This window comes from Camellia sinensis, chromosome 10 (assembly GCF_055761805.1).
Source record: "Camellia sinensis isolate YWXY chromosome 10, ASM5576180v1, whole genome shotgun sequence".
Classification (NCBI taxonomy): domain Eukaryota; kingdom Viridiplantae; phylum Streptophyta; class Magnoliopsida; order Ericales; family Theaceae; genus Camellia; species Camellia sinensis.
The window spans coordinates 12,887,592-12,959,680 of NC_138970.1; the positions used below are offsets into that span (position 1 = coordinate 12,887,592).

General features: G+C 33.7%; 3 protein-coding genes and 1 long non-coding RNA gene across 5 annotated transcripts; 2 read left to right on the forward strand and 2 right to left on the reverse strand.

Annotated features, from left to right (window-relative positions):
- Positions 1 to 2,072: 2,072 nt before the first annotated feature.
- On the reverse strand, positions 2,073 to 17,314 carry LOC114264980 (uncharacterized). Of its 2 annotated transcripts, none has more exons than XR_014343085.1 (11): positions 12,882 to 17,314; positions 12,439 to 12,678; positions 11,040 to 11,169; positions 9,427 to 9,579; positions 9,025 to 9,266; positions 8,856 to 8,925; positions 6,160 to 6,359; positions 5,389 to 5,627; positions 4,336 to 4,414; positions 4,119 to 4,259; positions 2,073 to 2,780 (listed from the first exon to the last, which is right to left on the reverse strand). XR_014343085.1 is itself a non-coding variant. In XM_082893204.1 (11 exons), the coding sequence occupies exons 1-11, from the start codon at positions 15,965 to 15,967 to the stop codon at positions 2,607 to 2,609; spliced, it is 4,761 nt and encodes a 1,586-aa protein (XP_082749330.1). In that variant the 5' UTR covers positions 15,968 to 17,314; the 3' UTR covers positions 2,073 to 2,606. The 2 variants fall into 2 exon arrangements, 1 of the variants encoding a protein (XP_082749330.1); XM_082893204.1 differs by having other exon boundaries at positions 6,160 to 6,366.
- A 90-nt stretch (positions 17,315 to 17,404) lies between these two features.
- On the reverse strand, positions 17,405 to 32,637 carry LOC114264978 (protein FATTY ACID EXPORT 1, chloroplastic). Its single transcript, XM_028205710.2, has 6 exons — positions 32,361 to 32,637; positions 31,364 to 31,604; positions 29,355 to 29,522; positions 18,279 to 18,325; positions 18,149 to 18,189; positions 17,405 to 18,047 (listed from the first exon to the last, which is right to left on the reverse strand). The coding sequence occupies exons 1-6, from the start codon at positions 32,451 to 32,453 to the stop codon at positions 17,954 to 17,956; spliced, it is 684 nt and encodes a 227-aa protein (XP_028061511.1). The 5' UTR covers positions 32,454 to 32,637; the 3' UTR covers positions 17,405 to 17,953.
- Positions 19,174 to 24,237, forward strand: LOC114304255 (uncharacterized). The gene is made up of 3 exons (XR_014343086.1): positions 19,174 to 19,332; positions 21,411 to 21,657; positions 23,803 to 24,237. It is a non-coding gene; the product is annotated as an uncharacterized LOC114304255 (long non-coding RNA).
- Positions 32,638 to 59,678: 27,041 nt separating the features above from the next.
- Positions 59,679 to 67,947, forward strand: LOC145801501 (uncharacterized). The gene is made up of 4 exons (XM_082893206.1): positions 59,679 to 66,479; positions 66,589 to 66,894; positions 66,999 to 67,078; positions 67,177 to 67,947. The coding sequence occupies exons 1-4, from the start codon at positions 66,232 to 66,234 to the stop codon at positions 67,179 to 67,181; spliced, it is 639 nt and encodes a 212-aa protein (XP_082749332.1). The 5' UTR covers positions 59,679 to 66,231; the 3' UTR covers positions 67,182 to 67,947.
- The last annotated feature ends 4,142 nt before the right edge of the window (positions 67,948 to 72,089 follow it).

The window sequence follows — 72,089 nt, forward strand, 5'->3', positions numbered from 1 at the left end:
TCTTAATTAAAGGCGTGATTTGTAACCACGCTTTTACGATTTTACAAATTTTTCACGGGAGGGCCATAAAAACGGTGAAAGCGTGGTTCACAATTATGTTTTAGCCTAGTTTGAAAAATCCACTCAAATTAGGCTTAGTTTGGGAAATAAATTGCTATTTTACCTTAATTTCAGAAAATGCCCCATTCACATTCACTTCACGCTAGATTTGCTGGAGGTCGCACTGCCAATCCTTATTCGACAACTCCCAAATCTCTTGACATAAATTGAAATCTGGGTAATTATAATTGCCCTTTGCAACAGCTTCAATTGCTTCCGTAGTAGTAGATTTAATGATAACTCAGCGGTGTCCTTGGACCAAACCGAGTCCGGATTCTCGGCCGCCCTTCCCTGCAGCCCCCAAAACGACATCGTTTTGGGGGCAAATTTTCAAAACAAAAAAAAACGCAGACGAAGAGGGAGGAAGGAGCAGACGAAGAGGGAGGAAGAAGGAGGGAGGAGGAGGAGGAAGGGAAGGGCCGGACTGGAGGAGGCCATAATCACAGGGGGAGAAGGAGGCGGAGGCGGGGCCAGACGGCGGTCGGAGCTGCTGCGACGAGCGACGGCGGGCGACGATCGGGAGGCTGCGACAGCGGGCGGCGAGGCGACGAGCTGCGATAGCGAGCTCGCAGCCTCCTTCCTCCTCCCTCCTTCTTCCTCCCTCTTCCTCTCCTTCCTCCCTCTTCCTCTGCGTTTTTTTTTTTTTGAAAATTTGCCCCCAAAACGACGTCGTTTTGGGGGCTGCCCGAAAGGGCCGCCGAGAAGGGCAGCCGAGGATCCGAATTCGGACCAAGCCAGCTATTGCAGAATTAGTTCATTAAATAGTAAGAAAGCTAATAAATGAAAATTTTCAAATTGTTTTTTTTGGGTATGAATTTTCAGAATTCTATTCATAGAAATCTACACTTTCAATTTTCCAATATTTAAAATCATAGCAGTAATCTTCGAAACATATGGTATACATAGTCCTATTTTGGCATAAAATATCTTAATTTAAAAGAGCGTATAGACTTAGTAATCTATTTTATGATTAATTTTGGTGATCCGAACCGTTTACTTTTTAGGACTCGTTTAATAGAATATTAATGTAAAAAATTAAGATAATTGGATATCGATAGTTATATATTTGAATCAAATTTATATTATAAAAAATAGATGGCTATTCTTTAAATTATATTTGTCTTTCATTTAAAAAAAAATTATATATATATATATATATATATGATTAAAACATATGATCTTGATTGTTTGTATAAATATTTTATTCAACGAGTCAAAATAAATGGTTTGAATAACCGAAATCAGTCTCAAAATAGATCTACCAAAGCCCAAATACTCTCTCAAATTGGGATGATAACTTGAGATAAGTTATATCCTTTCCAAAAATCCCGTCTCTTAATAATCTCCTAACTTAAAATTCACGAGGTTACTACTTTATGTGGGAAATGAGTTTCGGATTACTTTTGACAGTATCAGACTCAAATCTAGACTTAGGACTCTGTCCGGTCTTTCTTTAGGATGTAGTTTCGAGTTACTTTTGACAGTATCAGACTTAAATCAAGACTCGGGACTCTAATCTAGACAGTGGTAGCAAAAAAAAAAAAAAATTTCCCATTTAATTTTTAATTTTTAAAAATAAATTTAAAAATTTTTAATTTGTGTTTTTAAATTATTAATAATTTTTAAAGATATCCTAATTATTTAATTTTTAATTTTTAAATCCACTTTTGTTTAAAAAAAAATTATACAAAAATCTTTAAAAATTTCATTGAATACAAGAAAATACGAAAATGTAATAAATTTTCATATTTTTTTATTTAATGAATTTTTTTTAATAAAAAATTTCACAAATATTATCCTTTTTAAACGTATTTAAATTAAGTATATCTAAAAAATTAAAAAAATATATATAAAACATTAAAAAAAATCACTAAAAATTAAAAAAAAAATACGAAAAACACAAAAAAAAAAAAAAAAACTCTGAAAAGTGGATTCAATTTCCGAAAGCTCATTATCAATTGATAGAAAATCTCTACAGAAAGAATTCATCACTTTCATTACTCACAAGAATTCATCACTTTCGTTACTCACAAAATGTACTTCCACTCAAAAATATCAGCATCTTACCCTCGCATCCAAACTATTGCAAGACTACAACAATCAAACATCCCTCACTTAATAACCAATTTAAAAAAATCTATTTAAAAAAAAAGTATAATAATACAATTTTGTATAAACATCCTTCTGCCAACCCACTTTCACAATTTTTATGGGGTTGCAGATGCAGAATTTCCCCCTAGTTAGAACCAAAATCATAATTACATCTTCACTCGCTCTTAAACTTTCATCATGAAGTTATCCTCAGAAAAACAAGAGCAAGGCCACCATCCCTTCACTCCTCATCAGAATAATATTAGGCCATCCGTACATTACCAAACCAGTAGCCAGCCACCTCCCACCAATATTCATGGAACTTTGGAATGTAGGTCAGTTAATTTGATATTTCTTGATTTCAACTAATTACCTTCCAGATATAAGAGTTACTTCAATTCGTTTTCTACAGCTTCTCAGAATTGAGAACGTGAGTTCCCATATGTCTTCCAAGTCTGCTTCCAATATCGCCTGCTTGCACTGCCATCAAATGGAGAACTGTAATAATCAGAAGGTCCTCTAGAAGCTCTGCTTCCATTGCTCTCCTTTTGAGCATTCCTCAATTCCTCCTGAAGATCATAATGTGAACGCTGCAAATTGAAAATGATAATTAATATTCAGCAACTCATAAAGAATAGAAACAAATCAACAGATAGTGTCATAACTACATTTTTAGACTCAGCACAATGATCGTGATAATCTTTTGTTACTAGAAACAAATTGCAAATAAACCTCAAAACTCAAGAATGTATTTTGAACCAAGCTAAAGAAAACAAGGCCTTTTAGTCATAGCAGAAAGAGTTTTTGTACTGCAGCTAGTCGTTTTTAGATAATGCCTTAGTTGGTCTTTTAATGAGGCAATGCCCCCTACAAGACAAGTATCAGAAAAGAGATCCAAATGCAAAAATTATACCATATTTTTATCCTTCTGATTTGAAAATTTTCTTAGGTATTCCATAGAATTTTCCTGTTAAGAAATCAACATTAGACCGTCCAATCTACACAATCATTGTATTATAACCTAAGAAGCACAGACACTTCTAAAAAGGTGGCATGTTGGTGTCGTGTCCATGTCGGACACCGACACTCATCGGACACTTTCCCGCCATGTGTCCAATACTCATCCAAACGTGTCCTATTTTTTTAAATAGAATTTAGACTTGGACACGCTTTAGACACTTTGAGGACACACGTGTCCATTGCTTAAACACATGTGTCTATTAATTAGACACAAACAAAACTAATTATAAGTTTGAACAAAATAACTTAGAAAATAATGATAAAAGAAAAATAATGTCAATTTATAAAAATTAGAGTTATATTGCACTTATTTATTGGCTTAGAATGATATATTCATATATATAACATATAATAAATATATAAAATTTTATCTTATGTGCATGTCACCCATGTGTCGTGTCTTGTATTTTTTGAAAATTACCGTGTCGGCGTGTCTGTTGTATTCGTGTTGTGTCAAGTGTCCGTGCTTCTTAGGTTAATAACCATTCTTTCTACCACAAGAATGCTTACCAGGAAACATTTATCCCCAGATCCCATCTATTATTCATGAGTCAAGTGTTTAGCATGGAGGTATTAAAGCATTGAGTAGTCAGATTACCGTTTATTCTTCATGTATGCTATATCTGATTGTGTCTGAGATTCACAAGATTGAAAGGACATGAATGGAGAGGATAATGATCCAATTATTTCAGTCTGAAACGATCTGGTGGACTTGTAGTTTATATAAATTTATGTATTCAAGACAATTTGACAGAATGAAAGACCAAAACATGCAGATACACATGATTATGAAAGAACACAATAAGCAGATCAGTTTAAAAACACAGTATGCTAAATAAACTCTAAGGTTCCGGTCCACATCTCACAGAAAACCTCATCAAGTTAAACATATCTTGCTAATAGCATACCTTGGTCGGATCTGAAAGCACAGCATATGCCTCTCCGATCATTTTAAAAAGTCTGTCAGCATCCTTGTGCACTTCATCAGCTATTTCCTTCCAGAGTTGTCCATCATCTCCACTCTCACTTCTTGCCAGGAATTGACCAGCCTATATTAACATAACTCATTAAAGAGAATGACAAGGATGACAGAACGATAACAAACAACTGAAGAAATCCAAAGACCTTGTCTGGATGATGTCTCAGTGCTGCTTTCCGATATGCCTTTTTTATTTCGGATGCTGCATCAGACGGTTTAATTCCCCTGTAAACAGGAATGACTTTAGAAGCTTACAATACGGAGTTATTAGGTCACAATCACAATGGTAGCCTCAACGACTTCAATCTCACAAAAGTAACGTGACAACTCCACTTGGATACAACAGGAAGAATCATCAGAGTAAGGGTTGAAAGAGATGGCAACATTCTAGATAAAATATACAGTAGAAAGTTAATTCCAGATTTCTCTAGTATGCTCTAATTGTATGTGCTCATGTTTCTAGAAGAAAAAAGAACTACTTGTCAAATTCACATGCATTACATATAGTTTGCATATTTTAGCACCATTTTTTGGGGGGGATTAAGTTATATAAGTAAAAGATCGTTAACTAATAGTGCCAAAAGGGGGACAACCACTAATGCATAGTACATGATATATATTGTACAAAAAGAAACTGTCATCATACGCTGATAACTGACTATAGGAATTAGAAAAAAATTAGATTTAGGAACATCCCATGCTGCTGGCCCAGCTAGAATTAAATTTGTACACCTGACACTCAAGCCGAAAAACATGAGTTAATTACTAGATTTCTTTTTTATTTCAATAAAAAACTTACAAAGAAATGGTTGATTATGCAAAATGTGCTTATATATTTTGTTTGTAACATCTTTTCAACACCAGACATCATTTGCAATTAACACGCATAAAAATATTATCTGAAAATGAATGAAAAGATAAACTTAAATAATGGGGCAGAATAAGGAACTTTTCAAGCCTGATTCCAAAATGCTAAAATTCATCAAAAAGTGTGTGAAAATCAAATATGAAAAATGTAGATACATCAGTCACAACTTAATGTAAACTACAAAAAAAAAATATATATATATATATATATGAAATTATATAATGTATCAATCTGCAATCAAAATCTATGTAATAAATCAAGTTCCATAACAGAAATCCAAGTCCATGGAAATAAAATATATCATAAGGAAACACAAATGCAGAGGACTTACAGAATGAGGTAATGATCCAAGGAGATTCCCTTTTTAGCCTTTTCTTCCACTGAGGAAAGGCGGCGATGAGCTTGTCTTAATTCTTTAACATTGCCGCCAGCTGATCCGTCTGGTGAGCCACACTGTTGAACCTTTTCTTGTGATTGCTTTTCAAGAAGAGAGATCAGTCTATGAAGGTCACTGGCTGCTTGTTCATAGTCTCTAATTGTTTCATGTAAGGTGGCTCTTCTAGAAACAGCCTGCACGAGAACCGGGCCAATCAGGCACAGAATTACCAATAAAGAGAAGCTTACAAAAGGAAGGGGTTTGGAAAAAAATCCATGTAGAAAAGAGAAATTGATAATGCTCATAACTATATCATGCGGAGAATATAGCAACCTACTCAAATCTCTTGTGACAAAACACCACACATGAATGAGAATAAACAAAAAAAGCCTACACTTGAGGAGTTATTAGCAGCAGGCAAAGGTTCAAAATGCTGAAATGGCTATAAAAGTTTATTAAGTAAAAATCATGCCATTGCCCAGTGCTGAATCCTATAACACAGGCAGCTAGTAGAGGTGGACTTGAATAGGCATAAGAAGAAGAAACGGAAAAGAGAGAAATAAAACAATGACAGAAACAGAAAAGAGAATGAAAACGACGATAGAAACAGAAACAAGAACAGTAAGAACAATAAAAACGAAAATTAAAGAGAATCATTTGATAACCTCTTCCAACAAAACAAAAAATAAGATAACACCCCGCATAGTACACACTTTAAAGGCCAACCTTTGAGTAACTTCCATCAAGAGCTATGGCTAGACTACAGTCGGCAATAGCATCAGCAATTTGGCCCAGAGATTGGTGTGCAGCAGCACGGTTGCAAAAACAAATGGCCGCAAAAGGACGTGATTCGATACTGCTTGATACCACGGCAGTGTAATGCTCCACTGCTTCTGTATGCCTCCCAGACTGAAATGCTTCATTCCCTGCATTCTGCAGTCAAGACATTTGGTAAAAAAATTTATATTCCATGCAGAGAAGGCTTGTATAGAGCCCTCATAGGAGTTTATATTCCCTGCATTCTTCTATAGACAATTGGTAATAAAATTTATGTGAGGCTCTATAGACAATTGGTAATAAATTTATATTCCATGCAGAGAATCGGTAATAAAATTTACGGCTCGTATCTCACTCATAGTTGCACAAAGCGGGGATGAGGGCAGCAGAGCGAGGGCTCTATAGAAGAGTAAGGTTGGAAGAGAGCGGGGAGTGAGGCCCCCCTAGGAGTTTCTTGCTCCTAAGATCTCACTTTTCCACAACCAATTTTATTCTTTCGATATTCTTTTAATGCGTTCCGCCACTGAAACAGCACTACTCTTTGTCGGCTCCTAGCCATGGTTATCAGAATCCCGATCCGGATCTTACGATCCTACGATCTTACGATCCATTTGAGTACAATCGATCCGGATCATGTAAAAAACTCCTTATAGGTCCTAGTAGTGGGATCTTATACGATCGTGGAATCCCGATCCAAATCCGATCCTATCCGATCCAATTTATAAGCCTTGTTTTGTATTATATGACATATTTTGTTATAAATTTTATGTTTGTTGTCTAAATACCAATTTATGTCGTCAAAATAAATAATAAAAATTAAGTAGTATTGAATCAAATAGACTAAGAAAAACAAACTAGGAAACAAACATTCAAATATTGTGATAATTTAAGAAAATTAAATAGTCAGAAAAACAAACTTAGCTTTAGCAGAGTTTAAGAATGGTAAGATGATTGCAACTTTATCCCAATTTCTGAAGAAATTATTTTTGTGACTCGAATCCGCTCCACCAGGGATGTTAACGACAAACCTTATCATTCGACTAAGCTAATCTTTTGAGTTCTTAATCTATTTTCATTTCCAATTTTGTTAAATATTTTTTCTTCACTTTTTATGCATTATTGTACATTGTAAAGTATTTTGTTATAGAATTCTTCTTCTTCTTCTTCTTCACCTTCTTTTTTGATAAAATACAGAACTTTTACCATCGGGTTTTCTATTGCATAATATTATATGTACATTTCACATAGAGTATTATATTTTTCACAATATCTTCACTTCTTTTTAATAGAATGTAGGTTCATTTTGTGTATACTTTATAAGAAATATTTATTTAAATTAAATTATTATGTAATTTGTCTTTTTCGGTAGGATCTGACGATTCTCGATCCGATTCTACGATCTGATCCTATAAACACCTCCAACGATCCAACGTAGGATCCTGATTTTAACAACCTTGCTCCTAGCACTCGTCCCTTGTCTGCTCGCCGAGTGAGTCCCTCACATTTTAGATTCCATCATCTAGTTTGTGGGTTTTTAATATCTTTTCTGGTTTGATTTTGTCCTTTTAAGCAAGGTTGTTAAAATTGGGATCCTACATTGGATCGTTAAAGGTGTTTATAGAATCGGATTGAGAATCGTAAGATCCTATTGAAAAAGGCAAATTACGTAATAATTTAATTTAAATAAACATTTCTTAAAAGGTATACACAAAATAAGCCTATATTCTACTAAAAAGAAATGAAGATACTGTGAAACATATAATACTCCATGTAAAATGTAAATATAATATTACATAATAGAAAACTCGATAGTAAAAGTTTTGCATTTCATTAAAAAAGAAGGTGAAGAAGAAGAATTTTATAACATAATACTTACAATATGCATAAAAAGTGAAGAAACAATATGTAACAGAGTCGGATATGAAAATAAATTGAGAAGTTAAAAGAGCGGCTTAACTGAATGATAAGGTTTGTCATTAGAATCCCTTGTGGAGCGGGTTCAAGTCACAAAAATTGTCTCTCCAAAAATAAGGGTAAAGTTGCAATCAATTTACCCTTCTTAGACCCCACTAAAGCTAAGTTTGTTTTCTAGACTACTAAGTTTTCTTAAATTGGTATTATATTTTTTTGGGTGAATAAAATTGGTATTATATTAAATGTTTGTTTCCTAGTTTGTTTATTAAATTCAAACTATTTTTTTTTTAATATTAATTTGGAGTACATAAATTGATATGTAGATAACAAATATAAAATTTACAATAAAATAGATTATACAATCCAAAACAAGGCTTACAAATTGGATCGGATAGGATCGGGTTCGGATCGAGATTCCACGATCCTATAAGATCCCATTACCAGGATCGAAAGATCCTACCTATAAGGGATTTTTTACACGATCCGGATTGATTGTGCCCAAATGGATCGTAAGATCGTAGGATCGTAAGATCCGGATCGGGATTCTGATAACCATGCTTTTAAGGTATATATCTAGTAGTAGTAAATGCTATATGCACAAAGTATTATGAATGACATCTAAGATTCTAAATCACATGTTTAGAGGGTGTCATTATCCCACTAAGCAATATAGGATCATGGTTCAAACTCACAGTGACAAAATGAACTTAAAAGAATGGCCACCAGAATACCTTGCGGTGTAAAAGTTCACGAACAGTGACAGCAAATGGAATTGATGACTCCCGAGTGCTGCTTCCATGCCTAAATAATAAATAAACAACATATTCAAACTGAAGACGAGTATGTCCTATTTGAACAGAAGACCAGTAATAGTTGCATATGATGAAAATTATGTATTACCTGTCTTCAGTAGATCTCAATAGCTCTTGCTTTTCTAGCAAATCAAGAGCCTCATCAAGTCTTCCAAGATAAAAGTAGGACTTGGATATCAGAAGCCACCTCCACAGCTTTATAGATGAGTTCTTGTATTCAAGACCATCCACATTCACTAAGTTGTTATCACCAGTTACCATTGCAAAATTCTTTTCAGCAAAAACGAGAGTCTGCTCACAGAGTTGAATCACCTCTTCATACCTTTGAAGCTGTTAAATGCCACACAAAATAAAGCCAATGCTGAGACCAAGATTCAGACATACAAATTAAAGTTTCAACAAATAGGAGTTTATTGATTTCATGGCTTAATGAAATCAACTAATGAAAAAAATGAAAAATGAATCATGTAAGTTGTTATACAGTACAGACCATGAGAAGAGCCTCTCCTTTCATTTCAAGTAATTTCTCTGAGTAAGAACTTATTGACAAGACTTGGGAAATTATTTCCAAAGCACTATTTGCTGCATTGGAAGTTCTCTCTCGTAAAAGTTCGGCACACTGATTCATACATTTGGCCACTTTCTGCCAGTAAGGAAGATCACACAGTTAGGCACAGCATTATCTAAGTACTAAATCCACAGAGAGAAGAAAACATTTGTCCATGTATATATAACTTTCATAAATCACAAGGGAAAAAAAAAATGATTAACCATGGTAAAAAAAATTCAGGATTAACTCAAAATGAATTCTAAACTTCAAAATACAGATTGGAATTTTCCAGATCTCATATCCAAACTCTTTAAAAACTAGTAAGGCAGAAGAACAAAAGGAAAGTTTAGTGTCAAAAGTCTCGATGTAGTATAAAACCAAATCAACATAAGGATTACCTAAAAGTACATAGATATATCATATATTTCTTACTTCTATTCCATGTACAGTGCTAGTGACTGATCCTATATTTCATGATGAGACAAAGCACTTTATATCCAAGAGTATACCAAATTTAATTCTCTTTCAAATAGGGGTCCAGCTACGTGCAATATTTTTGCAATTCTATGCAAGCATAACAACTATATCCCTATTTAATATCTAAAAAATAACTAATTCCTAGAAGAAAGGAAAAAAAAAAAAAAAAAGGTAGCAATTTCAGTATGAGTACATAGTTTATCTTGGAACCTGAATAGATGAGGCTTTAAAGTATACCAAGTATGTTCCAAATTTCAGGAAAATCTCAATTCACTGAAATGAGAAATAACTTGGGCATCAATGCATCAACCATGTCTGCCCAACTTGGCTTAAATGAGAGTGTTATGTACACAAGGAGCACAGAACCATGGACCGACACCAAAAAAACAGTTTCTAACAGATACTTATGGTGCTGTTTGGAATAGGTCAGAACAGATTTTTTGTGGGTATTACTTGGGTTCAATAAGATGATCCCCAGTTTGGCACACCAAAACCTTGATATGTTATGGTTCTTCGTGCCCCTCGTCCCCTCCCCCTCCTTTCTCCAACATGTGCCATAGAAACTTATTTTTGTATCTATTTCTTGTTCTATTTTGTGTTTCACAAGGCCCAAAAAAAAAAAAACCTTTAAGCTATGGAATGGTCACTTAAAGGAACAGCACTGAGGGGTTTTTTATCCCCCCCTTCTATATCAAATTAAATTAATCTATTCTCTTTGATATCAATCTTCTAATCCAACAGATGTTCAATGGATTTTTCTTTCACGGTATCATTTGTATTGACAAAGAAATTAATTGAAAAGATGGTTTCCAAAGATAACATTTTTTTGGTAAACAAAAGAAATTTTCAGGGAGTGAAATTTGTTTTGAAAAAAAACTAAAAATAAAACGCCTTTTTTGTTCCAAATTTTTTAATCTATTTCACTTTTATCAAAACAAAAACAACATACCAAACAAGTTTTTGTTACCATTTTCCAATAGAAATAAAAGCAAAAACAAAAAAAAACAGAAAACGAAAACATTACAAATAACCCCTAATAGAGCAACGCCAACAATGTTAAAGATCAAATGCGGTACCTGAGCGTTTTGTAGGCCATTGGCTGCTTCTATTATAATTCTACGGTCCAAACAAACATGACTCCCTGATTCTACGCACTTGCTGAAATATTGGAGTGCATCTTCAACTTCCCCCAGCGCAAGATGACAACTAGAAAACATAATAAAATCAACAACTTATCAAAAACCAATAATAATAACGATAACAAAATACCTAATTTGTATGTCAAGTCTCTCACAATGGCAACAACACTAAAAGAAATCCATGCAACAACTGAATAGAATATCTAAAATGGAGCAACAGTATAGAATATCTAACGTGGACAACTATTGACTTCAATTCAACATGCAAAAATAAATATAAATAAACAATCAATCAAACATAAATTAGTTAAATAACGGATAAGATGCTTGATATAAAGTATTCATAATCTCCAAATTAAATATGGTCATTTTAGGATATTCTTTAAAAAAAAAAAATACAGATAACTCCTTGTCAAACTACAAAAAAATGAAAAAAGTGTAAACCCACAAAAATTTGATTTGTCAGGAAGGAACAATTCTTTTACATATTAAAAATTAAATAAAAAAACTAATGCTTTTAAGAACTCTAGACAGAATTTCAGATTTTCAAGAAACAAGAAAGAAAAGTCGCATCACCAGTTCCCATTTCTCTCGCTGTGACAATGATAGAAATGCAACAAAAGTTCCAGATTTTCATCTCTCATTTCCCTGTATCTAGACAGACAAGATTCCCCTCTTTCCCAAACTATAACCTCTGATGTACCCAAAAAGAAATCTTTTGGGGCACAGAACTTTCCAATCCACCACATTACCAGGGGCTTGAAGCAAAACTGTTTGCATCACCGGTATATTTGTCCCAGGTGGTACTCAAAAACCAACGAAGAGGCATTGAGACGAGTTCCATCACTGAAAACAAGTCTTTTGGACCAGATTACTAAAATATTTCTGCATGGTAGATCTCATCTTCCAACTGCTAAATATGATTCATGTAACGCTTAACACACAGCCACCTCAGCCATAAGTTGACTAGGCTCCATCTACTCTTCCAAGCTTGGGATTTCTCCCAATCCAGGTTTACATTTACCCCAGATGGCAAATCCAAAAACAATCCCCCTTTTAGATGTTTCAGATAGCACTGTACATAGCTTTTATTAATTTCCAGTCAGTTACCATGATATTTTTCAGGATTAAAATGAAGTCTGGGACAATATTTCTGTGTTCAAGAGACCCCGATATTTCTAAACAGTATCTTCCTCGTTACCTCCTTCCGCTAGTACTTAGTAGATATGATCATCAAGTGATTTGTCATTACATGCCCCCAAAACAATTAGGCATAAAATTCAGACCTAGTCGATTTTGCACACAAAATATGAGAGAGCATAAAATAAAGTCTTACTTTGCAGCTCTAATTTGGACTTTGTGAAAGGTGGGATCCAATGAAGCAGCCATCATACAGTCCCCTAGGGCTTCCCTCATCCTTCCACGAGACATCCGTGCAGCAGCACGGTTGCTATAACACAGCACAAGTGGCTCAACACAGCATCCTGACTTCTCACTATGAAGGACGCAGTTTATACCCTTTGTGTAAAATTCCTCAGCTTCAGGCCTGTACCCTTTCTCATAAGCTTGATTTCCCCTGATAAAAATCGTAACTTTCAAACATGAGTAACAACTTGATGCGTTCAAAGTAAAGATACAATCATAGCAGCAGAACCAATTGTGTAACGGCAATTACAGATATAATATTTGAAAACTAATGCAAAAATCTAGAAAACAAACAAAGAAAAAGAAAAAGAAGTAGTTTCAAAAGCTCATGAACTACTATGATGAAAGAAGCACCTAATTCGCCACTTCTCACAGGCTTCCAGAGTTGCAGCAGTGGACCCCTTGTCATGTTCTTCACCTCCTTTAGATTTGTTCTCCCCCTTCCTTTGAGAACTAATTATATCCCCTTCTTTATCCTGTGCCCATATCCGATGTAAATAACCACTATCAAGAGGTGAAGATTGGACAGAGGAAGATACAGTGTCAACTTTTTGACTTGGAGTGGTACAATTTGGACCATGACCAACTTTCATCCTATATTTCTTTAGGTTTTGGCGCTTCGTCACTGAAAAGTTATCTTGTGCAGAGGACACAGAGAAGGTAAAATTTCTCACACTGATATCTTCTACACTTGAGGCAAAACAAAATTGCTTTACACACTCACTTTCTTCCCTCTTCCTGTCTGAATTGACACTATCTTCCGCAACACCACCACCCCTGTTAATGGTTTTCTGTTCAGATTTGAAATTACTGCATTCAGTTTCAGCTTCTTCTAAAGAAGAATGAGCAACAAATCTTTCATAATGATTCTTGGAAACTTCTTCATGTTTCCCTCTACATTTTTTGTCATCTTCACTGGTATTAGGTCCTTCTCTTGCAGCTGCCAAATCTTCATCACTTGCACATGTAGAACTTGTTGCATTCACAGCGGAGGGTGCACAACTGTTATCATGATAGGGAGAAAAATCCATGGGTGAATAGCATGCAGGAGAGTCTGGGTTTTGTTGGGAGCCTTCTTTTGACACACAATTTTGCCTAGATTGCTGCTGAACTGGAATAGCCTGCCTCAACTTTCTCCTCGTCTTCTTCCCTGTCTTGTCCTTGATTGAAATACTCTTTTCACAAAATTCTAACTTTTTATTTAACCCGTTATACAGATTTGCTGTAAATGAAAAAGATGCATCCCTATTCAATGTTCTAAAGTCTGTAGTGGATGCCCCTAATCCAACTGGCGTGCTTGTGAAGCTGAATTTATCCTTATTCTCAAATCTGCCCATAGAAGGTACTTCAAAGCCAAGCCCACTGGATGAAAATAAAGACTGGTTAGAGGTTTTATTCAGGTTGGTATCATCGTTGAGTTGATCTTGAGGTCCATCAGAGATTTTACCTAGACCTGCCTGAAAAGTAAATGGTTTTGGAGTAGAGGTACTGACAGAAGGGCCATTGGAGCTCTTCTCATCGACATTTGCTGGCTGTTTCTCCTCCCAAGAACTTCCAAAAGGACACCCCAGTTTTATTCCATCGAAAACTCCTAGCCCACTTGTGTTTTTATCCTTTTCGGTTGGCATAACATGTCGCTCACCTCCACCAAAAGAGCCAGCAGCATAAATACTACTTGAAAATACAAAGACATTCTCGTCAATGGTTCTAAAGTTGACTCCTTCCGTCTTCTCAACAGCACTGGCATTCCCAGGACCTTTCAAATTTGCATCCTTGACCTGCTCATATGAAGTAGTTCTTGCTTTTCCTGTACAAAAACCAGGGGGGCTTTTGTCACTTCCAAACACAAAGACATGATTAGAACTGCCGTAAGAGTTAATATTAGGATCTTCAGCGTTGTCTGAACATTCAATCTTTCCACAATCATCAACAGTCAATTTCTTCATCTCATCTGAGAGTTTGTGTGATGTGCTTGTCCCAGAAGCACTGGTGCTACTAACACTACTTCCAAATACAAAATTGTCTTTATTATTTACAACAGAACCTACTTCAATATCTACTTTCATCTTTCCAACATCCTCAAAGTCTGATTTCCCAGAACTTTCACCGGATTCTCTCTTTTGGAAATCTGAAATTGATGATGAACTCTTCAAACAAGCACTAAAATTAAAACGAACATTATCAGACAGCCCCAATTGTGCTCCAAGTTTCATCTTCTGGCTGCCAATTGGTACTGATTTTCCTCCATTTTCATTAGATTCACTTTTCACCGAATCGAAGTTTGATGTCAGTTCACTCCAATTACCACCAAGCACAAAACTTGTATTATCTAATTTCCCAAAATCTAATTTCATCTTCCCGCTTACATCAGAAGCCGATTTCTCAACATTTTCATGAGATTCGTTCTTTTTCAAATTTGAATTTGACATTAAATCTCCACTAAAAACAAAACACTGATCATCTAGCGTCCTGAACTCTGCCTTATTCTCTTCTTTCATCGTCCCCCCTCCCTCGCCAAAAATTTCCACATTTACACTGGGTTCTCTTGCTTCAAAATTTGAACTGGATACTGAAGTGGTAGGTTTGGAGCCAAATTGCACACTGTCAAATTTCCTAAACTCATCGGCATGCATTTGCCCCTCACTTCCATTAGATGCTCTCTGTTCTGAATTTTTATTTGAAACTGAATTACTCTTTTTGGCACCAAACACAAAACCCCCATAATTGAGTTCCCCAAACTCATCAGCACCCAACTGTTGCACATTTCCACTGGATGGTCTCCTTTCCAAGTCTGAATTCGTTAAAGAACTACTCTTATTAGCACCAAACACAAATCCCACATTGGCACCCAATTCTCCCACACCTCCACTAGATTCTTTATGCTCTGAATGTAAATTCGAATCCCAATTACTCTTATTGACACCAAACACAAAACCCACATTATTGAAGCTCCCAAACCCTTCTGCACTTCCAGTACATTGTTCCTTTTCCGAATTCAAATTCGGCATCAAACTGTTCTTATGTGAACCAAACACAAAACCCACACCCCCAACCAAAGAATTGAACCCATTTGATGAACTACTAGTAGCATTGTTAACTTGATTAGAATTCTCCAAAACAGACTGAAAAGGTTTCAAACCCGAATTATTTGAAGACTTCCCTTGCTGAGAACCCTTCTGTCTCCTAATCTTCACAAGCCTCGGCTTCGAACGCCCCGAAACTGCAGAAGAATTCGACTTCTCTGAACTCATTCGCGGCACAAAAGGCAAAGAGAAGCCAAGGTTCGAACTTTGATGCTGCTCGGGGAGATTCGAGCCCGAATCGAAAGGGAAGAGTGGGTTAGGGTTAGGGTTTTGCGGAGTGAACGATTGTTGTTGTTTTGGTTGCATTTGGGGTGGGGAAGTGAGGGGAGATTGGACATCCATGACCGCCGGAGACATCACCGGCCAGAGGTCATGAAATTGTCCGGAAAAGTGAGTCGGTGCCCGAGAATTTGGGGTATCAGATTAGGGATTTTTGGTTTGGTGTATAGCTTTTATTTGCTTAGTTTTGAAGTGAGAGAGAGAGAGAGAGAGAGAGAGAGAGACAGTGAGATTTATATGAGGAAGCTAGTAGGACCTCCTTCGACACTAGGGTTTTAGTTTTGGGAATTTTTTTTTTTAAAAATACTATCAATTAGTTTTCTCCTAATTTTATTTGAATCCTATAATTAATTTTTTTTTAAAAAAATTCCAATATTTATAATCATAATTTTATTCTAATTTTATCGGTTTTAAATTATTTTCTTTAATTGTAAAAATTTAGAGAAATCTCTAAATAAAAAGCATAATGAGATTAAAAGAGTTATGGCATTCAATTCATCAGTTTATATAATTTTATATTTTTTAAAATATATTTGGTAATAAGTCACATGAAAAATACTTGAAGAGATAAATATTAAGCTTTTTTAGGATTCAAAAAACTAGTATGTAAAGTTATTTAAGATTTAGGATTTAAAATTATAAAATTTAAAAAAAAAAAATTGATGTAATGATAAACTTGTTTCCCTTTATATAAAACTTATTTCCGTTATTTACCAAATATATTTAACAAGCTTTTTTGAATTGTTTACCAAATGTAAGATAATAAAAAAACAATAAATCGTCTGCCATAATGTTTATTCAAATTGGTTATACTTTTGTTTAATATAATTTGTAAACTTATATAATATAAAAATAATATTTTAAATAAATTAAAATTGATTATAAAAATATAATTCATACTTTAATGAAAATTTGTAAAAGTAGAATTAAACACACCATTATGAAAATTCAAACCTTTTTTTTTTTTAAACAAGTTATCAAAAATAAAATGTAGTTGTCTACATTAAAATATGATAGTGCTCAAGGGAGGAATAAGTAGAGCATTAATTTCCCTTAAACTTTTATGACTATTTGGTTTTTTTTAAAAGCAAAATATCAGTTAAGTGTGATATCCACAATTATTTTTACATTAGAAGATGATTTGAAATCATTTCATCTTGGGAAAAAATGTGAAATTTCTTATTTTGAAAGTGAGACACCTAAGAGAGAAATTTGATCAATCCCAAATCTAGACCTATAGTTTTAGAACTGAGTAATTTCTTAGTGGTTTAGGAAAATAAGAAGGAAACAGATACATATTAGTAAAGGAAAAAAAAAACCATTTTTTGTTTAATTACCCATTAAAAGAAAATTGCAAAACTTTGTAGCCTGTCTTCTTCTTCCTTAACTGACTGCATGAAACTATTTTGCAAGTTAGTTAAATTTCAATAACACTATTATTTCACCCATTCAAAAGTTTCTTTCAACAATTTGCATGCAAGTTATATCAATCCATATGTAGATTACATGAGAACATATCAAACTGTTCTTCCTTTTATTTTTTAGAACATAGGTGACACGGCAAACAGTTTTCTTCTAATTTTCACTTACGCTGTGTTTGGTTGGGGAATTTGGGAAGGGAAATAGAAAGGGAAATGGAAATGAAAGGAAAAGGAGAAAGAATTAATAGAATTCCAAATCCCAATTATGTTTGGTTGTGTTGGTTATAAAATAAAATTGATGTCCTAAAAGGTCTCCTATTTCTTTATTTATTTCTCGCCCCCTTTCTTTTCCCATATATTTTTTATTATAACCAAACATAAATAGGATTACATTTCTCATTCCTTTTCAAAATTCCACCCCCAAAAACCCCAACCAAACACAGCATTAAGCAACCTACAAATTAGAACCTGGTTCTATGATTACACTTCCCCTCTTCTCATGACTGACCAAGTCTTCATGTCAAACAAACAAAACAACCTTCACATTCACTTGAAAGCCACAAGCCCAAAAAAAAAAAAAAAAAAAAAAAAAAAAAAAAAAAACTGTAAACCTCAAATCTGATATGAGCTTCGTTGGTTCTGATTATGATGGGGCAACGGCAGATGATTTCAACTTTTTTGGTGGTGGGTTTCCTCCCGACAAAACCACATAGGAATAGAAGCATAGCATTGCAGCACTGACACAAATAAAGATCAGAAGACCGTTTTAGCAAGATATAGCTCATGACGGAAAGTAACTAAACTTCGTCAATAGAAGCACTGAGAGGTATTTAAGTACCTAATGGCAGCATAAAAGCCTGTTGGGAACAGTTTCTTTGTCTGCAATCACAATATCATTCTTATAGTTAAATATAAAGAATAAGCTAGCCAATGAGGGAAAATAATGTAGTGGTGATGAGATAAACTACCATAGAGTAGGCCTGAAAGTTCTTCCAAAGAAGTGCCACAGCAATTACTGCAAGATCAGAAATAGAACATCCAAATGAAGAGAAATGACGATCAACATAAATTTATAAAACACTTATCCTGATTGTTTTTACAATGCACATGGAAGTCAAGCACACCGGTTACTAGAACATGTAAATGATGGAAAATCATTGGCCTTGTGAACTTGTTCAAACACTTGGCAAACTCTGTATTTTCACTACTAGAAAAAGGGGCATTTGACACGGAACAATTTGCGACGGTTAAAGTGCCGTCGCAAAAGCTTGCTTTTTGCGACGGTTTAAGTGCCGTCACGACATTTATAGTTTTTGCGACGGAAAAAATTAGCCCGTGGCAAAAAGTAAGGTTATATGCGACGGTAAGTTAAACGTGGCAAAATTTTTCTGGTTTTAAATTTTTTTTTCCTTTTTTGCGACGCTCTTTTGGCAATCCGTCGCAAAATTTTATTTTTCTCTTTCATTCGCGACAGGCCTTAATATCGTCGCAAATAGTAATTCCTAAATTCGCGCCAAAACCCCCTCCCACTCTCCCTCTTTCCCGATACTCCCAAATTCTCTGTTATCTCTTGAGATCAAAAAAAAAAAAAAAAAAGCCATAATCTCACTGCTCTCTCCCTCCCTCTCACCCAGTCGTCACTCTATCTCTCTAGCGGGGGCTGCGACGACGAGAGGAGGCGGTTGTGAAATCTGGATGCCTGCGACGAGGTTTGATAAATTAGCCTCTAACCTTCTCTTTCCCCCTCTCTCCCTCCCTCCCTCCCTCCCTCCTATATCCTTTGGATCCCACGTTTCTGAACCTGCACTCCTCTTCGCGAACACCTTCTGCTTCATTCTCTGGATTTCTGAGGTACTTTCACATCTGGATTTCTCTTAATTTTGTTTGGTTTACTTTCAGTCTTTTAAATTGAAAGTAAAGAGAGGGTTTGAAGGGGAAGGGTTTCAAACGGCGATCTCTCTTCAACGGCGAGACTAGTTCGATGGTACAACAAGACTGGTTCGGTGGTGGCAACGATCGACGGTACACACTCATCTCATCTATTCTCTTTTCTTCGATCTGAAATCAAAAGTTTTCATGGGTGCCTTTCTATGTTGCTCGAAGTTGTTCTGGGTGCCTTTTGAATGGAATAGGGGTGTTAGTAGTGTTGATTTTAGGAAATATGGGAATAAGGGTTTGGATGCTTTGACTAGTGAGAGAGTATATCGAGCTACAGAAGACTCAAGTGAGGCTGATTTTTTATTTTTGCTTTCAAGAAACCCCATTACTCTTCGACTTGGACAATGATTCTATCTTTAACGAAAGCAACTGATGGAACTAATTTTCAAATCTGGTTTTGCAGATTTCAAATCTAATTCTTCCTCATTGATTTGTTTTGTTTTGTTTTGTTTTTTTTTTTTTTTTGATGATGATGATGATGATGTCTGGGTTTTTAATTTGTTAATTCGTTGGTACTACTTTCAATTTTGGAATGGTGGAACTGTGATTTTGAGTTTTCTGGGTTATGGTTATTTATTTGTGTGAATTGCTAGTTGTTCAAGTAAAGTTCTTTGTCAAATGCAAAGTTTTGTTTTTTGGGATTAATGGGAGAAATACACTTTTTTTTCCTTCTTTTTTTGGTTGTTGGTAGAATTGTGATGATTTTGAGTTTTCTGGGTTATTTATTTGTGTGAATTGCTGGTTGTTCAAGTTCTTTGTCAAATGCACAGTTTTGTTTTTTTTGGGGTTAATGGGTGAAGCACACTGTACTTATGACAACCATTAATGTGAGTGGAGTGTGTAGCTGAAATGTCGTTGAGGTTCTATTCTGTCAAATTGATAGGTTATAATTTATCAATGTAAAAGGGGAAATGAAATATTTGAAGTTAATATGATGGAGTTTTTGCAGTTTCATATTTACTAGTTCAAGTAGCTGCAAATATTTTTTAATATCTCATATTTTTATTTTGTTTCCCTTTCTCATTTTTTAGTTTAAAGTTAGTTGTCCTTTCTGTTTTGTGGCTAGTACATTGTTTCTCTTCATCTCCATTGACTTCATGGTGTCTGATAAATCTGTGTGTATACATGGCTAGGACCATGTTTTGAACTATTTTATTTTCTTAAATTCTAGAGCTCTGTTTTTGTCAAGAAGGAATTCAATGACAGCCATGACTACTTAATCATTGTTTCTCAAACTAACTTAACAAAAAGGGTCTTACAAATGCTTTTTTCCATAGTCCTGATTTAGGTAGGTAGTTTTTATTTTTATTGGGGTTAGGAAATTAGCTCAAAGGTTGAACTTTTAGCTTTGGATTTGTTAGGAAATCACATTATCATGCTGTTTTTCAAGCAAGACAGTTTTTCCTGTCTGTTAATGGGAACAAGGCCCCTGGACCCAATGGCTACCCGGCTACTTTCTTTAAGAGTTCCTGGGAGGTTGTGGGTAAGGATATTGTTGAGGCTATTAAATTTTTTTTAACTTCTGGTGAACTTCTTAAGGAGTTTAATAGCACCTTGATTGGTTCTAGTATACCTAAAGCTGGGCAGTGGTTGGTTCTAGTATACCTACTGCTGCTACTGTTTTATTGGACTCTATGCACCTTCAGCTGAGCCTATTATTAAGGTATGTTGGAACTCCATACCTCTAGAGTCATTTCTTTCTTCTTCTTTTTTTTTTTGTTTTCCTATAGTAAGCTTGATTTGCTCCATGATAGTCCTGCATTTTGTAATTTTTATGTGTTTTTTTTATGTTGGATAGGACAAGAACTTCAATAATATGCCAAAGTGTGAGCATTCTGTGAAAGCTGCACGAACCAAAACAACTAAGCAGTTACATTGTTACCATAACAAAAAAATCTACCTGTTACATTGTTGTTCTCTTTACTATTGGCTACTCTACAGCGTGATGCCATGATGGTGTTATTTTAGAAAATGGAAGTGTACATTTTGCCAGCTTGAAATATGCATGTTGCTCCTTTAGGTTTCCTCTGGATTTATTTTAATTATGGGATTGCTCCGTGTTTATAAATGGCTTACGGTATTTCTGATTTATATCCTCGTGATATATTATTCTTCTTACCAAAGAAATATATTCCTTTTCTTATGTAAGTTCCCTTCTATAGAGACTGGCAGCAGGTGAATGGTTTACAGCCCGAGTCTCTACTTGTGGACTATTTCATATTGCTTACCCTAGTGCCTCAGAGATGTTAAAGACAGAATTACGGTCAATATACAGCCAGTTGTGTCAGGATGACATGCCTATGGTGAGGAGGTCTGCTGCAACAAACTTGGGGAAGTTTGCTGCAACTGTTGAACCTGCTCATCTCAAGACTGACGTCATGTCAATATTTGAGGATCTTACACAGGATGGTAAGTGCTTTTTTATACGCTAGGCCACAACAGTCTTAATTTTCCAACTTATGATCAGGTACATATTGAGGGATGCATGGATTGGTCCAACTGTGATAAACATTTGGCAAGCTTTAGTTAGCAGATTGCCAACCTCTAGCAGCGGAGGTAATTTTTTACCCATGCTTGGAACATTCAAAGCTGGAATATTTATTGGAACCATATGATAAGGGTGGATGTGATGAACTAGGACCACAATAACTGAATATGTAACTGTAGTAGGCAATCTAAATGTGGATGAGATGAAGAATGGGGAAGAGGGATGGATAGTTGTAGGTGTAGATGCCAGCTAGCTCAGATGGTGAAATCTTCACAAAGAAAAACCAGCAAATATCCCAAGATGCACAAAATAGATAAAATCGTACTAATAAGTATTTGGACTCAAGAAATGAAGGTTTATTAGTCTATAGCCGAAGACCTGGGTTGCATTGTTAAAAGACAAACTGAAAATTGAAGCTTAACAGAAAGTAAAAGATTATCAATGGAAAATTGTTGCTTTTGGTAACATGTAAAATCAAGTGGGTAATACCAAAGCTTGTCGAGAAAGCTATTAGCCTCAGAGAAACCGTGAAAGCTGCACAAACCGAAACAACTAAGCAGTTGAGGCTCTGATTATTCACATTTTCATTTTCTCCGCATGTATTGGTTAGACAATGTTGCCAGTGAGCTTCATATAGAATTCTTAATTTGTTTCCTGTAGTGGGTGTGATCTTGTTTTCTTGTTATCGTGCTTTGCATTACAATATGCTAGCCCTGTAGTACTCTCTCTTCCTTTCTTTGATTTGTCAATTTTTATTTGCACAGTAGAGAATAAATCTTTTTCATTCTGCATCTTTCAACCATTAATCACTAATGCCAGCTATTTGGAATTATGATGCAGCTGGTGCATAAAAGCATAGAACTTCATGATTGATCATTCTGGTTTTCTCTGTGACATAAAACAATGGGTCTTAAGATTTTTATATTCAATTTTTTACCCGTCCTGGAGTGTATATTCTCTTGTTACTTCTATCATTTGCTATCTATGTTTGATTTGCACACATCAAGGCATTTTTATTTCTTTATGGTCATTCCATATTCACAAACCCTCGGAGTTTGAATGGCATTGATTAGTTGAAGGATGATGGTTGACTTCTGTATGTGGTCACCTGGGTGACAGTTGGGGAACTTAGTTCCACTGCTTGGGTTAACCTGGGCAATTTGTCGAACATGATGAGAACATGTGTTTTCTTTTTTATGAAAAATTTCCATATTGAGACGCTCCAATTCATTTTGCTTTTTGTTTCCGTAGGCTAAAAAAATGTCGATGACTAGAAAAAGAAAACTGTTGAGGTTCGATCTTCTGCTTGGGAAATTTCAGAGGCAGCGAAAGCATTTCTGAGTAAATTATAACAATAATTATTTTGTTCTAATCCAACTCCTTTTTTTTTCCTAGTCCAGTTGATGGGCTTTGAAGAACATTAGGGGTTTGAAGAACATTAGAAATTCACTTGGTTGAGTTTATTTTTTAGTTTATTGTTGACAGAATTCACTCGGACTTGAGTTGGTTACTTGTTCAATGTAGTCAGATTTTTGGAAGGAATATCATAAATTGTGACCTGCCAAATTGTCAATCCACTCTTTGAAGATTTCAAAACTTAACTGAATTCATTTATGAAATCTTTGTTTATTTGAGTGGGACTCTTTATTTTTAGTATTCCGATTTTACATTACTAGTGTTTTGATTAAACCAAGCTAGTTTTTAATCTAGCTTGTTCAGAACACCTCTTATTCCAATATTTATTGTTCTTGATTGCACTTGTCAAGTGTGTTTTGGTATGTTAACTATGGTGAAATGTTTTTGCAGCTATTTAATATCAGCGAGGAAGTAGTAATTGATGCTACAAATAAAGGAAATGTAGGACGATTGATCAACTATTCTATAAGTTTCTATTTTAGAAATTAACACAGAATTTTGTTTATTTATTGGCTAACAAGCTTCTAATGACATGAGTGTTTTTTCCTGATAAATTCTTTTTTTATTGGCAACAGGGTTAGCTGCTCCAGCTGTAAGCTTGAAATTAATTATATTGTAAATGATTTTTTTTTTTTGGTTTTTTTGTGCAGGTACAACCCTTTTGAGAACGTGATGATATCTTCGCATATCGATATTAGAGTTTACAATCTTATTTATTTATTTATTTTTTGAAAAAAATATCAAATGTTTTACATTTTCTGTAAGCTTGAAAATAATTATGTTGTAAATGATGATTTTTTTTTTCTTTTTTGTTTCTTTTTGCAGATGCAAACCTTTTGAGTACGTGATATCTTCGCATATCGATATGGGGGCTTACTATTGATATCAAAACAAGCTACATTATATCTGTTTTTATTTTTTTATTTTTTTATTTCTATTGTCGATACTAAAAATTTGAGTTCTTGAATTTCAAAAATTATTAGTATTGTTAGAGGTTATTTTATATATTTTTGTAAATAATATTTGATTGACAATTGTTACAAGGTATATATATTATTCTTGGTATATGATTTTTTGAATGTGAATTTGGATGCGGATGCGGATGCGGATGTGGATGTGGATGTGGATGTGGATATGGATGTATTTTTAAAAATATTAATAATTTGTATAGGAAATATTTAATAAAATATGATTTTATAAAAAATAATTTTATTGCGACAATAATAAACCGTCGCTAATGTAATTCTCATTTCCTTATATTTTATTAGCGACAGGTTAACCTGTCGCATATACATATTAGTTCCAATCTTTTGCGACGGCTTCAATTGTCGTAAATAAATCTTTTTGCGACGGTTTAAACTGTTGCCAATACGGTATTAATTTAATATTACTTTTTTGGCGACGTTTTAGACCGTCGCTAATAATACTTTTTGCGACGGCAAATATCGTCGCTAAAAAAGGTTTTTTGCGACGGCAATCAACATCGTCACTAAAAATGCCATTTTTTCCCCCTTTTTTGTGTCAGGCGAAACCGTCGCAAAAACTATTAATTAGCCGTCGCTACAAGAATGCGACGGTTTGTAACCGTCGCAAATACTTTTTGTCACGCCCCTTTCTGCCACTCCCCATTTTCCGTCGCTGCTCCATTGCAAAAAGTCTTTTGCGACGATATATGGACCTTTTGCGACGTTTGAGACCGTCGCAAAAAGTCCAATTTTTAGTAGTGTTTGGAGCTTACAATAAGTATGAAAGAGCCAAATTTAGTATCTTTGAGGATAATAATGACATTGTGGGATGATGGAGAGGCAGTGCAGGGTGCTTTCTTGGAGGGTTTTCACATTGGGCAGCTTGATGGCTCCCCTTTTAAAGGTCTCTCACTTGCTCGCAAATGTGACTGTTAAAATCCACCTACTCTCCACCTACTTCACCCACTTAAACCTACTCCACTAAACCTAACCCACTACACCACTACCACCTCACCTACTCCACTAAACCTAACCCACTACACCACTACCACCTCACCTACTCCATTAAACCTAACCCACTACACCTCCACCTCCACTTCACCTACTCCTTACCTACTACACACTCACCCTCTTCTATATATAGGAATCATGAATCATTGTAATAGAAATCAATATATCAATCAATAATAATACATACAATTTATTCTCTCTCTTTCTCTATACATTATTTCTTACATGGTATCAGAGCTGGTTTAAAACCTAGTATTTTCGCTTCCCCGGCGGGCGGCAACCTCACCTTAGCCGCCCGCCGGACCTCAACCTATTCCGCTGATAAAATCAACAAAGATTTGTGCAACTGTAGTCATGTGTGAGGCTGATGGAGAAGAATTCTTCACCTCATATGACGAGACAGTCTGGAACTGGAAACACTGCAACATTCTGCTCTGGAATTCTGCAGCAGCTAGATTATAGCTTGGTTGAGTGCCAAGCTTTGGTTCTTCCACCCACTCTTGAACTTGCCCAGCAAAGTGTGAAGGTTCATAATTGTGTTGGAGGGACTAGTGTGCGCGAAGATCAGCGCATTCTCTCCAGTGGGGTTCATGTTGTTGTTGGTACTCCTGGTCGTGTGTTTGACATGTTGCGGAGACAATCACTTCGCCCTGTTTACATCAAAATGTTTGTCTTGGATGAAGCTGATGAAATGCTGTCACGAGGTTTTTAAAAATCAGATCTATGATATTTTCCAGTTGCTGCCACCCAAAATCCAGGTTGGGGTGTTCTCAGTTGCTGCCACCCAAAATCCAGGTTGGGGTGTTCTCTGCCACAATGCCACCAGAGGCTCTTGAAATCACCAGGAAATTCATGAATAAGCCTGGAAAGAGAAAAAGCTCATGCTAGGATTTGCGAAGTGATTCGCTGCAGGAATTTTGGCTTTGGATGAAACCCTTACCATACTCCACTCATTCTCTCCAACTGTTCTAACTTTTTATTTTTATTATTATTATTATTATATCAAATAATCAATGCACTCATGTTCCCCACTAACAGTGTCCACTTTTGACCCAAACCATTTTCAATCCATCATTTCTCCTTCACCTTTTGCACCCCACTCACCGACTCTCTCTCCACTTTATCACATGGGTTTGTCCCTCTCTCTCCTCCATTTGATTTCAAAAATCACTTATTTTTATTTATTTTTTCCAAGTCACTTTTCCTCTTTTTTAAATACCCCACTTTATTTTGAAACAATCGCACTGATGTTTTTCATATAATCCATCTATAAATATTTTTTATCTATTTTCTTTCTCCCTTGTTTTCTTTCATTTTATTTTTATTTTTTCAAAAAAAAAAAAAAAAAAAAAAAAAAAAACAACATTTTACAAACTTGTCATTTCTTCATGCCGGGGATCAACCCCGATCAGCATTTTACACCATAAAAAAAAAATAAAAAATAAAAAAAATAAAAATAAAAAAAACACAAAACAAAACAAAACACAACCAACACAAATCGGAACAGTGGGATTTTTCTTCTCGCCTATTCTGCCGGTCTTTTCTTCTTGCCACCGTCTTGGGCGGCCCTTGCCGGTGTTGCCTCCGTGTTTCCCACTCCACTGGGCATGATCACTACTCCCTGCTCCTCCACTGCAGCATATGGCGGCCCTCCAAATCGGAACATAAAACTGGCCTTCCGCTTCAGCTCCTTGTTTTCCGCCTTTAGCACACTTATCTCTGCTCGCGCATCCTTATACATGCGTTGGAGCAGAGCCAGTTGGGCGTTTAACTGCTGCACCTCATTTGTCCTACTCTGCAGCCGGTTCGACAAATTTGTAACCGCAGTCATGGTTTCCACACATGACTTCAAGGTATACTGATTGGCCTCCACATCCGACTGCACCGCCATTTTTTGCTCCACCGACCGCATCAGAAAGTTCAACGGAGCAAAACCAGAGGTGTTTGGTTGAGGTTCACGGGCCACCGCACCTGTTATCTCTCCTGTTGACTCATTGAGGTCGGGAAAGAGAGTGAGCAGACCACGGGAAGATGAGGCCATGTTCTGGGTAGCTGAACGGGAAGAAGAGGCCATGTTTTTTTGGGTTGCTGAGTGTTTCCGAGAAGGGTTGGATACAGAGTATTTACAGATTGTTTCAGAATGACAAGTTCAGAGGTTTCAGTCTGGTTTGGTTTCCTCCGCCTCCGCATTGGTTTATATTGACACTGACGACGCGGCCGACACGCCGCTCTGTCGCTCACGTGCCTCGCCGCGTCTCCGGCTCACCTTTTGATGGCTCGACGCTTTCTGTCGGGCACGACTTTTGATGAAGTGGGCACGCCTTTTGAGGGCGCAACTTTTGATAGCACGTCTTTTCATGGATTGGGCACGCCTTTTGATGGCACGCCTTTTTTGAAAAATTGGGCACACCTTTTGAGGGTGCGACTTTTTAAGGGTCCGACAAGACTCTGTAAACTGTCCCGACATTGATTCCGGTTAGCTCCTTCATGGGTCCGACAAGACTCTGTAAACTGTCCCGACATTGATTCCGGTTAGCTCCTTCATGGGTCCGACAAGACTCTGTAAACTGTCCCTACATTGATTCCGGTTAGCTCCTTTATGGGTCCGACAAGACTCTGTAAACTGTCCCGACATTGATTCCGGTTAGTTTCTACAAGGGTCCAGCAAGACTCCATAAACTGTCTTCTACAATGGTCCGACATGACCCCATAAACTGTCTTCTACATCGGTCTGACACCGCCATCCAGTGTCCTCTACACCGTTATGACACCACCATACAGTGTCCTCTACATGGTTATGACACCCCCATACAGTGTCCTCTACAACGTTATGACACCACCATCCAGTGTCTTCACCAATGGTCTGACACGACCATACAGTGTCTCTTATCCTCTTTTATTTTTATGTATTTTCTTGTTTTGTTACTCTCTCCAAACTCAAGTTGGTTAGTTCCTATCCCCCTTGAGTTTGCGGGGGGCTGTTAAAATCCACCTACTCTCCACCTACTTCACCCACTTAAACCTACTCCACTAAACCTAACCCACTACACCACTACCACCTCACCTACTCCACTAAATCTAACCCACTACACCACTACCACCTCACCTACTCCACTAAACCTAACCCACTACACCACTACCACCTCCACTTCACCTACTCCTTACCTACTACACACTCACCCTCTTCTATATATAGGAATCATGAATCATTGTAATAGAAATCAATATATCAATCAATAATAATACATACAATTTATTCTCTCTCTTTCTCTATACATATATCAATCAATAATAATACATACAATTTATTCTCTCTCTTTCTCTATACATTATTTCTTACAGTGACACTATTATTTTTTGTGGGACTGAGGCCCAGTATTTGGGTAATCAATGTTGCTTATGTGCTTCAAGGTAGTTTCAAGCTTGAAAGTAAATTTGCGGAAGTCTAGCCTTATTCCAGTTGGAGAGGTTCCTCCTATGGGGGGATTGGCTGTAAAGTTTTTTTTTTTAAGAAAAAATAATAATTTTTGGCTGTAAAGTTGATCATTTACCTTCTTTATACTTGGTCTCCCTCTTGGATCTGAGGCAAACTCAGTTTGGAACTCAGAGGTGGAAAGGTTCCAGATGCGTCTGGCAGGCTGGAAGAGACGGTATTTATCAAAAAGGGGTGAGGTCTACTTTGATTAAGACCACTTCATCCAGTCTTCCTTTGGGTTTGATGTGGATCATTTGGAGAAAGGATAATCATAGTACATTTGATGGATTGGAATATCCCATCTTTAATTTGAAAAACCATTTTTTGTAACGTTCTTGGGTGATGTTAATTTGGTTTTTAACCAATTTTTGAATTTTTTAATCTTTTGAGTAGATTGATGTATAGGTGATATAGGCTGTTGTGTTCCTTTTTGCTTGCCTCATTAATATATACACATTACTTATAAAAAAAAATTATATAATTCGTCTAACAAACTTGTCCTGGACTATTAGTTGAGAAGAAAATTTGCAGTGTGGAGTATAAATGAACCACTAAAATCTTCTCACAAGCTAGTCCAATGGCAACCATAAAAAGTGCATCAAAACTACCATTCAGAGGGCTGCATAGTTCATGTTTTTCTTCTAGATAAGAAATAATAAATTTGAAACCAACAAAAGATACAAGAATCTAAGAGCAAAAAAATATAAAAGAAATCGATATCATGATATCTGGAATCACAAGAAGTAGATACCTGCTTGTCCTAGTATGAATGGGAAGCTAGATTTTCCTTGTCTCCAGACCTTTAAGCTTAAGGTGCTGAGGGATAGCAACGCAGCTCCAAAGAGTGCATCAGTGCGTAAAGTAGTAGGATTTCTTGTAAATATAAAACCAATAAGCCCCCCACTTAAAAAAAGCCCACCTATGGAAAGACACGATCAATAAGTGACAACATAAAACCAATTAGTTAGCACAAGAAACCGACACCTATGAACAAACAAGCCAAAAAGTTTGTCCCCATGTTGGATACACTGAACATAAAATTAACATGGATCATCATTACACTTACTTATGATGCAGTTTAACAATTCAAGGCCTCGTTAATAGTCTATATGAACACAGAAAACTGTTTATGATAAAGAACCAGCAATGAAGCTAAGAACACAAAAGCATAAACTTACACCTTCCCTATCTTTAGCTAGCTGTCTACTACCCCTGCAGCAAAGCCAGTCCTAATCTAAATTAGAAGCAGACAGAAAGTCAAATTACCAGCATAAAGTTTATAAATCAATTGAATCCTCAAAATTGCAAAATATGCAATTGTGTATGATAAGATTCCAAAGTTTCCAAAATTACCCCACACACACACACACAAAAAAAAAGAAAAAAGAAAAAAAAAGGGGTTGTATTAACAGCTTCTAGGTGATATTCCTCATATGTTCCCATTGTAAGGCTCAAACGTAACCTATCTTCAGCTCCTCCATTTCTTTCTATTTCTTTAACCTTTACAACCTACATAATTTCTATATGTTGATAGAGGAAAAAAAAAAGCTAACTGCTCAAGTGGACGGCACAATTGGAAACAGCACCTCTCCATGCAAGCAAGCACGTTCCCACCTCATGCTTGCCACCTTGGCTTACCACCTTGTGCTTGCCACGTCTTCATGCCTACCACCTGGTGGTTATCATTGCAAAAATCTGGCAGAAGCCTATAGTGCAATTGCACAACTTCATCGACACATCAAGCTGACACTAGTTTGCATGTTCTATGACACCTCATGCCTTGCTGGAAGGACTGTGTCATGCAAAATACAAACAAGGCAAAAGCCTCACTGCCACGAGAAATGGATAAGGTATGAGACTTGACAAACCCTATGTTAAAGCTACCATTATCACATATCCTTTTGAGCATAGAAACTATGATTAAATATATGATCTCCTTAAGCACCTTAAGAATTCTCTAGAGTTTGAAAGCACTTTAAGAATTGGTCAAGTATGGAAACACCACAAAAAATGTTGTCCTTAACTCCACAGACTCATCAAGCAGAGGGAATGGGAGAATCACAGACGAGGAATGGGAATCATATTAATAATGAGATTCCCATGTCAGTGTCATTCAATTGTTTGAATTAGTCAAACATATCATACGAGAAATGACAAAAATTTACAATGCTGTGGGCCCAGGTCTCGTTTTTACTCTCAAATGTCCAAGGTCACATCATCACTTGACTCATGATATTATGTGCTATGCTATTTATGCATACATACAACAAAGATAGCGGTTCACTTTGGTGCACGATCTCAAAACATCGTAAGATACATAACATTCTACAAATGCTAAACTAGCAAGCATTCCCACCATACAACTTTCACAATAACAACAAGAACATCATAAAACTGAAGTATTATATAAACCAAAAATGATGTGAGTATGGTGAAACTAGGAAAGCGTAAAGAATAGAAGATGCCTTCGATTGTGACGCTAAGTCACTTCTCTATGATGTCTATGTAAGTAATAATAAAGGTTGCAAGTTGCAAATGATTTTTGAATATATGCATTTTGCATACATTATGAATTTAATGAGTAAATTGAGAGAATGAAAACATGTTCAACAAATCCTTATCCAATTTCATAAATGAAGGTGTATGAGTTACATTATAACTCATCTAACAAGTAGTTTTCACATCAGCCAGGACACACTAAAAGGCTTTTCTGGGTGAGGAAAAACCAGAAGTTTTAAACCAACATTAAAGCACACTCACCAAATGGAATGCCAAGACAAAAATCATGGATCTTTGCTGCCCTTATCTGTTGGGTGACAGCATGTCCTTGTACTGGCTCATTCATCCCTTTTCCATTGTCATTTTCTGATGTAGTTGCATGGGACCTTGCTGACCCCTCAATATGTGATCTTGAAGCATCTGCAGTATAACTCAGATTGGTCTTAGTCTGTGAACCCGATATCCCTGTGCCACTTCCATCACTGTTCATGACAACCGGTACCTACAAAATAAAGATTTCCAACAGTTGGTACTACTTCCAAAATCTATAAATTAGAACAATAATATGAAGCACTCATTAGTAAAACTTCCACCAAATTTTAGCAAATGAAAATATTCATATTGAGAAATAAATTAAATTTATTTTCCTTTGGGCAAATTAAATTGTTAGTCCCTCTACTTTGGTTCTTGTGTCATTTTGGTCATTGTATTTCAATTTGATCGATTTTGACCCAAAATTTTTATACTTTGTCTCAAATTAGTCCAATTGATTCCAATTTTTAGCATTTTTTTTTATGGTAAATGCACACATAAATAGCAGGTGTCATGCTTTTAGGAGCAAAATTGTGAACTCGATCAATTCAGTGACTTAACCTCAACCAATTCAGTGAAATTTTTCTGTGAAAAATCCTAACCGCATTATCAATTGGACCAAATTGACGTAAAATCTAAAATTAATGGTAAAAATTGAGCAAATTGAAACTATGTTTTAGGACTACCAGTGCAATTTATCCTATTCTTTTCTTGCAGACATAATAATCCTCAGAATAAAAAACTGGAAATTTGAATTTATTTTGTACATCATAATACAAGTATAAAACCCCAAATTGGAGGCGAAAAATGACTGAAGAGTTGAGTAGAGGTTTTACCTCATCAAATCGCATATAACCCAGCAAAAAAAATTCAAAATTTTTAAATTTTCTAGGAAACCAAACGGAATCTGAGAAAGTTTGGGGGGTTTTGAGAGCAGTATTCTCACCTTGGAACGAAAAGTGGGGCATGGCCGAGTGTGTAGATGTAGTCTGCGACTGATTGAAGAGAAGGAAGAAAGCTGAGAGATTGCCGAGGACATGATCGGTGATTGCTTGTTGCTGATTCCAAAATCAAAACACCAAAAAACAAAAATGGAAAATCGAGAAAGAGGAAGAAGAAGGCGATTTTGTGATTGTTTGGTTGAAAGTGTTTTTCTTGTTTGTTTTTATGGAGTCGTGTTTTGGGGGTGGGTAAAATTTTTTTTTTTTTTTTTTTTTTTTTTTTGGGGTGTTTGGGAAGTTTTTTTTTTTGAGGGGGTTTTTTGTTTAAAAAAATATTAAAAGACAAGATTGGTTAAAAAATTAAAAAAAAAATAAATTTAGACAAAACATCACATTAAATTTATAATTGTTTCATTTTTTCTCTCACAAATATCACATCTAATTATAAAAAAATTCAACTATCTTTCTAAATATAAAAATTTTAACTTCCTAAAATAATCAAAAACTAAAAAAACCTTACTAAAATAATAATTTTCCAAACAGCATATTGTGTGAGTTTTTTTTTTTTTTTGACTTTATTTTATGTTAAAAAATAGACAAATAATGTGATTTAATTTTTTTTTTAAAAGTTGGCTTTTTATCATGTTATTAAAACGCCCTGAATAAAGGCTCAATTTGGGATGTTGGTTATAAGCGGCGTTTTGGCTTTTTGTCAAAATACAAAAAGTGACTTTTTTGTCATAAATTGATTTGGGATGTTGGTTATAAGTCAAAAGAAAAATTACGAAATTACCCTCCATAGATGGAAAATGAAAGGGTAAAAATGTGTAATTTTTCAATTGGCTAGGGATACTTTGGTCATTTCATTATGATTTGACATTATAAACAAATATTAATGAAAAAAGTCAAAAGTCACTTTTTACCAACTTCCCAAATCATTTGTCTAAAAAAGCTAAAAGTTTGATTAAAAGTCAAAAAGTCACTTTTTACCATCGTGTTTAGTTTTAATTTTTTGATTTTAATTTTTTTTAAAATGGAATTTTTATTTTCTTTTTTTCATATTTTTTAATGAATATTTTTAAAATTTTAATTTTTTTTATTTTTTTAGATGCATATATATTTAAAAAGTAAAATATTTATAAAAAATATTTTAAAAAATTAATAAATATACAAAAATATGAAAAATATATTGAATTTTCATATTTTTTGCATTTTTGATATTTAGTGAATTTTTTAAATATTTTTTTCATAAAAATTATATTTTTTAAGTGTATTTATATTAGTTGTGTCTAAAAATTAAAAAAATTGCTTAAAATATTTTTAAAATTCAGTGAAAATAAAAAAATGCGAAAAATAAAAGAGTAAAATTTTCTAAAAAGTGAATTTTGGAAATTAAAACCAAGCATAATGAATGGTTTTTTGTTTGGAAATTTTTTTAAGGTCTCTAATAATAGTAATTTAGAGAAAAAATGATACCAAAAAAAGAATGATGTCTCAAGTCCCTCGACTAATAACGCGCACTTTTTAATTACTTCTTTGACCAAAATACCCTTCACAATCAATGGGGAACTTGAACTACATTTCAACGACTGATCAGTTCCAGACTTCACATCCAACCATCTTCACGAACAAGACAAGAGTAGAATTAGGGTTTCAATCATTTTCACTATCGACATTAGGGTTTCATCATCTTCTGTGAAAATCTTTTCCATTTCTTTTTCACAAATTTCTTTGACCCGTTTTCACTGTTCATCATCATCTCAATTCATCTTTGTCACAGTGTATCTTCATCTCAAGGCATATCAGTTCGTAATTAGGGTTTCATACTCACTCTGATAAGTTTTTCTACAATCCAACGAGTTTTTCTCTAGAAACACAGTTAATTGCATTTTATATTAGCCTTCCATTAATTAGGGTTTCAATTTCGTAATAAAAACTACATAAATTTGAAAAATGTTATTTCTCTGCATTTTGAACTTAATCTTAAACAGTGTTGTGTGATTTTGTCTGTAAATTTCTCTAGTTTCAAAATTTCTCTGGCATTTGCTTGATCTATATTTCTTCTTCGAATTTTCTCTGGCGTGTCTATTCCCCATTTGTTTCTTTTTATTCCCCCATTGTCCCTGGTATGTTTAATTTCTCTGTATTTCTCTGTGTAATTTTCAAATTCAATTCATTCAAATTTCTCTGCTCTATAAATTTCTCTGGCATTTTAATTTTCTCTAGAATGTGTAATTTTCTCAGGCATTTTTCATTTTCCGTGGTTGCTAAATTTATGTTTCTTTTTTGAATTTTCTCTGGCTATATTTTACATCTATATGTAATTTTACTCTCTTGTCGGTGTCTATGTTTCTCTAGCATTTATAATTTTCTCTGGCCACATCACTTTTCTCCCTTGTGTGTGTCTGTCATGTTTAATTTTCTCTGGTTGTGTCTGTAAATTTCTCTATCATTTTCATATTATGGAATGGAAATTTTCTTTGGCTTGCCATGTTTAGTTTTCTCTGGAATATGTAATTTTCTCTGTCATTTTTATTTTCTGTGCTTGCTAGATTTATGTTTCATTCTTGAATTTTCTCTGACTATATTTTACATCTATATATAATTTTTAGCAATTATTCAAAATTTCTCTGCCATGTTTATGTTATTTTGTTTATTTTCTCTGGGAATGGAAATGAACTGTGGTTGCATGTATTCCACATTACTTTTCTTTCTTGTGTTTGCCTGCCATGTTTTTAATTTTTAGTGTCTAATTTTCTCTGGCATTTATAATTTTCTCTGGCCACCTTAGTTTTCTCTCTTATGTGTAATTTTCTCTGGGAATGGAAATGAACTGTGGCTGCATGTATTCCACATTGCTTTCCTCCCTTGTGTCTGTCTACTGTCTAATTTTCTCTTACATTTATAATTTTCTCTGGTCACCTTAGTTTTCTCCTTTATGTGTAATTTTCTTTGGGAATGGAAATGAACTGTAGCTGCATGTATTCCACATTACTTTTCTCCCTTGCGTCTGTCTGCCATGTTTTTAATTTTTAATGTCTAATTTCCTCTGACCACCTTAGTTTTCTCCCTTATGTGTAATTTTCTCTGACATGTTTTATTTTCTCTAGCATGTTCAATTTTCTCTAGAATTTAATGTTGACATCTTTATGTTTTCATTATCTAGAAATGGCGAAACGTAAAACCAGCAAAACACCAGAAACACTAAGAAAGAAATAGAAACTCTCTGAGTCTTATGATCTTAGATCAAAAAGAAATAAAGCACCACAAACTTCTCACCAAAAAACACAAGTCCAAGGTGATGAAGCAACAAGCATCAAAATGAAAACATATGTGCCATTGACTAAAACACTTTAAAAGACTCAAGCTCAATGGGAAAAAACCTGTTAAACTCCAAAGAAAAAGAACTCATTATAGCATTCAATATCGATCCAACCTCTCATCTATTGTCCCATTTTTTGAAACACTTAAATTCATTTCAAACCACCTTGAAGAGCTTTAAAAGACTTCATTCTAGTATTTGATCCAAGCTCTAACCACTGGAAAGATGGATCCAAGGAAGTCTAGGAAATCTGATGATGATGTAGTTGCAATAATCCAACATTACAATGAAAAAACGAAAGCATTCACAGTTGGTAAAAAGAATTTGACCTTTACAACCAATGACATAACCTTGATTTTTGGTTTGCAAGGTGGTAAAGGAGCCATGTCATTAAGATACTCAAAAAAGCCAAACGCTGCATTCCTAAGGCGAAGATTCTCGAAGGACACAAGACTCACTGGTCTTGTTCTTAAGAATGCCTTCGTCAAAGCAATGAAAGGCAAGCAACCAGCTGACTTCAAAGATGTAACAATCATTGTTACATGTACTTGTGTCTCACCCTATTTTTTACAACAAGTGAGAATTCAATAGGGTGGGTTTTTATCAAGTACGTGGAACCTCTTGAATCAATGAAGCAGTATGATTGACCACAAACAATCACAGCAACATTGATCGATTCTATCACAACATTGCACAAAACTCTAGAAAAAGTTACGGGGTGTGTCATTGCATTGCTGGTAAGTAGAATTTCCATTCAAATTACAGTTATGATACATACAAATTTGTGTGTTTATTAAAATTTAATTACTTCAATTTCCATCACAGTATTGGCTATGTGAACATGCGAATATCATTGACTGGGAAGACAGTAACACAACTGAATTCCCAAGATGTGCCAAATGGAACCTGCAAAGCTTGACCAAACAGCTGTAGAAGACACCAATCCACTCTTTTGCACCTCGACAGGTTAGACTTCTATCGCCACTGAAATCTCAGTGAAATTCCAAAATTTCTCTACCACTGGTTTTTTTCCCTGCTTGTGCCTTGCTTGATTTGATCAATTTTCTCTGCAATGCAATATCTTATATGGAATAACTTATGTGCCTTGATTGATTAAGATCAACTTTCTCTGAAATTTCAATTTATGTTACTTCTTTGATTACCACTGGTTTATTTCTACCCTTGTTATGAATTCTCTCTAGAATCCAAATTTCCCTGACCACAATTATGGTGGTGTTTGGGAACTTGGTTCCCAGATTTTTTTCTCATTTTTCCACTAAAAGACAAAGGTTTTGCAAAATCAAAAAAAACAAATCCAAACAAAATATCACATCCATCCCCATAATCATTTCACTTTTTCTCTCACAAACATCACATCCAACCACAGAAAAACCCAACTATCTTCTCAAACACTAAAAAATTTCTATCCAATAATATCCTACAACTAAAAAAACCTACATAAAAACCCACTTCCCAAACACTCACATAGTAACATTAACTTATATGTCTTGATTGATTGTCTCTGATATCTAAATTATGTTGTTTGTTTCATAATTTTCTCTGGCCCATAAAATTATTTCTCATTGTGTGTAATTTTCTCTAACCCATAACTTATGTGTCTTGACTGATTGAGATTAATTTTCTCTGAAATTTGAATTTATGTTGCTTCTTTGATTACCACTGGTTTATTTCTACCCTTGTAATGAATTCTCTCTGGAATCCAAATTTCTCTGACCACAATTATAGTAACATTAACTTATATGTCTTGATTGATTTTCTCTGATATCTAAATTATGTTATTTGTTTCATAATTTTCTCTGGCCCATAAAATTATTTCTCATTGTGTGTAATTTTCTCTGGCCCATAACTTATGTGCCTTAACTGATTGAGATTAATTTTCTCTGAAATTTCAATTTATGTTGCTTATTTGATTACCACTGGTTTATTTCTACCCTTGTAATGAATTCTCTCTCGAATCCAAATTTATCTGACCACAATTATAGTAACATCAATTTATATGCCTTAATTGATTTTTTCTGATATCTAAATTATGTTGCTTGTTTCATAATTTTATCTGGCCCATAAAATTATTTCTCCTTCTATGTAATTTTCTCTGGCCCATAACTTATGTGCCTTGACTGATTGAGATCAATTTTCTCTGAAATTTTAATTTATGTTGCTTTTTTGATTACCACTGGTTTGTTTCTAACCTTGTAATGAATTCTCTCTGGAATCTAAATTTCTCTAACCACAATTATAGTAACGTTAATTTATATGTCTTGATTGATTTTCTCTAATATCTAAATTATATTGCTTGTTTCATAATTTTCTCTGACCCATAAAATTATTTCTCATTGATTGATTTTCTCTGACCACTGGCATTTGGTTGATCTTATTTGAATTTTTCTTTCAATGAAATTTTAATATTTCTCTAATAAAAGAGCCTCCTATTACAGATAGATAACAATGAGCTAGTGAAAACCCCATCAAAGGAGTTTTGCCTTGGTAAAAAAAAGAAGAAAGAATAAAAAAAAGCATTGGCCAAATTCCAAGAGACATTAGAAGAGTCATTTGAAGAAGAAGAATGAGGGAATCAAGAAGGAGAAAGCAACACAGAAGAACAAGAAGTAAGCAATAGAGAAGAAGATCAAGCAAGTAGTGCAGAAAAAGAAGCTACAGAAGAAAATGAAAAAGTAGAAGACAAAAAAGAATATGAACAGAAAGAAGAAGAAGATAATGAAAAAGAAAATGAAGGCACTGAATCTAAAGAGGAAAAAGAAAACAATAAAGAAAGAGATGAAGAAGAAGATAATGAGCCGATAGACCAATATCATGATAGCATTTGTGGCTCAACAATGCATCAGCCTCAATAATCTAGGGAATCAAAGGATGCTTAAATTGTTAATCTATATCAAAGACTAGAGGCACTTTCTAAGTTCAAAATAAAATAAGAGAAAAATTGGAATGAATTACTTCAAGAAAAGGACATTACAATAAGAACCTTGACGTCAAATAACTCGGAACTTTAAGAAAGAGACAGCACAAACCAAATGAAACTAAGGATGTTGGAGATTCAAAAAGAAGATGATAAAAAAACAATTTAACAATTGAGATGTTTAATTTCAGAGCTTGAAAGTGAAAATGCTAGATTGCATGAACAAATTCAAGAACTATTCGTCCAATTAGCAACACAACCTTACCGAACACCAACACAAGTTCTATCCCAAGGTCAGTGAAAATCTTGAACCACATAACTCAGAGAAATTTATATTGATTACAATTTTTTCTATCAATGGTAATTATCTCTGGAAGTTAAATTTCTCTGACCACATTAGTTTGGCCAGTTTGATTTCTGCTGCTTATTTGATTTTTTCTGTCTATATGCTTATTTGATTTTTGGCGCTTGTTTGATTTTCACTGTGTATAGTTGGAATAGAAGTAGAACAACAACTAACAACCCAACAAGAACAAGTGACACACAAACAACAACCAAAACAAAAGACAAAAAGTCTATGGTAACTGGAAAACATTGAATCAAATAAATTTACATATTGAAATATGATCTGTTACTTCAGAGAAATTTAATTTTTACTCATATTTTCACTGCCTACAGTGAAAAAAGATCCTACATCAATGATAAAGAATTTAAAGGCAAAAGAAAAGAAAGAAAAGCAGCAAAATCTAGACTTTCAATATACCAAAGTCATGAAGGTTACTAGAGGTTCAAAGCAAGCTGCAAAGCAAACAGAGCAAACCACCAAAGACAAAGAAGTACTCGATGCCGATGAGTACTTAACCAACAAGCATAAAAAAATCTTGAGTTTTTTCATAAACTTTACTAATTGCAAAATTGGTAAAAAAACACGTAAAAGATATCTTACAGCATATATCAAATGCGTCTGGACTCGAGTAAGTACAACAAATAAAATAAAAGATAACAAACAACAAGTTACTAGCTTATATTGCATTAACAACTATTAAATTCCTTCTTTGTCATCTTATAGGGCTTTAATCTGGACAAGTGAGTTATTTTTGAAAATATCGAAAACCTAATGAAGGAAAAAGAAATTCCTAACAATTTAAGTCTCTTATCAAAATTTCTCTGCAATGTTCCATCAGCTTTTATAAACCAATGTTACAATTATAAATGATATTTTTTAGGTTATTGATGGTTATAGAGAGATCCCATTTGCTGACCAAAGGAGAAAAGGACAATAACTACATTTTCTTTCGCATGCATGAGCCTGGTATGTTGCTACTCTTTTATTTGATTTTCTTTGGAATTTACTTACTACTTTATCTTATTAAGATATTTCTTAAAGCCAGTTGTGTCACTAGTTTAATTTTCTCTAGCTAGTTATGTGTATTTAAAATTTCTCTGTGTGCATATTTCTGAAATTTCTGTCATTTCAACTTTCTCATAACCATTTTTTGATTTTCTCTGATTGCAGAACTTCATTAAGATGACGGAAAATTAAACTTTCCGAGTCTCATTATTTGACAAGTATATTGAAACCATATGGAGGAACTACAGGTTCCTCTATTTCCCAATAAATATCAGGGGCAATGAGAAGTCAACAGATAAAAATCATTGGACCTTGCTTGTCTTGCACAAACAAGACAATTTATGGAGGTATAACAACTCACTAAGCCCAATGAGGGATGATGCACAAGACAAATATACCAAAGATGCAAAATAATTGGTAACAAGTGCAAATTTCTTTGATCCATGATAATGTTTATGTGATGATAATTTTCATAGAATCTCATTAATTTGTGTGTAAATTCCTCTGCTATTTAATTTATTTATTTATTTATTTATTTTTTGCAGCAAGATTATGTGGAGAATTTTCTGAAAGCTTGCCTTGTAAGAGAGGCACAATCAAAACCCTCTTTCAAATTAATAGACTCATAAAACACAAATTATGACTTTCAATATGTCGGCAATACTCCACAACAAGCCAATGATTCGTAAGTTTCATATAACATATATAAATAAAATAATCTAATTTGAATGTTTCTTAAAACTAACTATACCTATAATTTGTATGCAGTGTGGATTGTGGCCTCTTTGTATGCTATATAATGAGACAATATAGCAACCATGAACCTATCAGCTCGACATTGTCGACACAAGACGTAAGGTTGGTGAGGGCAGAAATTATAGAGAGATTTGCAACCGAAGTTGGCTGGTCATGGACAGAACCAATTCAAATACCACTAGAAGAAGTACGAAAAGTATAATAATGAAAGCACACTAGCGAAAGGAAGACAATACACACAATGTAATTAGGAATAAAGCTTCAAATTTTTATTTTTTTTTTCATACGTTGAAGGAATGTTGATGTTTGACATATATGTATATATATATTTTTTTGACTAATGTAAATTTCATAGCCATCAATAGTTAAATATATTTTTTTTATAATGCATGTTAACTGGTGATTGTCAACACAATCCACACAGAGAAAATTGTTTGAAGAAATTTCTCTGGTATGAAGTTACTAGAATTTCACAAAAAAATTTAACTCGTATCATGCCAAGAGGGTGCCTATATGATCATGTAATTTGTAATGCACTGTATTGGTACAAAACAATCATCAAATTCAAAAAACACAATGCACACTGTAATTTTCTCTGCTATTGGCAAATTTCTCTGAATGAATTTGACCTCACAAATCACAGTGTACAGAGTAATTTTTTCTGCTAGTGGCAAATTTCTCTGGATGAATTTGACTGGTATTATAAATACACTACCTATAGTATGTTTCAACAAACACAATGCATACTGTAATTTTCTCTGCTATTGGCAAATTTCTCTGGATGAATTTGACCTCACAAAACACTGCACAGAGTAATTTTCTCTGCTAGTGACAAATTTCTCTAGATGAATTTGCCACAATGTACATAGTAAATTTCTTTGGATGAATTTGACCCTACAAATTTCTCTACTAGTGGCAAATTTCTCTAAATGAATTTGCCACAATGCACATAGTAAATTTCTTTGGATGAATTTGACCTTACAAATTTCTTTGTTATTGGCAAATTTCTCTTGATGAATTTGACCTCACAAAACACTTCTTATAATATGTTTCAACAAACACAATGCACATAGGGTCTGTTTGGTAATGTTTACGTTTTCAGTTTATATTTACAAAAATTTTACAAACTGGTTTTTGTTTATTTTTAGAAAAACATAAACTACAAATGCATTTGGTAATTGACAAAATATTTAAAAAAAATTTAAAATATAAAAAGAGTGAGAAATGGCAAGTGGTGGCGGAAGATGGTGGTGGAAAGTGGTGACGGTGAGTGATGGGTAACGGGTGATGGTATATGGGTGGGTGACGGTGGGGGGTGGTAGTGAGTGGGTGGTGGTGGTGGTGGTGGTGGTGGTGGTGGTGGTGGCAAGTGGGTGGCGGATGGCGGATGGCGGGTGGTGGGGGGTAGGTGGCGGGTGGTGGTGGTAGCGAATGGGTGATGGTGGTGGTGGTGGCAGGTGGGTGGCGGATGGCGAGTGGTGGTGGGTGGTGGCGGGTGGGTTGGTAGTGGCGGCAGGTAGATGGCGGGTGGTGATGGTGGGTGGGTGGGTGACGGTAGCGGGTGATGGGTGGTGGTGGTGGTAGCGGGTGGCGGGTGGTGATGGCAGATGGCGGGTGGTGGTGGGTGATGGCGAGTGATGGTGGTGGTGGTGATGGTGGTGGGTGGGTGGGTGGGTGGGTGACGGTGACGGTGACGGTGACTGTGACGGTGGCAGGTGGTAGCGAATGGGTGGTGGTAAGTGATGGGTAGTGGTAGCAGGTGGGTGGCAGGTGGGTGGTGGTGGTGGTGGTGGTGGTGGTGGCGAGTAGGTGGTAGGTGGGTGGTGGGTGGCTGGTGGTGGCAGGTGGTGGCTGGTGGTGGCAAGTGGGTAGTGAGTGGTGGTAGCGGGCGATGGATGGTAGTGGCGGGTGGTGGGTGGTAGCGAGTGGATGGTAGGTGATGGTGGCGAGGGGTAGGTGGTGGTGGCGAGTAGGTGGTAGGTGGGTGGTGGCTGGTAGTGGCAGGTGGCAGGTAGCGGGTGGTGGTGACAGGTAGTGGTGGGGGGTGGGTGGTGGGTGGTGGTGGCGAAAGACGGTGGTGGAAAATGAAGGCGGGTGGTGGCTAGTGTTGGGTGGTAAAAAAAAAAAACTCAAAACGGAAACACATTTTTTGAGTTTACATTTTTTGGACAAATTTATAAACTGAGACCACTGATTTATAAATCAAAAATTTACCAAACAAGTTTTTATTTGAGTTTTTTAAATTTTTGTAAATATAAACAGAAAACTTAAAACGTAAGTGTTACTAAACGGCACCATAGTAAATCTCTCTGCTATTGGCAAATTTCTCTAGATCAATTTGACTGGTATTATAAAGGCACTCCCAAAATATGTTTCTAAAAATACAATATAAAAAGTAATTTTCAATGCTATTGAAAATTTCTCTTAATGAATTTAATTGGTATTATATACACACTGTCCAAAAAGTACATTTCACAAAACAAAATGCACAAAGTATTTCTCAAATGTATTATTCAATCAATAAAATGTATTATCCTTATAGCAATCCCAGTTTTCCCTCTATTGGTTATTGTATTCCGGACTCGGTTCCGCAGATGTCGGTTGTTGTATATGTTTCTTTTCCGTCCTTTAATTCCTTATATACGAGTTTTAGGATGTGTTGGGCAGGTTCGTAACATGTTGGTTGTGATTAGAAACAAATGGTTGCTACCCAGATTTTGGTGTCTTCGCTCGAGCGAGGCTTTTGTCGCTCGAGCAAGCTTTGTGTTTTAGTTCCTTCGCTCCAGCCAGGGTTCCTTCGCTTGAGCGAGAGTTGGGTGGTGTGTCTGCTGGCTCGAGCGAGAAGTCTTGCGCTCAAGCTTGCGTCTGCGTCTAGTTTGGACCTGAAGGTTACATTTCTTGGCTCGAGCGAGCTTTCCTTCGCTCGAGCGAGCGAGGACTATGTTTTGGGTTTCTTCACTCAAGCATGCTTCTGGGTTGCAGACCTAAAGCTTCGAATTGTTAGCTCGAGCAAGGCTTTCTGCGCTCGAGCGAGGTTTCTTTGTGTCTGGTCGCTCGAGCGACCAATCTTTCGCTCGAGCGAGGCTCGAATATATCAGATCGCAGCAGCAGTCTCCTTCATCATTTCTTGATACACTTTTCATCTCAAACCCTAGATCCGGCTCCCTCTCTCTTTACACATACATTCTCTCTACAAATACTCCATGTTCTAGGAGTCTCCTACCCTAATCTCTTTGTAAGAAAGATAGAGGGTGTCGTGGGCTTCACTTTAATCTGAAAAATCATGGATTTGGAGCACTTTGAGTTTTCTTTATCTACTCCTTTGGGCTTCTAACTTCGAGGTAGGGATACCCTACTCCATCTTATGAGTTTTGGTATAAATTTTAGTCATTTTGATTAGGTAGTGTTGTTTGAAAATTTTGGGAAAGTTAGGGTCTGATTTGAGGTTATAAAAAGGGGGTTTTCAAATGTTAAACCCATGTGTATGTGAGACCTTGGAGAATGGAAGAATTGTTGTTAAATTGATGAAATTGGACCTTAGGGTTGATATTTGAGAAATGTGGAAAATGCCCTAATTATGTCGAATAATTAATTTGAATAATTAATTTGGAAATATGTGAAATTGAGTTAAAAGTCATAAAATTGGGAAGTTGTAGGATTGAATGGTGTAGTTGGTCAAAATAATCACTCACCTATGAAAATGTTGTTATTTTATCTGTTTGATAAATTTATTATCTATTTAGAGATAACTGCTTTGGGCTATCGGTGGAGGATAGTCTTGATTGCTGTAGACACTGTATGTTGATTAAGGAAAACTGAAACTAATCAAATGTGTTATGTCATTGAATATGACGGTTGAAGTACCACATCGAATATGTGCCTGGATTGATCATTGTATATGATGAAATGTTTAAATACATTGTATATGTATAATGTTTGGGAGGAGATAGGGGATGTACTCCATGGTTTGAGAGAAGATAGGGGATGTACTCTCAAGCCTGTTTGGGAGGAGATAGGGAATGGACTCCATTGATAACTGAAGTGTTGGAAGTGTTTTTTATATGAGTTATAGTCTCATTTACTTGTTTGACTAGATGATGAGCCATGTTTATAAATTTGAATTGGAAGTAAAGGAAGGTGTAATGAAACACGAACGTGTTTGTCATGGAACTGGAAAGTGTTGTTAGTTGGTTTACAAGTGTTAATCATCTGTTGAATGCTAATGTTTTAGTTATTTCTCATATTTGGTTTAGTATATCTCTACTGGGTTTTGGCTCACCCTATATGGGACATCATTTTTCAAGTTCAGGTGATATTCCACCTCCGAGGATGTAGCTTAGGAGGCTTGAGGCTGATAGCTCTTTTTGTTGTTTTCTTTTGGTATTACATGTAAATTCAAGCCAAGGGCTTAATGTGTATTTGAGTTAGTACCTTTTTTTTTTGTAACCAAGTGTTGGCTTGGAAAGTTGTAAGCCCGTAGGGCATTTATTTTTGTTGTCAACATGTAATACTTTTGTAATAAACACTCTGATATATGGAAATATGCTTTATTCTCGTATGTCTCTGGATATCTTCAATGTTGGGTTTATGTATTATTTTGAGGGCGTTACAATACTAAACTATTTAACAAAGGTTCCTTGCATGTCCTCTTATTATGGCGACCAATACTCTCACATCGACTACACTTCATCACCCTTTTAAACTCTCCAATAGAAGAAATTCTGTTCTTCTTTGACCTCCCAGCTAGTCTCTTACTCAATGGAGGTAAAATCATAGCATCATTAATGCTATACACAGGTTTTTCAATAGTTGTAATTGGGCCAATCGAAAACGAGTATGCTTGACGATACATATCAGTATGAAAAAATGGTTCAACAAATGAATTCAAATTCTTTCCACTCCTAAAAATTGCAGCAACAACATGTTGACCTGGATATCCATTTATTTCCCATTTTCGACATAAACAAGTTCTCAACCCAAGATCAACCATAACCAAAGAAAAACAATGCACTTCAAACACATTATTAGATGATAAACTCACATTCCATGTCCTCTCATCCATAAAAGCCTTCTCCAATACACTATCCATACGAGGACAGAGAACTTTATTCCATTTACTAGAAAGCAGCCTCCTATCAAACCTCGTATTCATGATTTGTAACCGTATCATGTCCACCAAATTTGTTATTAGCAAGTGCCGAGCTTTTCGTATCCATGAATTGAATGACTCAGCAACATTTGAATACATTTCACCATAATATTTTCCCTCAAAATATGCATCACTCCAATTTTCATATCGTAAACTTCTCAAGAAAACACACACAATGTCTTCTCCCTCACTTTTTAATTCATTCAACTTGAAATGGAATGATGCCTTTGTTGGTGCATATGCACATTTTCAAAACTTGAACACAATCGTCTCCCTAACCAAATTTTATGTTTCCATATGATAACCTATCCCTCAAATTTTTCTTTAGATGTTCAAGACAAAATCCATGATAGCAATTAGGGAAAAACCTAGCAATTCCTTCCACAATATCACAATGTCGATCTGATATGAAACTTATCACCCTTTCCGATCTCAATACTTCACATAAATGTTTAAGGGACCAACACCAATTGTCTTTATTCTCAGCATCAACAACGGCAAAAGCTATAGGAAAAAAAACCTACAAAACAAATAGGAACAGGCATATTAGATGCATAGAAAATTATAACAATAAACAACCAGAGAAATTTGGCACTGCCAAAATCCAAAGAAACTTCACATAGTGGCCAAATCTAGAGAAAATTCACACAGTGGCAACATCTAGAGAAAATTCACTCAGTGACCAAATATAGAGAAAAAATCACATAGTGGCAACATCCAGATAAAATTCACTAAAAATTCACACAGTGACAACATCCAAAGAAAATTCATTTAGTCACCAACTCCATAGAAAATTCATGCAGTGCCAACATCTAGAGAAAATTCACACACTGACAAATCTAGAAAAAATTCACATACTGGCCACCTCTAGAGAAAATTCAAAGTGTCAGCGAAAAATCACAAAACATAACCACAAAAATAGAAAATTCACTAAATTCCCACATGTATAGAAAATTCACATACTTAGAGAAAATTTGATATATTTACAATTACCTTCATTCCTATCTTTCCCCGTCGCAGCAAGCATAACTCTTTTGTATTGTCCTTTAAAAAATGTTCCATCAAGAAACAACAATGACTGGCAATATTTGAAACCAGCAATGCATGCATGAAATGCCACAAACACTCTTTTGAAACGCTTGTTATCTTCAAAATTTAACTTAAAACGACTACCTGGATTGTTCTTCAATGCCTCATCAAAATACTACCGTAATTGACCGAATGACAAACAAGAATCCCTATATGTACTACATTTTGCTTTTTCAACCCCTAACCAACTGCAGTTATAATTGATTGACACCCCATACTTGTCTTTCATTTCTTTGACAACATCCATTGGACAAGTTAAAGGTTTTGCACTTACGTCTTCAAGTATCATCATAGAAACTAAGCTGGAAGTCATCCTACCATGTTTACTAGTACGAACTGTCACATCACACGTATATTTATTGTTCAAAGTTCTTATATAAAAGAACCCATTTGTTTTTTCAACTGAAGCATGTACATGCCATATATATCCCCTTGATTCCTTATATGCATATTTTGTCGTAACCCTCAGCTTGTCATTTTTAACGTACGTAAACTGAAAACCAATCTCAATAGCATACTTGCATCAAATAATACGGAACTCAACCACACTACCCTCAAACTTTTGTCCAACACTCGTAATATATTTCGCCAACCAGCTGACAATAACACCTTTTCTTGGTGAGAATAAAACTTAGAGAGTGAATTCCTTTCAATATCCACGAGCTTATCACATTCACCATGCACAACATCTATCTAATTAGACCCCACTTCATCTTCTTGATCAGAAGTACTACCCCTAATAACGAAAACATCAACTACATCAATACCACGTACACAAACAATCCTCAACATATTTAGAAAATCAATATTATTTCGAACCATACAATTCAAATGGCCCACAATGGAATATGAAATACACATCGTCTCAGGTTTCAAATTCTCCCATGTTTTACACAAATGCCAACCAATTCCTCAAAATCCAATTCGCATGAAACATTAATGATAATAGTATCATTCCCATATTTGCACAGTAACAACATTGTACTGTCCATCTAAACTGAAAGAAAAAACACAAAAAATAACTTGTTCAATATAAAAACATTTCACAAGAACAACATAAAAGTTCAGAGAAATTTATAATAATTATAATTTTCTCTGGATTATAATAATATGTTTATAATTTTCTCTGGACTCAAATAAAAGTCCAGAGACATTTACAAACTTATATTCACATTCAAGATAACAAAAAGAAAATCAAAGAAAACTTCATGAATCCAGAGAGAATTATAGAGAAATTTAAGAACTTATATTCACTTTCAAGATCACAAATATATTAACATCAAATTGACAAAAATGCTAACTATTTCATACAAACTCAAAAAAACTCATAGAGAAGATCTGTTATGCTCATAAAACATTCAATTGAGAAAATAAAAAATAAATAATAACAAACTTATAATAATATGTCCATAACAAATTACAATTTTCTCTGTGATTTTCACTGGATTACAAACTTACAATTTTCTCGGTGATTTTCACTGAACTACAAACTTATAATTTTCTCTATGATTTTCACTGAACTACAAACTTACAATTTTCTCTGTGATTGCATTAGAAACTTATAATAATATGTCCATATGAAATTATAATTTTCTTTGTGATTTTCGTTGAATTATAATAACAAACTTACAATTTTTTCTGGACTATCAACAAAAGTGCAGATAAAATAGAGAACAAAACTTAGAGAATAAAACATAATAAGAAATTTACACTTATCTCTGGTTTGAACAAATAGAGAACAAAACTTATCATTGATAAGCATGTTGATGAAAAACAGAGAACGAAAAATGAACTCTAAAAATCAAAATCAACTCCACTGTCAACTCTCCTTGAAATTGATCAAAAAACAGAGAATGAAAAATGAATTCCAAAAATCAAAATCAACTCTATCAAGTTAGCCTCTCTCTAAATTGATCAATAATAGAGAACGAAAAATCAACTCCAAAATTCACAAACAACTTCACTGAACTGGCCTTGCTTTTAAATTGATCAAAACTAAAAATAAAAACCTCTTGCAAAATACACTCGAAAAACTAATATGAAATCGGAATCCTTACATACAATTCGAATCAAAAATAAAAATGCATATGGAATCTCTATTGAAAACATACCTGATTCAACTCCACTGAAAATCAAAACAAAAACAATCAACACCACTGCAACACCTAGACGATTATAGCAATCTCCATCGTCGAGTCCACTACAACACTAGCAAAATCCATACGAAATCTCCTACGAAATCTCTACCGTGAAGTCCATCCCCATGAAATCTTCTATAAAACAACAATAGAATATTTAGTTTGCCAAAATCCAAACAAACGTATGTTATAAAGAAGGGTAAATTAGGTATTTTACAACCTAAAATAAGGTTGAGGGACCTTAAGCATCAAAAAATATTATTGTGGACCTTTTCTCCTGCCAAAAGTTGGGCATGGATCTTAAACTAATTTTCTCTTCTTTTTTTTTTTTTTTAAATTTATATAATGGGTGGGTCTATAATTTTAAAATGATATTATTATAATAGATGTTGATATATTAATTAGTATATCAATTGATGTGTAGCACTAATTTGGCCGCGTGGATTTGTCGTGGACTCTCATGTTGGGTGGTGATGGGCCTAATGGCCTACAAACTCAAGCCCAGCCCACGGCAGTAGATATTATTTTAATATTTGAATAAAACATATTAGAAAAATTACAATTCAGTAAATTTTTCAAAAAGTTTAGAATTTTAATTATTAATATTTATAAATTTTATTATTTATGTGCAATTTATTTTGTCTTCTAAATCTTTACTAAATTGTATTCTTTCAAAAAATATTTAACTCATAGAACTAGACTACACTAAGATTTTAAACTCATTTAATTTTCAGCTTAGGTTTGGAATAAAAAGTTTTAGTCCAATTCGGTCTAAACCAACCCATTTACAAAATATTAATTTTACTTTTTATATTATTTAATTACAAAATAAATTAAAAAATAATAAAAGATAAAGAAAAATAATTGTATATTCTTATTTCTAGAACTTAAATTAAAACGTTTGTCAAAAGATTATATATATTTTATAATTGAATTTTGTTAATATGTTAAATTTAAATAATTAGCAAAACGATCTACATAACTTTAATAGCCCATCACGTTCTAAATAATTTTAAAACGATCTAAATAATCTAAAAAGTGAATAGATTTGAGATTTAAGAATAGGCTTAAATTGATTAAATTAAGCTCAATGCGGGTTAGGTCAAGTTTGAAATAACATATATCATATATTTGTCTATCCCTAACTGCAATGAGAATAGTTGAATTTATTATATATTTGTTTGTCTGTCATCATTTATTTATTTATAGTTCTTTAACCAATGATAAAAAAAAAAAAGAAAAAAAAAAGAAAAAAAGAAAAAAAAGACTGCAGTGGTTCAGCCCAATCAAATTTTATAACTTTCACACTATTTCAAAAGTCAATTATCTGAATTATTGAGGTTTGGGAATAGAATTTTTTAATAATTTTTTAAATTTTTAATTAAAATATAATGTAAAAAAATTAGTATGTTTAGAATGATTTTTTAATTTTTTATAAAAATATGTATAAAAAATAAAAAATTAATAAATCTTTAACTTTTTAATATAAGTTATTAACTTTTAAAATTTTTAATAATTTTTTAATTAAAAAGTAATGTTTTCAGAGTAGCCGGAGTCTAACTTATTACATTGAACTTCCGCGAGTCACGACTTGTGCACCGTGGCCCAGCCTCTTGTTACCCGGTCAAGCCTGTCATTGTAAGTGTCCTGATCCAAACCTTATAATAAGGGGTTGTTTGGAGTGTCTTAAATAAATATATTTTTTATTTTTTTAGATAAAAAAATGGAAAAAAAAAAATGGATGTTTAGGTTAATTTTTTTAATTTTTTATGAAAAAATGTGTATTAAAAAATTGTATAAATTAATGTGTAGAGAAAAATTAAGATTAAAAATTGTGCAATCGTAATTTTTAACTTTTGATAAATAATGATAACTTTTTAACTTTTTAAATTTTTCAAAAGATGCCAAACAATAGTTCTGATTCAAACCCCACTAAAATCGACCCCCACGATTCCCCAGCTGAGCCGGCAACTGCCTTTACTGTGTGAAGAATACTTGCACTTTGATGAGATGTGTGTGACACAAAGAGATAAAAAAAAAACAAGGGTGAATTACACTAACAGTTCTTATAATTTAGAAGTTGTGTCATTTTGGTCATTGACTTTTCAATTGTAACATATTTGACCTTGAATTTTAAATCTTGTTCAAAATAATGACAATTGAAAATATCATTACTTAATTTTAAAGGTAAAATCGTTAATTTGATAAAAATATAAACTAATTTAAAAAATAAATGTCAAAAAAATATTTTAAATTTTTAAAAATTATTTATACACACAAAAGATAAAATTATGTAAAATTAATAAATCTTTCAGACATTTATTTATTTATTTATTTTTTTACCAAAGTAATTTTTATTACGTGTTTGAATGTTGATAATGAGTGGTTGTTTTATTTTCATTAAATTAGCTTATATTTTTTTAAAAGTCAAACATGACGACAATTTTGATATCATTATTAAACAAATTCATTGAATTAAAAATCCAAAACTAAAACCATTTCATATATTAAATATACTGATTACATTTTAAAATCCTAACAATCACCCATTACATGATCATCATCTAAACACATAATAAAAATTAATTTGATAAAATAAATAAATATCTAAAAGATTTATCAATTTTACATAATTTTATTTTTGGTGGATAGAAATAATTTTTAAAAATTCAAAAATATTTTTTTGACATTTATTTTTATCAAATTAATTTATATTTTATCAAATTGACGATTTTGCCCTTGAAATTAAGCAATAATATCTTCAATTGTCCTTATTTGAAATAAGATTCAAAATTTAAAATCAAATATGTTACAATTAAAAAGTCAGAGACCAAAGTGATACAACCCCAAACTATAGAGATTGTTAGTGTAATTCACCAAAAAAAAAACAAAAACAAAACCTCAACTTTCGCTCTTCCCTCGTCCGTCCCCATAGCTCTCTTTTCTAGAAATCGACGGCCATAGCTCTCCGGAAACTACTTGTTTCTGTCGTTTCGCTTCGTCTCTGTTTTGATCTGAGATTTTGGTATTTGGGACATAAGCCCTGTTTGGTAAAGCTGTGGGAAAGTGCTTATGGCTTATGCCTAAACAGCTTATAACTTATAACTTTCAGCTTAAGCTGATTTCCAACTTATTCTTAAAGCATCTCCTGCCCCACTCAAAGAATAAGCTGATTTCTGACTTCCACAAAGCTATAAGCTATAAGCTATAAGCTAAACCAAACACATCAAAATAGCTTAAATTAAGCTGAAAGCTGAAATAAGCTGTAAATAATTTCTGCCAAACAGGCACATACCCATGTGGTAAAAGGACAAGCCCATCTCTCCTTTTTGTCAGTGGTGATGATCTTAGGGAATTTGTGATACGACAATGCTACGTAGCTCAAATTTTGTGGCTCAAAAGTGGCTCAAATAGCCAAAACGACGTCGTTTTGAGTACAGAACAACATAAAAATGGCCAAAACGAGGTCGTTTTGGCCATTTGAGCCACTTTTGAGTCACAAAATTTGAGTTACGAGACATTTTCCTTTGTGATATATCATCAAAAGGGCTTTCTCTTGTTTGAAGAAAGCCTTGTCAATCAAACACACCTTTACCCATTTCTCTATTCTCATTGTCAGATCCTATTTCAGTGCCCTCTCTGTTTCCCTTTGGAAATTCTCATTTCAGATGTGGGCTTGCGACTTAAAGGTCATTTATGTGTGTAAAATCCCCAAATACACAATGCCCATAATTGAGTTTTGAGGTTAAAGGCAAAGACCCTTCCACCACCATTATTAGAACAAGCTAATCTCAAGGTTCACCATCGAGAATTCTGCAATTTCTGTTGGTCTTTTTGGGAATTGGCATTGTCTTTTTGGGTATGGACATTACATAACTTGTCTGTTTTTGAGAAAAGAAAAACAGACTTAATCAGTTTTTTTTTTTTTTGGAGAAATAGAGAGAGCACAAATTAAGTCTTTTTCAATTTGTTAATGTGTTCTGTGTTCTAGTTTGAGAAATAGAGAAATAGATAGACTTAATCAAAGTGAAAGAGGACATCAGGCGTCGGAGTGAAAGAGAGGAGCTGTCGGGCGTCGGAGTGAAGGGGACGTCGGGCGTCCAAGTGAAGAACAGAGAAAGATCGGAGTGAACTCTGTCTATGTGATAGAGATGAGAGATTTGTATCTCTCTAATATGATAATGAGGCAATTTTAAATTCTAAATGAGGAGAGAGAAAGAGGATATGCGTGGCTTTGAAAGTTACGTGACCGCTCACATGACTTTCCAGCTCAGCTGAGGGTTGTGGGGGTTGATTTCTGAGGGGTCCGAAACATTTTTCATAAATAAATTCACATTATTGAGAGATGAGTTTTACTATATATTTCTCTTAATTACTTAATATTATTTATCACCTCATGAAAAGTACAATTGAGGGTTATAAAATATGAGAATGAAATATTTCTCTTTAGGAGGTCGTGATAGAGACTAAGTTCAAGTTTGGAAAAACTAAATAAGTGTACTTTTTGACTTTTCGACTTTTCTTGTATTATGTGTAGAAAAAATAGAGAAGAGATGTTGATTGATGTGACCCAAAAAAGATAAAAAAATAAAATAAGTGCACTTTTTTAGTTTAGCCAAACTTGAGCTAAAATTGGAGATTTTAATGATAGCACCAACTTTTTAACTGTTTAACATATTTATGAGACCTAACTTAAATGCATAAAGATTGACTTAATTGTCACTATTAAAAGAAGATGATACAGTGTACAAAACTTGAAGTGATTGACAGATTACTAGTTTGACAGTATTAAAATAATAAAATCATCATCATAATAATATTTATTGTTAATTGCCTCTAAATTAAATAGGATAAATCTTAAACCTTCTAATTTTTAAAGAAATTTAAGTGATTAACCTTTCTATGTTAATCATACCTAAGTTTGTTAATTAATACATAATTTAATTATAATTGATTTGGGCCCAATTTTATAGGGAGGGTGTTGAATGGTTTTCAAATTCGGCCCAATAATATAATAGAAGATATGTACAGGATTGCCCATTAAATTAAAAAAAAAAAAATCAATTAATTCCGTCTCACATAAATAATAAAGTATTTAAATATTATTCCATTTTATTTTCTCTCTTTATATATTTGTATATGATACATTATAATTTTCATATAAGCTTAATCTTATATTTCTTGAAGAAAGAGAAATATTAAAGTTTCATAATATTTTATAAGTCGTTACGTGATTAGGTCCAAGAAAGCAATAATTATTAAAACTTTCAATTAAACTGTGTAGATGCACCACGAAAGCAATAATTATTAAAACTTTCAATTAAACTGTGTAGATGCACCACTCGGTTGTTTTGGAAAATAGATTAAAAGTTAATTTTTAAAATTTTTTTAAAAAAATATATAAAAAAAATAGAGAAATGATATAACTCAAAATAAGTTAAAAGTTAAAAAGTGACTTTTAACCTATTATCCAAAAGAGGCCATATGTAGATGCATTTAATATAAGAAAACATGCATTTTATACTTTAATGTAAATACAAGAAAGTATTTACTTATATATGTTTTGATTTTATTGTTGATTTTTACTTTTTTTATGTCGATAAAAACAAATATTATGATCCTTACTTTCATCTTAAAATTTTTATCAATATGTATTTACTCCTTTTGAATAAAAAAATTCGAGTTCCTCCCTGTAACACACATAGACCTTTATAAGATAAAACTCAAGATATACGTCAACACTCCACAAACGTGTTGAAGACTGTACGTTCTTTTCATCGACAAGTCATTTAAGAGAGAGAGAGAGAGAGAGAGGGGCTTGTCATTGGCATTTTGTTATCTTGACTAAGGCCCGTTTGGGAACTTATATTTTTAGTTAAAAAGTCAAAAAGTTATTTTTTTAGTCAAAAAGTCAATAGCTCATACAAAAAAGTCAAAGATTCTCTTTTTTCTCTACTTACTTTTTGCACATTTTTTTGTAATTAGCCAAAAAGTCATTCCAAACATATAAGTTTTTTTTACCTATTTTTTTAGCCAAATAGCCAAAAAGTTACTAAATTAGTCTGTTCCCAAACGAGGCCTAAGCCTCCGTTTGGGAAGTGGGTTGACTTTTTGATTTTTTTAGCTATTTTAGCCTGGGTTAAAAAGCTTGTTTTGGGAATGACTTTTTGACTTTTTAGTTGTTTTGACTTTTTTTGTGAGAGAAGAGTGCAATGATTATAAGTTGGATGCGATGCTTTGTTTGTTATGACTAAAATAATCTATTTTATTTTTTTGTGACTATTTTAGCCCCAAAATCACTTGCCGGACACCACCTTCTATTTGGGGTTGTCATTAATGCTACCATAGTAAAATTTTTATCTATGAAGAAAAATTTTATAAATTTGAAAATTCAAATTACAAAGAGATAAAAAGATAGTCATACAAAAAATCTCAATTAAAAGTTGATATTATTATTTTTCAACAATGCTATACACCAATAATCAATTACATTAATAATTATTAATTCCGCATAAATTACTATAAGAAGTTAAGATTTTAAAGATAATAATTTAAAAATGAAATTATTTTTTAATTACTAAATATTTGAGTTATGTCATTGTATTTTTACTACCAAAATTGGAACATTTAGTAATGAATTAATATCTTTTGGAACCAAAATTTTTGTCTAAAAATATAAACTTTTTGATACTAAATTTTTTGTCCTGCCTTTATTGTTGACATTTTTAAAATTTTGTCATTAAAGGGCATTTCTTGACTTCTCGAGATGACTTTTAGTGACGACTCGCATGATAACTGAAATTTGTCTTCTAATATTTTTTGCAACAAAATTTTTACTTTTAAATGTGTAAAAGTTTGTTTTCTAAAATCATTATTTGTTATAGTGAATTATGTGGACCATTATTACTGCGTTGAATAAATCGATAGGAACTACTAGTCTTGCATTGTGTAGTCATTCTTAGGATTTATTTACAATGGAATTGGAAAATTTTCAGACTTTTCAAAGATAGATATATGGAACAACTCCAAAAGAAGACTATGCAAGCAAACAGAGATGCAGCTTTAAATGGTGTTGTACATGAAGTTGGTGTATTTTTGTGGAATTTCATTGTTAGCTTAATTTCCACGAGACTTGTTGACTTAGAAATAGTGTGGTATGGAGACTTTCAAGCCTCTTCCTCTCTACAAAAAGGACCAAGTTCATAGAGATTTTGCAATTATATTTGCAGATTGTTTTCTTTTTTCTCTTCTCCATGGATAAATTACATTTCTCTGGTGATAGGTCTTCTATGGTTGCTGTAATGCTATTCCTTAGGGTATTAATGGCTGCACTGGATGAAACAGCTCTCTCTCTGTACACAACACAATTAGGTTTTAGATATAAAAATTTATGAACAAAATCACTTTTTAAGGAAGAAATATTTTTGTTGTCAAAATTGTCATTTTTTTTTGTGTGTGTATATTTAGCGACGAAATTGCACATTTAGTGATATATTACTATCATTTTTGGATCAAAATTTGTCTAAAAAAATAAACTATTTTGGGACCAAATTATTTTACCTTAAAAGTGTATTTATTAACGATAATTTTAAAATTTTGTTGTTGAAAGCTTTTTTTTGGACTTTTCAAATAACCTTTCAGCGATTATCTTTGCAACGATAAAAATTAGTCACTAAATATTTTTTTGCATCAAAATTCACTTTTGGGGACAAAAAAAAATTAGTCCCTAAAATTCGTATTTGTTGTAATCTCTCTCTAATAGGTTGTTCCCGTGTATCCCATAGTCCCATTGTAGGTTTTCTATCAAAAATTTGAAGGCCATGTGGGAGAGAGCCAAGAAACAAGCGTTTTCATTAGATATAGTTGATTTTTTGAACTAATTTGATATAGTTGATTGTTATTACTTTTTAATATATGGCTGTAGCTCGAAGCAAGATTCGGGTCCCTAACTTTGAGTTGTAGGACATTACAATAAAAATATATATTAGTAGTATTACGTTAGTGGTATATTTTTATAAAATGTCATAAACATAATATTTAGTGACACATTTTAGAAAAATGTCACATAACCACAAACATATAAGGCTGTAGTGACATTTTAATAAAGAAATGTCACATCAATTTATTTATTTTGATGATTTGTTTAATTATGTTTTAATTTATTTAGACGAGAAAAATAGAATCACAATTTATTTTGATAATTTATTTAATTATGTTTTAATTTATTTAGAAGAGAAAAATAGAATCACAATTTATTTTACCCCATTATTTCTTTCCTAAACTTTTATCCTAAATGTTGTTAGAATGTATTTAATATTTGATTAGATTAGGAGTTCAAACAGCCAAAAAACAGAGTTCAAACAGCCAAAAAATAGAGGTTCAAACAGCCCAGCATAGCAGCAATTCAAAAGGTTCAAATCTCCGGACGTCCGAGTGGACATCTAGCCGGTCCTTCGGCCAGACGACCGGCCAGGCCATTTTTGCCCAGTTCTGCTTTGTTTTGAATTCTACTCTCAACAGGATTGAACTACAACGGCTAGTATTCCAATTAAAGCTGTTCCAGACCAAGCCTTGTCTCCCACAAGTTCAAATTAGCAATGATGGAATGATTTATATTCAAAATCAATGCAACGACTTTATAAGCCTCTTGATCTATATATACCAGAGAGCCTCAGTGAAAACAACACAAAAACCATATATAGAAGAGATACAACCTAGCAAAAATTCCTTGATCAAAAATCATTTTCATCTTTTCTCTAAAAATTCTTTGAGAAGTGTTATTCAATTTTGTTTACATCTTTATCTCATAAATTATAAATTGAGCCTTATAGCATTAAACTCGTCTTTCCTGTGTGAGGTTTACAGAAAATCCAGAGCTTCATTTTTATATTTATCTTTAAAAGATAATTTTGTAGCTTTCTGTGAAAGCAAAAACACATTCTTTTCAACTTTGTAAGAGTGTAGTACGCTCAGTGTTCTTGACTTAGAAAGTCTATGTAAAATCTGTGAAGGATTACTCCATCTGTGAAAATGTTGCTAGCACCCTGTGAAGCTAGAGTATAGTGGAAAATCTCAAGTGAAGCTTAAGGAGTGGACGTAGGCCGAATTGAAGCTGAACCATTATAAATTTGTTTGCGTCTCTCTTCCTTATCTCTTTATTTTATTTAAATTGCCATAACTATATTTCACATTTTTATTGTGCTAAAATCATTTACTGTTCACATTTTCATTGTGCTAAAATCATTAACTGACATAGTTGTTAGAACACTTGTTTTAATTATTTTTATTTCATTAAATCATTAACTTTTCATATTTTCATTGTGCTAAAATTATTAAATGACATAATTGTTAGAATACTTGTTTTAATTATTTTTATTTCAATAACTATATTTATCTATTGCGTTAGTCATAAATTTTATTAGGGTATTATTATTTTTAATTGTAAAAACCTAATTCACCCATCCTCTTAGGTTATCTTTTGGGTAACAAATTTTATGGCATTTTATAAAAGAATGACACAAGAAATTGTTTTAGTAACATTTATCAACAGATGCTACTAAACTTTAGTAGCAATGACATTTTTTTAAAATGTCACTAAACTAAGCAGATATAAGTTACTTTTTATGGCATTAAGTGAAAAGTGTCATAAACAAATATTTTATGGCATTTTGAGAAATGCCACTAAGCTAAAAATTATGCAAGCTATCTAATGGCATTTTTTGAAAAAATAAAAAATGCCAATATATTTTTAAAATTTTTTAAATGCACAAAATAAATAAAAACAAATAATTAAACTTAATATAACATGTTTTTTTAACTGTACATACCACATGTACAAAATTGATCGACGACTTTATATGAATTAACAGGAAAAATAAAATTTCAAATTGTTCTCCTATACAATGATAAAGTTACTTGAATTTTAGTTCCTGTAGTTTTAATTAACTCAATTTTGACTATGAATTTATCTCAATTTATTTCAAATGCTTATAATTATTGGGTAAATTACATCAATAATCCTTACATTTTGTTATTCCATATAGTTTTAATTGACTAAATTTTAGATTTTACGTAAATTTAGTTCAATTGACATAAAATCTTTAGGGTCTTTGATAGAAAATTTTCATTAGATTGGTTAAGATTAAGTCACTGAATTAACCAAGTATTTTGTTTTATTCCTAAAACGACGACAGGTTTCATGTGTCATAAAAAAATGCTATCAATTGGACTAATTGGAGACAAAATAAAAAATTCAAGATTAAAATCGATTCAATTGAAATAACTAAGACTAAAATCACATAATAACCAAAATAGAGGGACTAATAGTATAATTAGCTCTAATTGTTAGCATTTTTTAATGACTAAGTGACATATGTCATTTTTTTTATAGGTAAATAATAAATTTGCTCAACTCGTTGAGTTAGCCTCAACAAATTCAGTAAACATTTTTTATCAAAAATATTAATGATATTATTAATTTTACTAAATTGACACAAAATTTAAAATTAAAAGTTACAATGGATTTAATAAAAAATATAAGGACCAATATTTATATTTACTTTGTTATTTAAAATATCAACAAACTCATTCTCCACAAATTTTTTTTTTTTCCTTTTATGTTATACAACAAAGGAAATAACGAAACTGAAGAAACAAACCAAATTTGATACGACAAAATCTGCATACCAGATCGACATAGAGACAGAGAAGGATGTTCGAAAATTCTGAAATTGGTGAAGTAAATTTGATTTTGGCGGGTCAAAGAGGCGGGAGCCAAATCATGAAACAAGGGTTTATCATTCTTTATCTTTCATGCCATCCTTATCTACCATCTACACGACAAATTCACTGTGTTTTCACCTTCTGCGATCAGAGTTCATTAGGTACTCGTTCTCTCTTTCTCACACTCATCAAGCACACACAATACCTCTATCTTTCTCACTTATTTATGATCTTCTTGTTTTAGGCATAAAACTTTATATAATTTGAAAGTCTAATTTTGTAACTCATGAATTTATTAATTTTCATCTTTTAATATAAAAGGTTAGTTGTAATTTATTATTATTATATTTATGTTGTGATTGTATATAATGTCTTGCAAGTGTTTGTTTAAATGCTTCAATAGGATTTTGCATTAGGTTGCTCTGTTTTTTTTTTACAAATTACTCAGTTAGATGAACATGAATTTTGATATCAAAAGATCTCGTATTATCTAAATAAATGTTTTTGTCCTCAAGTTTAGATTATATAATATATATGTAGCAATGGAGGCCGGTGGGACCCCTGAAAATTTGCATTCTCCCCATGCATTACGTGTCATGGTATATGTAAACACACACATACATATATATGTTATGTTATTGCACACAAACATGTAGTGCTGTTCTTCTCAAGTAGGCCCAAATTTGTTGCCACAGAGTGGTCATGATCATGCACCATCAGTATCACCAATAAAGGCCAAATTGATTTCTGTTTCTGCTGATTAGTAATGTTGGCTTTTGTGGCAAAAAAATGGCTAATACAACAATACCTTAAAATTAGCATGTAAAAACACTCTACTAGGAACTATACCTAATGTTTAATTGCAAAACTAATGGAAAGAGACTCTAACCGAGCCGAGGGCGAGTTTAATATTTGATTGTTCTAGATTAATTTAAATTTTGTATGAGTTTTAAAATATATTCATGAGTATGTTTGTTTAGCATTCGAGAAGATCTCAAACGAGTTTCAAGTGAGATTAGTTTGAACAGTTTAGTTTTTTTATATAGTGTAGTGTATATAAATTTATTGAGTCAAGTAAAATATGAGCTCAACAAATTAATTAACGAGTTTCAGAAGATATTTAAACTTAAATTATTTAGCTAATGAATTGATCTCGAATAATGAACAAAAAAAGAGATATTCTCTGTCTAATGGGTGGTTAGGACACTTAGGATAAGAGAGAACAACATCATAGAAAATGAAGACTTTGAAAGCTGATTTTGATCAACCAACAACATTTTGATAGAAAATTCACTAAAATCATGTCCTTATATTTTCATCTTCTTTTGCCATGATCAAGAAGAGTTTCACCATCATCATCATCTTCAAATTGTTTTATAGATCAAGCCGCCAAATCCTCTGATTGTAAACATAATAACTTTCCTTGGCAACCTTATTAGCTGCTCCGTAGGCTTAACAATTTATATTCATCTACTTGATGACCTGCTAATGTCTGCTCACCTGACTGACTACTGAAGCCAATAAAATAGCTGAATATTATTTTTAACTGTAATTTACTTACGTCACTTTTACCAGACTTTCAGTATTAAAGTGATTGGTGCAAGGAAGAATATCTTGTTATGGAAACAAGAATAATCTGTGTTCTCAAGTCTATGAACATTTTTTACTGAAAATGATGCAATTGAAAATATCTGTGAGGATCATTCATTTCCTAGGAGTTGAAACTCCTGCAAGTTTCAGAATATGGAGAGTTTGAACTCTCAATTAATGAAAATCCCAATAGATAGAAAGTTCAGGTGGCATAGGAGTTAAATCTAATTCTTTGGAATGATGAGATTTTTTAAATCTTGAAAAATACGGCAACTGAAACCCATTATTCTGATAATTCTCAAGATTTCTCAGTTCCCACTTAAATTTTCTAGCATAAAAATCAAAACGAAAAAGAAGAGAGACCAATGTATGAGAGACATTTGTGAAGTTAACTATTTTAGCTACTCCACAAAAACAAGCAACACCTGTGTGTTCATGAGTTCTTTTATTGCAATTTTTTTGTGGTTATTGAGTCAAAAAACAATTTACCAACATATATAACTCAACAATCAGCAGAAGCAACAACGCTACACAGCAGCACACATATATAACTTAACAACCAGCACACAGCAGCAACAATGCTACACAACAGACAAACCAGCAACAATCAGCAGAAATATCAGTAAAAACCCAGAAGTTCACCCTTTACCTCAAGTAATGTCTGACCAATAGCCATCCTCAGATTAACACCTCCTCTGATTCACCCCAGAAGTTCACTCAACAGCAGCACATCTCCTCTGCTTTATATCTCTTGATCCTGCATTCTCAAGCTACTACCAGTTCATACTTATATTTTCCCATCTCTGACAACAATCAGCAGCAAGTACAATTAATTAGCAGCAGCAACAATCAGCAAAAGTTGTTAGTGAAAACTCTGCTGCTGCTGATCGTTGCTGATGAAGAGAAGATGCTAGATGTTTCTGCGAATTGTTGCTGCTGTGTGCTGGCAGTGTATTTTGCTGTGTATGGCAGTGTATTTTGCTGTGTGTTGACAATTCCCTTAAGACAAAGCATGTGCCAAGTGGCTAGATTAAGTGTACCAGTCCAAATGAACAAGCTTTTGGTGTTATTATATGCAGAGTTGTATCCATGATATATGGTCTTCCATTTCTATACTTCCCTCCTCAATAAACCTTTGATGCTGCATGGATCCAATTAGAGTGCAGAAAACAACTATCATCATTGCATATCCTTTGTGTGGATACAACTAATGAATTAGTTCTTCATCATACTGGTCTATCACAGATTCATACTATTTTTAGCTAGTTGCTATATTCACTTCTTATGTTGCTTGTAGTAGATCATTTAACAAATTGATTGTTGAGGATTCAACATTTGCAGTTTAGTCTACATGGCACTGTGAACACGGGGCCTTGTAGTATTCCTCTTTTATATTTATTTATTTTCTTTTTTTCTTTATTATGATTTTTTGAGGTAACAACCATCAATATACCAAACTATGTGGTCAAGTTTCTTAGTTCAAGCCTCAAGGGTATACTTATAAAGTAGTTTCGTTGATGACCTTATTATTGTTTATTAAGATTTATGAGTGGTAGATGTCGATGATTTGTGAGGTTTCTATAGGCTAGCTTATCATTAAAATGAAAATAATTATAAAAAGTATTCTCTTTCTTCTAATTGGCAAGGTGAATTATTAAATTTGTGTGCTTCACCGTGGCATTTTATAGATAGAATAAAATGTATGATCAACATGTACACTCTTTCAGCCTAAGATTACTTGACTTGTATTGGACTGTTGAATTGTATAATAATCCTCACATTGGTATAACGGATTGATTTGTTGTTGTTGAGCAATCATGAATGTGCCTGACTCATTAAACATTCCCATTTCATACGGTTATTCTCCTGAAAAACAGGGCTTTATTATTGTGCTTGTCCATTGACATTATAACTTATCATCTTACCTGGCTGTATGCAAAGATTGATGACTCTAGTACACCAACCTGACATGCCTTTAATTTTTTGTGTTGTACACAGCTCAATTTATTGAGGCAACTTATGTTGTTGATGAGATGCCTAATTCTCTAAAGATATACTTGTTACAGCTTCTATATGCCTAGTCTGTAACATAATTTTGGCCTTTTCATTTACCCAGCTCTGATGAGCTTGTAATATTTGGAAATAATCATTTCATTCTAATTTTAGAATGGTCATAGTAATTGGATGTTTACATTTATTTGACTCTTTAGAAATATCACTTATCAATTATAAGGAATGAACTTGTATTTGTGGAAACCACCAAAGCCGATATTTAGTGCTGTCTGGATAATTTGAAAATTTAGAAGCATTGTTGATTTCCTTGAATTTTCAAGGAAATGTACGTCATGGATTGAACCCTACAGGTATCTTGGCAACAACACATAATGCAAACCATGTTAGTAACATTTTCTTGACATTTCATCTTTGACCTGGTGCTGGGCCCTGGTGGCTTGAACACTTTCACCTCTTGGCCTACTGGGGAAAAGTGATGGAAAAGGGTTTTTTGGCGATTCAATTACCCCTAGTTGTATTTGTTTCCTTGTTATGATGCAAGTTTATAACATTTCTTAGTCATAATTACAACATAACCATAACTCAAATGATTTTTCAGTTTTTATTGGAATAAATACATCTTTTGATATTTCATGTACTTCAATTTCCTTGTTTTACCATATAAGTTAATAATTTTTTGTGCCTTCTGCATAATCAAGTTTTGTTGTTTTTTGTCAATCATAACTTACAAATACTTGTTATTGATATATACATTTTTTAATGTTCTAGAAACACTTTGGACACTTGTTTAATTGAGATTGTTTACTTATGGATAATACATGGATGTATCTATCGATTAAGATTAAGTGACGCATACCATAAAGGAGTAGACATGTTTCTCCATTTTGCATTTACTAATGCAAGTTAAGAGGATAAGATCATATGTTCATGCATCAAGTGTAGACTTACACTTCCCGTCACTCGGTCAGTTGCATATGATCACTTAGTATGTGATGGCTTCACAAAGGGTTACACTAAATGGGTTTTACATGGTGAAACATCATTTGTTGCTACAACAAGTCTTGATACGCACATGCAGAATGAGCCACAATTAAATATTGATGCGCATGGATTAGTACACGAGGCATTTGGAATCTCAAATGACGATGACAGAGTCGATGGAGACAACCCTATAGATCTGGGAGATAAACCAAATCCACAAGCAGAGAAGTTCTACAATTTGATACATGATGGACAAAAGGAGCTTTATCCACAATGTAGGAATTTTACAAAGCTCTCATTTATCATTCAATTAATTCATATAAAGAATTTAGGCGGATGGAGTAATAAATCGTTTACCATGTTATTAGAGTTATTGAAGGAGGCATTCCCAGAGGGTGTAACACTGCCTAATACTGTTTATGAAGTTGAGCAGATAGTCATGGAGTTAGGACTTACTTATGAGAAGATTCATGCATGTCCCAATGATTGCATGTTGTATAGGAATGAGCTCAAACTGATTCAGAATGTTATGTTTGCCATACATCTAGGTATGTAACAGACCAAAATGATTTAGGCAACGAGGCATCCTCTAAAAAAGGTAGCTATAAAACACCTTCTAAGGTTCTACATTACTTTCCTTTGATACCAAGGCTACAAAGGTTATTCATGTCATCCAAAATAGCATCATTTATGAAATGGCATAAAGAAGGTCGCACTAAAGATGGTTGTATGAGACATCTTGCCGATTCTCTAGCTTAGATGACTTTTGACCACCTACATCCTGATTTCGCAGTAGATTATAGAAATGTCAAACTTGGTTTGGTGTGTGATGGTGTGAACCCTTTCAGAACATTGAGCAGCACGTATAGCACCTAGCCTGTAATTCTTATTCCATATAATTTGCTTCCATGGATGTGTACGAAACAGACCAATTTTCTATTATCATTGATTATCCTTGGTCGTAGTGCACCTGAAAATAATATTGATGTGTATTTGCAAACTTTAATAGATGAATTAAAAGAATTATGAGTGGATGGAGTAGAGACATATGATGCATCAATTAAATAAAATTTCCAATTGTGTGCAGCATTAATGTGGACTATTAGCGACTTCCCTGCATGTGCTTATTTGTTAGGGTGGAGTACTAAGGGGAAGTATGCATGCCATTCATGTCACAAAGACACATGCTTCCAGTGGTTGAAGCATGGCCGAAAACATTGTCACATGGGTCATCGTCGATTCTTGGACAAATATCATGCATTTTGAGATGATGAGCGATCTTTTGATGGTACTAAAGAAAAAAGAACTGGACCCAATCCTTTAACTGGTTCTATGGTATTGAATATGTTACATGGTTTCAATATCACTTATGGAAAGATGAGTACTAATCCAGAATTACCATATAATTGGAAGAAAAGAAGCATAATCTTTGAATTACCATATTGGAAGGATAATCTAGTGCGTCACAATCTTAATGTGATGCACATTGAGAAAAATGTATGTGAGAGCATGCTTGGAACACTACTGAATTTAGAGGGGAAGACAAAGGATAATTTAAATGCACATCTTGACTTGAAACTTCAAGGTATAAGGGCTGAACTCCATCCAAAAAAAAATGTAGCAAATAAAACTATCTTGCCTCCTTGTTTCTCATTAAAGAAACAAGAAAAATATATTTTTTGTAAATTTTTGAAGACTGTTAAAGTTCCTGATGGTTATGCAGCGAATATTTCATGATGCATCGACTTAAAGCAACGTAGAATCTTTGGACTTAAAAGTCATGATTGCCATATTTTGATGTAACAATTACCCCCTTTAGTAATTCGAGAAATGTTGAGTTCACATGTAACTTCACCTTTGATTGAGTTGAGTAATTTCTTTCGAGAGTTATGTTCTAAAGTTGGTTTGGCACAAGACTTTATACGTCTTGAAAGGCAAAATCCGATAACACTTTGTAAGTTTGAAAGAATATTTCCCCTAACTTTTTTGATATTATGGTTACATTTGGTGGTTCACTTAGCATCTGAGGCTAGATTAGCAGGATCTGTGCGTTATCGTTGGATGTATTCTGTTGAGAGGTACAGTTTATATTAAATTACATATTTCTTTACCATCATTATGATATTTTACTTTTGTTATTATCGAATATTATTCAAAATTTTGTTTTTTGAACTTACCAAAACATAGGTACTTGAGTAGATTAAAGTCATATGTGCGAAATAGAAGTCAACCGGAGGGTAGAATGGCAAAAGGATACCTTGCAAATGAATGCTTGACATTTTGCTCGAGGTATATGGAAGGTGTTGAGACACGGTTCAACCGGATGTCTCAAAATTATGATGAGGAGAGTAACGGTACCGAAGGATTATCTATCTTCTCAATGCCTGGCCGACCATTAATTAAGGACGTGATAGACACAATGGATGATGGCACAAAAGAAAAGGCACATCAATATGTGCTATTTAATTATGAGATAGTCAACAAATTTATTGAGTAAGACAGTCCACATTTGTAATCAATTTCATTATTATTATTATTATTATTATTATTTTACATACTTTTTCCACACACTCACAAATCTTTGATATGACATACAGACAACACCGGAGACTTGTTGCCATACAAAATCCACGTCTTCGTGAAATGGCCATTGATCGCATTCACTTACAGAAGTTATGTAAGTAGTGTTTTAAAGTTCTTTAAAATTTGACTTGATATTAACTTCAATTTCATTCCACACTTACAGAAGTTATGTTGTCAATTGTCTAAAAACAGGTTGAGGCATTGCATAATACAAGGGATAGTCAAATAACTGAAAAGCTTAGATGTTTAGCTCGAGGTCCAAATAGAATTTTCACAAAATATAAGCGATACTTGATAAATGGTTTTAGGTTCTATACTAAGGAGATCGAGCGAAAGAGAAAAACTCAAAATAGTGGGGTTATTATCACGGCAAAAACACGAAGCTTTGCAAGTGGTAGAGATGGAAATCTTGTCTCTGGAAATATTACATTTTATAATGTGTTAACAGATATAATTGAGTTAGATTATTTGTTTGGGAAGAGGGTTATGTTATTTAAAGGTGAATGGGTGTCACAATTAGAAAAAAGACAAGATAAAGATTGCACATTAGTTAACTTTGCACGATTAATGAAAGATGTGAGCCTTTTGTGTGGCTTCTCAAGCAGAACAGGTAATGTATGTAGAAGACCTCAAACACAAAGATTGGCAAGTTGCTATCAAGATAAATCCGAGAGATTTATATGATATGAATGTGGGGTCTTCTATGGACAATGTGGAGGCATACTTGCAGAGTGTTGTATGCAATACGCAAAGTGGTGATGGAGACAATAATTTTTATTTGGTTAGGACAGACATGTCTGCTGCAATTGTAGATGCACCACTTTCTCAGGTGTTGAGAGACAATGATGTTCATGATGATGGAGATGAGGAAACTTGTTGAACATTGCTAGTTATTTATATTTGAAAACAATGTAAGAATATCTATAAAGTGGCCCATATGCCACATGTTTGTTTTATTTATTTATTTATATTATATATATATTTATTATATATATTTAATTGGTTTAATGACTAATTAATTGGTTTAATGACTAATGGATAATTCATGTCTGTTCACTATCCCATATGGTGGTTTCATGGGACTTTACAACTTCCCTAATGGTGGGAAGTTATAAGGAGTTACACTTGGATATGGGTCCAAGCCTATTTATATATATGCATGTGATAGCCATCAAACACAGACGTTGGTTTTGTAAATAGAATAGGCTTGGAATTCTGTCCCTTTCACTTTTCCTATATAGTTCTGTAAAAGTGTTATGTGAGTGGGCTTTTTACACATTCAAGGTTTGATCATTTAAAGATAAAGATTCAAAGGTTTGAACATCATGGCAGGAGGTATTCTTTTTTCTGAATTAAACTTATTTTAATTATCACAATTGGTATCAGAGCCAACCTTCTGTTATGTTGTTTAGTTTTATTTCAAATTCTTACATCAAACTATTATCAATTTCGTGAATTGAATCAAGCCTATTCTATACATGTGATATTTGTATATTAATTCACACCATAAAATTTAACAATTCAGAATCATTGTAGAATTAGAATAAGTAATTTATATTGCATAACTTTTGAATATCACTATTAAAGAAAAGGAAGCACTGTTGCAATAGTAGAATCCATCGTGATTTGTGCTAGTAGTATTTACATTTATTTAGAATTTTCTCCTACTTTGAATCTATTTTATTTAGGAGACTTGTTGTGTGCCATTAACTATTATTTTTGACACACACATTAAAGAGCAAAATATTTAATCTGATTCTATATAAAATCTAGAAATTCTCATACTTTTATTTGGATTTATTTGGCTTATTTTAAAAAGGCATGAAAGACTTGAATTTATTTTTAGAATGTTCATAAAGAAATTTTAGCATGTTGTTAAGGATGTTTTATTTATTATCGTTGCATGTTTAAATAGTAAGTAAATTCAATTGAATTTCATATAGTGAATTATAACATGTTCTTTTAGTTTTTATAATTTTTGAGATTCATTGGCATATTATTTAAAATAATGTAATATTATATTACATGCATTAAGGTAATTATTTATGCATTGAAAATTTATCTTAAATAAGAGTATGAATACACTATGTGTTGGGCTTATAGAATTTATTTTGGTCTAATTTTTAAGCAAAATCTAGTATAAGGTTGAATTACATGTGTTTGGTCTTGAGATTTTTCATGTGATATTACTCTAATTGTATGTGTTATACATTATGTGCATTGAAAGATTACGTATTTGTTGGGACTATAAAAATTTACTCACATTAATAAATTATGCCATATTTAAAATTTTATTCTGTTTTAAGAGTAGCCACAGAATCTTAAGACATAAAGATGTGATCCTTAGTATTTTGATCACATAAAGTTAAAAAATTAATTTGGCATTTTTACATTGCAATTATGTTTTATAAATAATTTCTTGGTCCCACAGGAAAGTAATTATTTATGAAATTTAATTGGAATAAGATAATGGATTAGGTATTAAAGGGATTGAACACTTTAAACCCACAGGTATGAGTTTTCTTTTCCTTACATATTTCGGAACCCATTAGTCTTATTATAAAGTAATAGCAAATCTAATACAGTTTAGTGACCTCTACCCACAGGAAGGTTTAGATTTGTTACTGAATTTGACATTGGTTGATTCAGACTATAGCTATTGTTTCAAAGCATTAATAATGTTCTTGGTAATTGCAACGATTTCTACCTCTGTACTATCTAATGAGTCTTCTCGTATTCCATTCTTGAACGGTGATAATTTTTCGGACTGGAAGGACAAAGTCCTTCTAACATTAGGGTGCATGGACCTTGATCTGGCACTCCGTGTGGATAAACCTCCTGAACCCACGAACGAGAGTTCCGCTGCAGAAAAGAGTGGTTATGATAAGTGGGAGCGATCCAATCGCTTAAGCCTAATGCTCATAAAGTCACATATCAGCCAGAGCATTAAGGGCTCAATCCCACCATCTGATAAGGTCAAGAACTACATGAGGGCTATTGAAGAGCAATTTGTTAGTTTTGACAAAGCATTGGCAAGCACCCTAATGAACAACTATCAGGAATGAAGTATAACAATTCTAGGAGTGTGCGTGAGCACATTATGAAAATGAAGGACATTGCAGCTCGTCTTAAGTCCTTAGAGATTGAGAAGAAAGGTAATCTCATATCTCTCGTGTGTTATGAGTCTAATTTTGTTAATACTCATCAATATGATTGGTGGATTGATTTGGGTTCTACAATTCACATTGCTAATACCATGCAAGGCTTCCTCAGCCTAAGGAAACCGACGGGAAGTGAACAAGGCATCTATTTGGGCAATGGGATGCGTTCGCATGTTGAAGCTGTTGGAACTTTCTGACTTGTTTTAAAAAATGGCTTTGTTTTGGATCTTGAAAACGCATTTTACATTCCATCTTTTTCAAAAAACTTAATTTATGTTTCTAGACTAGTACCGTTTGGATTTGAATTTCAGTTTGTTGGTGCAAATTTTAGTTTGTTTAAAGACTCTGTTTCTGTAGGATTTGGTAATTTAATTAATGGTTTGTACAAATTAAATCTGGATCATGTTTTTGAACAAAATCTTATAACCTTGCATGGTGATATTGGCATTAAGCGTAATATTGTTGATGAGTCCTCCTTTATTCTTTGGCATAGGAGATTGGGACATATCTCCATTGAGAGAATAAAGAGGTTGGTTTATGATGAAGTCCTTCTGACTCTTGATTTTACCAACTTTGGTATTTGTGTGGACTGCATAAAGGGAAAACAGACCAACAAGACCAGTAAAGGTGCCAAAAGGAGTGAAGAAATTCTTGGAATTATACACACTGATATTTGTGGACTATTTACTCCATCTTGTCTGAATGGTCAGAAATATTTTATCTCATTTATTGATGACTTCACACGATACATGTATCTCTATCTCTTGTTTGATAAGGCCGAGACACTTGATGCCTTTAAAGTTTATAAAGCAGAGGTAGAGACACAAACAGAAAAGAAAATTAAAATTGTGAGGTCAGACAGGGGTGGAGAATATTATGGGAGGTACACAGAATTGGGACAATTACCAGGTCCATTTGCTAAGTTCCTTAAGGAAGAATGCATTATTACACAATATTCAATGCCTGACACACCACAACAAAATGGTGTTGCTGAAAGAAGGAACCGAACACTTATGGACATGGTAAGGAGCATGCTTAGTTATTCTAATGTGTCTATAAATTTATGAAGTGAAGCTTTGAAAATCGCTGTGTATATCTTAAACAAGGTTCCATCCAAGGTTGTTCCCGAAACACCAATTGAGTTATGGAAAGGATGGAAGCCAAGTTTAAGACACTTACACGTTTGGGATTGTCCAGTTGAAGTGAGGGTGTATAACCCACATTTAAAGAAATTGGACCCCAGAACAGTTAGTGGTTTTTTCATAGGCTATGCGGAAAACTCCAAGGGTTATAAATTTTATTGTCCTTCAAATTCACTTAGAATTGTTGAAGCCAGAAATGCTAAGTTTATTGAGGAAGTTGACCCTAGTGGGAGTTACCCTCGAAAGATAGAGTGGAAGGAATCACGAGATCCGGATACAACACCCATGAATATAGGTGAATTGGTTGTCTTTCAAGATAATCAACCCGATATTCTTGGAAATCAACAAATTCAAGAACTTTCACCACAAGAGGAACAAGTCAACATAGAGCCTGTAGCTTAAGTTCCAATTGAGACTACAGAATTAAGGAGATCCTCACAAGCTAGAAAGTCAGCAATTTCTGGTGATTATTTTGTATACTCAATTGAGTCTGATTTTGACATCGGACCTAAAAATGATCCTATTTCATTTTCCAATGCCATGAATAGGGATGATTCTAAATTATGGTATGATGCCATGAAGGAAGAGTTGGAATCTATGGCTAATAATCAAGTTTGGGAAATTGTCGAGTTGCCTAAAGGAGTTAAAGCGGTTGGCTATAAATGGGTCTATAAGACTAAGAAAGACTCAAATGGCAATGTCGAACGATATAAAGCCAGACTCGTAGCTAAAGGTTTCACTCAAAGAGAAGGCATCGATTATCATAATATGTTTTCTCCGGTTTCTAAGTAGGATTCATTTC

Coding starts and splice junctions, on each gene's coding strand:
- LOC114264980 (XM_082893204.1), bottom strand. CDS start 15,967: ATGTCTCCGGCGGTCATGGATGTCCAATCTCCCCTCACTTCCCCACCC. Junction 9,580..11,039: donor ATGGCCTACAAAACGCTCAG/GTACCGCATTTG, acceptor CCTTACTGGCAG/AAAGTGGCCAAATGTATGAA. Junction 4,260..4,335: donor TGAGACATCATCCAGACAAG/GTCTTTGGATTT, acceptor ATGTTAATATAG/GCTGGTCAATTCCTGGCAAG.
- LOC114264978 (XM_028205710.2), bottom strand. CDS start 32,453: ATGTCCTCGGCAATCTCTCAGCTTTCTTCCTTCTCTTCAATCAGTCGC. Junction 29,523..31,363: donor TTGTCTTGGCATTCCATTTG/GTGAGTGTGCTT, acceptor GTCTTTCCATAG/GTGGGCTTTTTTTAAGTGGG. Junction 18,190..18,278: donor ACTTTCAGGCCTACTCTATG/GTAGTTTATCTC, acceptor TTGTGATTGCAG/ACAAAGAAACTGTTCCCAAC.
- LOC145801501 (XM_082893206.1), top strand. CDS start 66,232: ATGTTGAGTTCACATGTAACTTCACCTTTGATTGAGTTGAGTAATTTC. Junction 66,480..66,588: donor TGGATGTATTCTGTTGAGAG/GTACAGTTTATA, acceptor ACCAAAACATAG/GTACTTGAGTAGATTAAAGT. Junction 66,895..66,998: donor ATAGTCAACAAATTTATTGA/GTAAGACAGTCC, acceptor TATGACATACAG/ACAACACCGGAGACTTGTTG.